This window comes from Podarcis filfolensis (genome assembly GCF_964270895.1).
Source record: "Podarcis filfolensis genome assembly, chromosome: W".
Classification (NCBI taxonomy): Eukaryota; Metazoa; Chordata; class Lepidosauria; order Squamata; family Lacertidae; genus Podarcis; species Podarcis filfolensis.
Window position 1 is genome coordinate 11317329 of NC_139619.1, and position 72089 is coordinate 11389417.

The following is a 72089-nucleotide window of genomic DNA, read 5'->3' on the forward strand; positions in this document are numbered from 1 at the left end:
CAAGTCCAAAATGTCTGTGTTTTCAAGAAGCAGCCAACTTTTCAGCCAGCAAAACGCCGCTGATTCATAATACAGCTTTAAGTCCGGCAGGGCAAACCCCCCTCTTTCTTTTGCATCAGTTAATATCTTAAATTTTATTCTGGGCTTTTTGCCCTGCCAGACAAATCTAGATATATCTTTTTGCCACCTCTTGAAACAATCCATTTTGTCTAAAATCTGCAATGTTTGAAACAAAAACAACATTCTAGGCAGGACATTCATCTTAATAACAGCAATTCGGCCTAACAAGGAAAGTCTCAAATTTGACCATACTTCTAGATCTTTCTTAATTTCTGACCAGCATTTCTCATAGTTATCTTTAAATAGGTTCACATTCTTAGATGTCAAATTAATCCCTAGGTATTTCACCTTCTTTGCTACCGTCAAACCAGTTTCACTCTGAAACTTCTCCCTTTCAGCAGCTGTTAGGTTTTTATCCAATACTTTCGTTTTCTGTTTGTTCAATTTAAAACCTGCTACTTGACCAAATACTTGTATTAGTTCTAACACTCTTTTCGTACTAGTGTCTGGCTCTTGTAAAGTTAAAACCAAGTCATCTGCAAATGCTCTCAGTTTATACTGTTTTGCTCCGACCTGAATCCCTTTAACCAGCTGGTCCTCTCTAATCATGTTTAGTAAAATCTCCAGGACAGATATAAAAAGTAGTGGGGATATTGGGCATCCCTGTCGTGTCCCTTTTTCAATAGCAAATTCTTCTGTAACCACATTATTTACAATCAGTTTTGCTTTTTGTTCGGAATAAATTGCACTTATACCATTTTCAAAACCTTGGCCTACCCCCATCCCTTGGAGATTCTTTTTCATAAAACTCCAAGAAATATTGTCAAAGGCTTTCTCCGCATCCACAAATATTAATACTGCCTTAGTATTAATATTAACTTCCAGTAACTCCATAATGTCTATTATATTTCTCACATTGTCTGACAAATGTCTTCCTGGAAGAAAGCCCGCTTGGTCTTTATGAATCTCCCCCACCAAAACTCTTTTCAATCTTTTTGCCAAAATGTCTGCAAAAATTTTATAATCCACATTAAGTAATGATATAGGGCGGTAGTTCTTGACCTGGTTCTTCTCAGTCTCTGTCTTTGGTATAAGTGTGATATAAGCTTCTTTCCACGATTCAGGTGCCTTCTTCCCCTCCAAAATTTCATTACAGACCTCCTTCAACGGTTGCATAAGCCATTCTTTCAAAGCTTTGTAGTATCTGGAGGTCAGTCCGTCAGGTCCTGGAGATTTCCCCAATTGCATATTTTGAATGGCTCCCTCAATTTCTTGATCAGTTATCTTCTGGTTCAAAATCATTCTGCTTTGTTCAGAAATTTTTTGTAATCCATATTTTTTAAGAAATTCTTCAATTTCTTTTTCGTTCGCCGGCCCTTGTGCATAGAGTCTCCTGAAATAGCTCTGAAAACAGTTTCTAATCTCGTTTGGTTTATAGATGTTCTTTCCCTCCACTTCTAAATTGATAACCGTATTCTGTTTTTGTCTCTTCTTCAGTTGCCATGCCAAAAGTTTCCCACATTTATCTGCCGATTCAAATGTCTTTTGTCTCATTTGTTTTATTTTCCATTCTATCTCTTGATTCATCAGTTCCATATATTGTCTTTGGTGAAACTTAATTTCTCTCAAAATTTCATGAGATTTTGGTTTAGATCTTAATCTTTTTTCTCCTTCTTTTATCTTTTCCATGATCTTATCCTTTCTCTCATTCTGTCTCTTCCTTTTTATGGCATTCTGTTGTATTAAGAATCCTCTCATGACAGCTTTACTTGCGTCCCAAACTATTCTTTTTTCCACTTCTGTTCTCAGATTTATCTCAAAATAGTCCTTAACCGCCTTCTGGGCCTTTTTATATATCTCTTCATCTCTAAATAGGGAGTCATTCATCCTCCATCTGAAGGAACCAGCTGTTGTTGGGTTCATTTCCATCTTTACAGCATTATGGTCGGAGCAAGTCTTTGGGCAGATTTCCACTTTCTTGATCTTTGATGCCATCCCACTAGTTATCCATATTTGGTCAATTCTAGTCCAAGTCATTTTTGCTTCAGAGAAAAATGTTCCCTCTCTCTCGAGAGGGTTCCTTGTTCTCCAAATGTCAATCAGGTTCATATTGTCAGTCATTTCAAAAAAGGTCTTAGGTAGTCTCCCATCCTTGGAGATCACCTGTTTTTGTGCTTTGTCCATATTTGTAGAGACCACTCCATTCATGTCTCCCATTAATATTACATTGTAATCCAAAAAGTCTATTAGTGTCTCATGCAATTTCTTGAAGAATTCTGACTTCCCTTCGTTTGGTGCGTAGACTCCTATTATCAATAGTTTTTCTCCTTGTACTTGAATTTCAATTGCCAAATACCTTCCTTGTTCATCCTTAAATATTAATTTAGGGGCCAATTTCTCCTTTGCATAAATCACCACTCCTCTTTTCTTCACTTTATCCGACGAAATAAATTCTTGTCCTAATCTTTTATTAATAAGTAATTTTCGATGTACTCTAGTCACATGGGTTTCCTGTAAACAAATCAAGTCCAATTGTTCTTTTTTTAGGATGTGAAAGACTTCTCGTCTCTTCCTAGGAAGATTCAAGCCATTACAATTCCAACTTAGAAAATGCAGAGACATCTTGTTATTTATTTGGTTACCCCTCCAACAGCACCAGGGAGATCTTCTTCTGATGATTTTTTAGCTCCAAAAGATAAGTTTGAAATATCTGGTAGATTTTCTGAGTCCGTAGGTTCCGCCGTTTCCTTGAGAAGATCCTCCTCATTCCTTGTCATGAACTGTTCTTTATCTTGCACTGTTTTTATCTTGATTTTCTTTCCTTTGTAGTTAAAAGACAGGCCTTGTGGGAACTCCCATCTGAATAGAATGTTGTTCTTTCTCAATAGAGTGACCAAATCCTTGTAATGTGTCCTCGCTTCCAGGATATTTTTAGGGATATCTTTAAAAATCTGCACACGCGAGTCTTCAATTTCCAGAGCTGTTTGAAAGTGTAAGTTCAATACTTACCTGGCAGGGGAGACACCTTGATCATGAAGGAGGTTTTCCCAGGGTGAGGCTCATCCATTGAACTTCTCCACAGTCTTCAGCCTCTCCGTTTCTGAGGAGGTCTGAGTGAGGAAGAGGGTCAGCCTTCAAAGCATCAGCAAGAGAATTAGGATTTGAATTGAACTGCTTCCACCCTCTCAGCTCACAAGTCCTCAGGCTTCTCCTTGACTGCTTTTCACATAATAAACAACAATGGGAAATAAACTCCATTTAGCTGCATTCAAAGGTGAACTTACCTAATTCGCAATTCTTGGAAAAATATGGAGACCAAAACAACAATCTTTTGAAATTCACACCTCTGAATTTCTCAAGGTTGACCCAGCCAGGTAATGTTCACAAAAAAATGAATTTCTGAGGGTAAAGCACGTATCAACATCTTTATACGAGAAGGTAGCCACCCTAGCATTTGATTCATTTTCAGAATAATAAATAAATAACAAACCGATATGGAAAAAGGAGAAATGGGGAGAAGTTGAAATGGGCAGATTTTCCCCTCCCTCCTCAGCTTCTTGAAGTGCTTGTTCCCTCACTAGTAACAAGAGTGACACTTCCAAGGAGGTCTTTGCTTTCCTTGTCGAGGTCTGCTTGATAGGCCAGAATTTCCCCTCTCTCTTTCCTCCGAATCTCCAGGCGGCGACAGATCTCTCCCTGACAAGAAAAGGGAAAACTCAGCTTTGATTGAGACACAAAGAGAGGCGTTGAATATTATACTGGCTTCTTGGGTCCAGTGGCCTTGCTATAATAGCAAAGTAATTTACTGGAGGAAAGAAAAGTACAGAGGTTTTCAAGCTTTTTGGGTCCACGGCTCCCTGGACCAACTCCCTTCTCTCTGCGGCACCCCTGTGAGGCTCAGGAGACCAGTTAGGTCCCCCCTTGCTTGCCTCCCCTCCCCCTTTCTCGAACAGCCTCCCTTGCGGAGTGCTCTCTCTCTCTTGCCTGTCCATTCCCAACAGCAAGGGCCCCTCGCCAGTTGGCTTGCTTCCTCTGAGGCCGCCTCAGCTCCTGGCAGCCCACACCCCCTGGCCAGCCCCAGAGGCACCATTCTCTGGGGGAGAACAGCTGGGCAAGCCTTGGGCAGGCAGAGATGGCATCCGAGGAGGGAGGGAAGGAAAGAGGGACAGAGGCCAGTGTCTCCCGCGGCACCCCTGGCCATCATTCAAGGCACCCCAGCTGCCACAGCACACTGCTTGAAAACCACTGCAGAACTGGGATGGGAAAGGTTTCTAGTCCAACTAACTGGTCTGGAGAAGAGGAAAGGCAGCCATGCTTGCTCCTTTGTCTTCTCCGAGGAGACTTCCAGCCTGACTTCTCATCTTGAGGCCCCAGCGAGAAGTGGGAAGAGGAGGAGGAGGAGGAGGAGGAGGAGGAGGAGGAGGAAGCATCCCCAGAAGAAGTGTGCTCCCCACCAGTAGGTGCTTCCACTCCTAAATCTGCTTCCAACAGATACTTGGGGGGGGGGCAGCCTGCACCATCTGGTCAATTCCTGGTGCTAGGAGAATTAGAAGGTCTAAGATATAAACACATACATAAATACCGTAAGTAGTTCTCATCACAAAAGAATATGCAGGTAAACCCATGAACAGACAGGTAAACCCATCAACAGGTTTCCTGCCAGACAGGAGTCTGTTGTAGGCCGCCCCTTCTGTCATGTATGTATGATGTATGGAGGGGTGGTCTTGGGCTCCAGGGTGGGCAATTTCAAATGTCTATATAAGGACTTGGTTCGGGGTCTCCTCCTCCCTCCTGCGTGGGGGGGGGGGTGAGCACCCTGTTGCAACAGGTAATAAAGATCTGGCTTACTAGCTGCTTTGCTTCTCAATATTCTCTGGTTGGCCTCTGTTATTTTCTCCTACCGATAGAGAAGCTACAAAAGGACTCTATATGGGCTCTGAGGTACCCCAGAAGGGAAAAGGAACCCCCAGTCCCCACCCCCTTGCAGCTGACCCCTTGCTGCTCTCTGCTTGGCAGGGTATTGAGGAGGCATCCTGCTAGCCAAAGGAGACATATGCAATTCACATTTGTAGTGTTCTAAATATGTACAAAGCAACCTTGCTGGGGGATGTGGTTGAGGTTAACCCTTTCTCTCCCTGCCATGGTCCCAACCCAAATCTTTGAAGCTGCTGTATTTCAAGGGAAGATCCCTTGGCCCCCTGACAGAGAGAAAGACTTCGACTCCCTCCTCCCAGCCATCCCAGCAGCCCTCAGGCTTCCCCTTGGCTGCTTCTAAGGTAATAAACAACCACCAATGAATACCATGCCTACTTTGGATCTGAGGATTAAGAAGATCAGCTGCCAAGAAGAATACACAGCTATTTCTCCCCCTCCAGGTACCTTGTATTCCTCGAAAGCCTCTTCCAGAGGAATCACCTCGTGGTGTTGGTGCTTCTTGGATCTGCCCCAAACCACACAGATGGGGGCTTCATCCTCCTTGCAAAAGAGTTTCAGGGGCTCCTGGTGCTTCTCACAGACTCCTCCTTTTCCTCCTTCCTCCTTTCCCTCTTGAAGACTGAGATTCTTGGCTACTTCGACAAAGGTAGCCAATTGTCGACTGCGGACGAGGCTCCTTCTCTGGACTCCAACTCGGCCTTGAGGACAGGAAGCCAGCCTCCTTTTTGCCCCGCTGCACTGGATCAGGCCGGACCGGCAGAAGTTGTGCCCACACTCTGGGATGGTCCCTGTGTCGTAAGAGAGTCAGGGTCAGAGAGGGGAATGAAGGAGAAGGACCCTACCAATATCAAATAGATCGTATTCTGCCTTCACACCCTACAAGAAGGTCAACGGTGCCTTGGGGAATGGATCCTTTTTCGCTGTATCGAATTGTATCGTTTTTGCTGTATCTTTCTCATTGACTTTAAGAATGGATCTGAATGTATTTTTACATTCCTTTTTATCTTACCAATTTCTCATATTGTAAGAAGCGGAAGAAGAAACCATAGAGAGCATTCATATTTTCCTTCTGATCAATGAAGTCAAACGTTACAATTATCCATTTTAGAATGAGCACCTATAGGGAGAAGACAGATCTCAGTAAGCCAAAGCAAGGCCAAGACAACAAACCCCTTCTGGAATATGGTCAGCGTGTACAACATCTAGCTGAATCATCACCAGGATAACTAAGTCAGACTGGGGGAAATATCATTCTTCAGAACCAAGACATCATTACCATGCTTTCCAAGTTACCTGAAAGTCACTAGAACACTTGCGAGCACAGAGCCAAGACACAGCTGAAATAAGAGAATCCTCTGTTATTACGGAAATGGGAATCAGAGTCTTCAGTAGCCTAGTGCTTATCACTGTGCCTACAAGACATTGAAAGACACTGCTTAACATGCTTAACATCTTCACTCTTGATAATTTCTCTCAAGCTAGAAGCAGCCCCGGTTCTTGTTAAGGGAGAAGGCAGGGCAATGCAGCTCCGTTGACATACTTTGCTGCCAAGGGGAAAGAGAAGAAGCCAAAACATGTTTTCTTTACCAAGCTTGGCACTGAGTGCGATGTTCAGCAAGTTATGAATTTCTTCTGGTGCCAAGCCTCTCTCTTGCGCAATCTTTTCCACAGTCTCCAAAGGACTCTGCAAAGCTTCCTGATTCCGTGAGGCACTATCTTGAATTAGGAAAAAGTCCAAGTGTGATTCAAATCCATTCGAAAAACCGTCCTCATGCATGATGGCCTGTCCAATGGCTTGCTTTACCGTCAATTGGCAAGGGAGCCCCACTGAGATGCCATGGCATTTGGAAAACTCTGGCATGCTGAACTTGCCTTTTGCTTTCTTGCTCCTTCGTTCAGTGGGTAGGTAGGTGTAGGTCGGGGCAAGTCGAAAGCTTCCTTGAAATTCCTCAGCCCCAGCCAGCATTGCCAATGGGCAGGATGATGAGAATTGTAGTTCAGCAACGTCTGGAGGGCCAGAGGTTACCCTCACCTGTTTCATCGGTTAGTGTGCTAAGATCTGGGCACAAGCCCAATTCAGCTGACGGTACTTAACAAGGGCTTGCTTTACACAAAACATGAGAGCTAATACACTGGCCTGCTCCAATATACAAAACAGCCCCTTCTCTAGAGAAAGCTCAAGAAAATACAAACTTCGGGGTTTGTAGATGGTTGTAAAGGTTGCTGAAAGGTTTCCATTTCACTAGTTGGAAACAGCTTCCAGGCTAGGCAGGACCAAGGTTGCTTTGTAACTGTTCCTGTCTGCCTGCTTGCCATTGTGCATATTTCTAAACCATTTCTGCCAAAATATATACATCTGCAATAGTAGTTTCTGGAAGCAGACCCTGCAAGAGTGCACACTCCATGAAGTCCATATGAAGAGTGTTATGGAATGGAGGGGGGCATATGAACGAAGTCTTACTCCTGAGTAAGAGACGTGGAGCCCGAGGCGATGACCTCAAGGGAACCCTGCCACACTAGGACTCCCCTCGCCCCGTCACAACGTTGCACCAAGCACCGCACAAAAGTCCAAAACCCCGAGAAGAAAGCGCCATTTCTGACCCCGTATCCCGATGCTATACACGATCAATGTATTTTATGAATGAACAATGTATTTGCATGAGGATGCGCTCTAGCCAATCAGATGGCGTTGAATGTAGCCCTTCAGCCAATCGCAGCAATGCCATGGCTCTGCAGAGGCAGCTCAGCTCCAGCTGTTTTGCACGCTCCACTGAGCGCTGACAAGGTGATGACAGCTCCCGCTGCGAGAACAACGGACTGAGTCAATCGAAACCTCGTTACCCTGTTAATCCAATCAAAACTAGATGTTGTTTAGTCGTGTCCGACTCTGCGTGACCCCCTGGACCAGAGCACGCCAGGCCCTCCTGTCTTCCACTGCCTCCCGCAGTTTGGTCAAACTCATGCTGGTAGCTTCGAGAACACAATCCAACCATCTCGTCCCCTTCTCCTTGCGCCCTCCATCTTTCCCAGCATCAGGGTCTTTTCCAGGGAGTCTTCTCTTCTCATGAGGTGGCCAAAGTATTGGAGTCTCAGCTTCAGGATCTGTCCTTCCAGTGAGCACTCAGGGCTGATTTCCTTAAGAATGGAGAGGTTTGATCTTTTTGCAGTCCATGGGACTCTCTTTTTTTTTTTTTTTTAGTTCTTTTTATTGAGTTTCAGTTACAGCATAAAAAGAAAGAAAAACAAAAAAACAAAAAAACACAAAAAACAAGACAACAATTTTAAAAAGAAACAAGGAGAACAAGAAGACAAGAAAAAAAATATCCGCATCTAACACCAAAAAGCAACAATCTCTGTTACAATTCTATCTCTTATTCATTAAGATTTTATATAATTAGATATTTATATCTTTCTTCTACTCCCCTATTGACCTCCTTCCCTCCCGATTTCGGACTTCTTGATGAAATTTTCTATTTTCTGCAGCTAGTACTTGTTAACAATTTGCACATCATAAGTTTTATAACAGACCTGCTATAGTTTTTAGATTTCTATGGTTTCCTTCAATGTATGCCATAAATTTGTTCCAATCACTAATAAACTTTGTATTTTTTTGGTTTCTAATTTTTTGCGTCATTTTTGCTAATTCAACATATTCGAATAATCTTGTTTGCCATTCCCTAACCGTTGGTATATTTGTACTTTTCCAATTCTGTGCAATTAGTATTCTGGCCGCTGTTGTCGAATATTGGAATAAAATCCTATCTTCCCTTTTAATTTCATCCCCAATTATACCTAGTAAAAAGGCCTCCAGTCTCTTAGGAAAAGTATATTTAAATATTTTTTTTAACTCATTATAAATCAAGTCCCAGAATTTCTTCATTTCCTCGCAAGTCCACCACATATGGTAGAAATTGCCTTCTTTGATTTTGCACTTCCAGCAGGCCTTATTTCCTGTTTTGTACATTTTTCCTAATTTTGCTGGTGTGATATACCACCTATATATCATCTTCTCCAGATTTTCTCTAAGGGTAACACTTGCCGTAAATTTTATTCCATTATTCCACAATCTCGACCATTTTTCATAATCTATATTGTATCCCAAGTCCATTGACCATTTTGTCATAACCTCCTTTACTTCTTCGTCTTTGGTGTCCCATTCCAATAGTATATCATACATTTTAGATAATAATTTGGTTTTACCTTCAATTATTTCTATCTGAAATTTGGATTTTTTTTCACTTATCCCTACTTTTTTATCTTCCATCCACATTGCGTTTATTTGATGATTTTGTAGCCAGCCTGTTAGTTTTTCTTTCAAATCCTCATATGTTCTCAATTTCCAGCCGCTTTCTGATCTTATTAGTAGGTCTTCGTAAGTTAATCTTTTTCCTTCCATATTTGTTTTCTTAATTATTAAAATGTCCATTGGCGATAACCACCAAGGTGTTTTCCATTCTAGGAGTTTTTTATTTTTCTCCCAAACTTCATATAGTGGTCCTCTAATGATGTGGCTTGAAAACCCCTTATGTACCTTTTCTTTATTTAACCATAAGTAGGCATGCCAGCCGAACCTATTGTTGAGTCCTTCTAGGTCTAATAAGTCAGTATTTTCCAAAGTTATCCACTCTTTGATCCAACAAAGGCAGGCGGCCTCGAAATATAATTTCAAATTTGGGACCGAGAATCCCCCCCTTTCTTTTCGATCTGTAAGCAATTTAAATCTAATTCTCGGTCTTTTCCCTTGCCATATAAACTTCGAAAGGGTTTTCTGCCAATCCTTGAACATTTTGGAGCCTTTGATCACTGGTATACTTTGGAACAAGAACAACATTTTTGGAAGTACGTTCATTTTTATTGCCGCCATCCTTCCCATCCACGAAAGCTTAACTCTATTCCATATATCTAGATCTTTTTTAATTTCCTTCCATGTTGTCAAGTAGTTATCTTGAATTAAATTTATATTTTTTGTGGTTAGCCAGATTCCCAGATATTTTATTTTCTTAGCCACCTTGATTCCATTTTGTTTCTCTAATTTTTCTCTTTCGTCCTTTCCCAGATTCTTAGTCATCATTTTTGTCTTTAGTTTATTCAGTTTGAAACCGGATAGTTTACCATATTCTTCTAATATTTCCAGCGCCTTGCTAACACTTTTTTGCGGCTCTTCTACGGATAGCATCAAATCGTCTGCGTAAGCTTTTAATTTATATTCTTTCGTTCCTACTTTAATCCCTCGAATCTCTGGTATTGCTCTTATTTTACTCGCGATGACCTCTAATACTATAATAAACAAAAGCGGGGAAAGAGGGCAACCCTGTCTTGTTCCTTTTTCTATTCTAAATGGATTTGTTAAGTTGTTATTTATAATCAATTTGGCAAACTGACTCGAATATACTGCCTTTATTCCTTTCATGAATTCGCCCTCTATCCCTGCTTTTTCCATACTTTTTAATAGGAACGACCATGAGACATTATCGAATGCCTTCTCCGCATCAATAAAAATCAGCGCCGCAGGTATCTCGTTCTTACACTCCAAATATTCAATAATGTTTATAGTATGTCTTACATTATCTTTAAGAAACCTGTTTGGGAGGAATCCTGCTTGATCTTTGTGGATTAGATTTACTAAACACTTTTTAAGTCTGTTTGCCATTACTTCTGCAAAAATTTTGTAGTCATTATTTAGTAATGATATAGGCCTATAATTTTTGATGTTTAATTTATCCGTGTCCGGTTTAGGGATCATCGTGATATGGGCCTCTTTCCATGACTCTGGTATCTTTCCTCCCCCTAATATTTTATTCATAGTATCACATAGCACTGGCGTTAGTTGATCTTCTAATACTTTATAGTATTTTGCAGACAGTCCATCCGGTCCCGGGGCCTTCCCTAATTTCATTTTTCTTATCGCATTCTGGATCTCTTCTATTTTTATAGGTTTGTTTAATTGTAGTCTTTCTTCCTCTGTAATGGTTTTTCCGCTGCAGTCTTCTAGATATTTTTCTATTTGGTTTGAATCTTCATCTTCCTTTTTGTACAATTTCTCATAAAATTTGAGGAAATTTTCCTTTATTCCCTTTGGATCTTCTATCAATTGCTCCCCTATTTTTATCTTATTTATCACATTTTGTTTTTGCCTTCTTCGCAATTGCCAAGCTAGTAGTTTACCTGTTTTATTAGCTGATTCGAAATATTTTTGCTTCATTAACTTAATTTTCCATTCGATTTCTTGATTTGTCAGCATTGAGTATTGTGTTTGTAATATTTTTATTATTTGTATGTTTTGTTCATCTTTTGGATTTATTGTTAGTTTTTTCTCACATTCTCTTAGTTGATTGAGAATTTCTTCTTTCTTTTGTTCCCTTATTTTCCTCTTATAACTATTTTGCTGGATAAAGAAACCTCTTAAGACTGCCTTGCTAGCATCCCAGACTATCTCTATACTTGATTCTGTATTAAGGTTCAAATCGAAATAGTCTTTTAAAGTGGCTTTAGCCTTTTCAATAATTTCCTCACTCTCCAATAAATATTCATTCATTCTCCATCTGAACCCCCCCTGTGATACACCTTTTATTTCCAACATTATCGAATTATGATCAGAGAGAGTTCTCGGTTGGATTTCACATTTTGAGGTTCTTAAGGTGAGTTCTCTTGAGATCCAGATTTGATCAATTCTACCCCAGCTTTTGTGCACTTCTGAGAAAAAGGTATATTGCTTCTCTATTGGATGTTTGTGTCTCCAGATGTCTATTAAGTCTAAATTTTCTTCTAAATTATTAAATGATCTTGGCAGCTTCCCTTGATTACGCTTTTTCTTTTCTGTTTGTCTGTCAATTTCTGGTACCGGTACTCCGTTAAAGTCTCCCAGTAATATCGTCTTGTTATCCTCTAACTCTAGTAATACTTGCTCCAATTTCTTAAAGAATTCCAATTTATCCGAATTCGGTGCGTATATGTTTATCACATTAAGTTTTTCACCCTGGAAATTAATTTGCACCCCTAATATCCTTCCTTCATCGTCTTTGTAAATCAGTTTAGGTTCCCATTTTTCGTTAACATATGTTACTACTCCTCTTTTTTTTTCTGCAATGGAGTTTATGAATTCAACTCCCAATTTTTTATTTATCAAGATATGTTTATGCTTTTTGGTCACATGTGTCTCCTGCATACAGATTAAATCAAGGTTCTTTCTTTTCAAAACATTCACTATTTTATTCCTCTTGGTTTTCTCATTCACACCGTTCACATTCCATGACAAAATTTTCAGATTCATTGTTATGTTTACTTGCCGATATCCAAATACTTAATTTATATCCGAGTGGTTTTGTTTTCTGTTTCCTCTTCCTCTTTTTCCACTTCCTCTTCCCCTACTCCTTCTTCCCCTTCCTCCTCCTCTTCTCCTCCTTCCCCTCCCCTTTCCTCCTGTTCTCCACCCTTCTCTCTTCTTCTACTTCTCTCTTCTCTCTTGTAAATCACCATTTCTCCCTCCAGATCTCTCCTCCACTTTCCCAAGGTCTTTTTCATATCTGCGTAGAAATTTACCCACTTCCTGACTTTCAGTAATCTTAAATCTTTTATCTTTATAGAAAAAGGAAATCCCTTCAGGGAATTCCCATCTGTGTTGTATCCCGTTCTTTTTTAGAACGCTTGCTAACTGTTTGTACCCCTCTCTTTTGCGTAGGAGTCTGGTTGGTATTTCTTTAAAGATAATAATTGGTCTGCCTTCAATTATTAGTTTCTTTTGGTAGCTTTCTCTTAGGATTAAATTTCTCATCTCTATCGAATTAAATATAACTAAACAGTCTCCCAGTGCTTTTTTGGATTTTATTTGTTTAGACCTTATTTTTATTCTGAAAGCATTTTCTATCGTATATGCAATCTCTTCTTCCTTCAATTCTAACCATTTCGCTAATTCTTTAGTCAGTTTCTCTTTAATATTCTCATTAGATTCTTCTCCTACTCCTCTAAACTTTAAATTTAGCTGTTTTTGTTTCATTTCCATCATCGCTAAATTGTCCAAAACTTGATCTTGATTCCTGTTCAGTTCTCGAAGTTCCTCTTTTATCCTATCTGTCTCCTTCCTTTGTTCCTTTATCTCTTTCTGTGTTTTTTTGTTCGATTCTTCTAAAATCTTTGATCGAACCGTTAAGTCTTTTACTTTACTTGACAGTTCCCCTACTGCACCCTCTATCTTCTTATCAATCAACTCATGTATCTCTCCTAGCTTTTTCTCCATGTGAGTTTCATTCTGTTTAAATTCCTCCTTTATTTTTAACCATAGAATGTCTAAGTCTTTAATTTCTTCTTGTCGAGATGCTTTCCTGTCTGATGGGGTCCCTCCTATCTTTTTTCCATTTTTCCCAGACATTTTCTCCGTTTCCACTCTCTCTCCTTTCCCCCCCCCTTCAATATATATATATATATAATATATATATACTATAAATTTCTTGTAATATTTATTCTCTCCCCTAGAGGGCGCACAGTCTTAACAAGTTTTAGTTAGTATCAGAAAAAAATAATTACAACAACGTTCCCTTAAGCAGTCTAATTCCAGTTTTTACCAATTGCAATCAGGCAAAGAGAAATGGAGTAATTCTTTAAACTTAGCCAATCAAGTTATTCCCTGACCCTTTAACTTTCTCCTAATGCATCGAAATATTATTTATAATTTATATTTCTGGATTTTCTAAATCAAGATCTGTAATTCCAAATATTCTCAAATCCCGTGCCTACTCAATTCATTTACCGTCCATATATTTCGTACCCTCTAAATGTGGATAAGTCCAAAATAAACTCCTAATCAAACAATTTTGTCTGAGACTTATCAACTATGTAAGGATAAAGGCCCTCTGATAAGGCCCTTAAAGAAATATCAACCTTAAAGGGAACCTTTATGATAGGTATACAAAGACAGAAAAATCGAAAGTTTAACCTGTAGCCAACTTTTGTTTTAAATAGGAGCAGTTTATTCTTTCCTTTGTTCGGTCTTCAGCCACTTGGTTGGCTTAATCCAGATCAAAGGAGGGTAGGCAGTATTTGGGAAACTGTCTCCGTAGAATCCCTTCTATATCAAAAAAAAAGGATGAAAAAAAGAGAAAAAGGAAAAAAAGAAAAAAGGCGGTAGAGGGTTCCAACACTCCAATGCAGTCCTAAAACCTGCCGTGAAGGAAAGTGGGTTCTAAGTTCTAGGCTTTTCATCCACTTGCTGGATTATTCCAACATAGAACTGTGATTGGGAAAAGATCCAGGAGTCCAAAATTAAATCCAGTCCATTAAGTAGAAAGGGGGTATATGCCTCTTAGCTCACCCCTCTTTAACTCAGTTCATAAGTAATTCAAATCCAGGAAAAAAAAAGAAATTCCAAGTCTTTAAATATTCGAAATGTTCCAAAAATTAATCAGGAAAAAAAAAAGGAAAGAAGGTAAGTGTCCTACTGGGGGTATATATAAGACCCTATAAGCTCAGTTCGTATGAAATCCCCAACCATTCAACAAGAGGGGGTAAGGAGGAAATCCAAAAATCCAAGTTCTTTTAAGAGGGGGGGAAGGTAAAGTCCAAAGTTAAAGGTTTGAGAAAAAAAGGAAACATTTACTTGCCCGGAATATAATATAAAAAATCCAAAATTTGAGGCAGACAAAGTAATAAGTGGAGCGCCTTAGTCTCTTTAAAGCCTTTGAATTTATTCCGTCTTTTCCTCCTCTCCCTTCTCCTTTAAAGTTCCGCCTTAGAGTTTAAGTCTTCAACGTGTTCTTTTTCTTTATCACCACTCTGTTTAGTTCTTCCCTTTATTCTTTAGTACTTTCCCCAAAAGAAATACAAAGTCTCTAAGTATCTTTTCTTTCTGCTACTTTTATTTTATTTTGTTTCCTTTGCCTCGCTTAGTTGCTGCTGAGGACTTTCACTTTTCTGGTTCTACATCGGGTGCCTGGTCATTTCCTTTTTTCACTCTTATGACTTTATATCCTGCGCCATTTTGACTCCGAAAAAGCAGGTCGGGCTCCTCATTTAAATTCTTTTACATTCAGAGCTCACTTAGTGCGTAGTCCATCTTTTTAGCCCAAGATTGTTCCCAGAACACTAAGGGTTCCGCTCTTAAAGTTACGGAGGTTTGTCGCCTTTCCAGTGAGAGCTAGAGGCATTGCCAAACGGGGTCCGCAGAGCTTACCATTCGCGTTTCTCAGTCCCGACTTTCCCGAGTCTCTCAAAAAAACCCCCGAAAAAACAACGGAGCTACTCCAACGCTGCTGGTTAGCTTTTCCCTCAGGAGTACCCCTCTTGAGATTTTTGGGGGTCGCAGTGCCTTTGCGTTGCCCCCAAGCCCCCGTATGGCTCGGAAAAGCCCTTCCGCGGCTTTTCCGCGCTCCCTGCTGCTTGCGATCCAAACCGGAAGTCTCGCAGTCCATGGGACTCTCAAGAGTCTCCTCCAGCACCAGAATTCAAAAGCATCCATTCTTCGGCGATCAGCCTTCTTTATGGTCCAGCTAGATACAATGTAGCAATGTCAGGCCAGGCCACTTCCGAAAAGAACCGTCTGTATTTAAAAAGCCTAAAAACACTTGGAAATTCATAGAAAACCACTGGTTTCACCGATTCTCTTCATTCCACCGCCAGTCTGCTTCGTTGGCCAAGGACTTGGGAACCCCTGGGTCCCCGCCAGAATTCCCCAAGGGGGAGGTCACCTACTCACACGAAGGTACTTTACCCGTAGGTGACAATCGCTGGGCAAAAGCTCTCCTCCGGACTTACCCAGGCGGCAGACTATGCAAACCAAAGTTCTATTGTCCTCTTCCAGTAGGTGCTTAGAATGTACTTGGGTGTCGAGACCCCCTCGTTGGAAATGACTCACACAAGGACACGGATATTAGGTTTATGTTACTGGGCAAATTTTGGCCACAACTTTATTGAAATTAAAGAATGTGAGCGGTATTGGCTTAGGCATTGATTGGACCTGACTATATCTGACTCCTGCCCATTGTGCAGGAAGTCCCAGTAAGGGTAAGCCACCGGTAGGGGGAGCCCTGTCGATGCGAACCAACTCAAGCTCCCCCTGGTGCTCCCGTCGGGGTCGTGTCAAGGCCTTAGCCCCCCAGCTGGGCTTCAGACTAGATCAACACCCCCGAATTCCTTTAACGGAATACCCTTAAGCATGGAGGGGCAGGTGGTGGCCACACCTCCCCTCCCCCACACAAGGTCAAACAATGCCTAACCGCAACCCTATCAAAGTTGTGGCAATTGCTACGAGGTAGGCGAAAACCAAGTGGCCAGTGCCAATTTGCCCAGTGGAAAAATTCCTACCAGGCCCCTCGGACAACCAAGGCGACCAACCGTAGTCCATAGCAAGGCCATTGCCTAACGTGCAAAATAGGGAGGGAGGGCGGGTGATTGAGGAAGCGAGCCAAAGAGAAAGTTCTCTGGGGGTTGGCTGGCCGGGCTCTGACGTGGCCGGGATCCCATAGGCAACGGGGGACAGAGTCCCCCGCCCCTGGTGGGGAGTGGGTGGCCACGTGGTCCACCGCAACTCCTCCCCACTGGGAAGTGGAGCAGATTTCCCAAGACATATCCTGTATTTGCATGTTACCCCAACACATTCCTCCTATGTTAACCATGTATAACCCTCCCCTTTTCTGATGGAGTGGTGATGTTTAGCGAACTGTCTGCTGGGATAAGATAGGCACTTTTAAAAGTCCTTGTCACCCCGTTCTCGGGGTTCAATTCCTCTCTGAACCTGTTGCGCAATCAACTTTGGTCTCCGCTATTTGCTCCGCTTGGTGGCTGGCCTCCTTCTTTGTTCCGCAGGGACCCGCGGGCTCTGAGCAGCCTCCCACCTGGATTTTTCCGTAAGAACAGAAACTCGACTAACCCTCTTGAGAGAAGAAAGGTGGCTTTTGCTCCCACTGCAATGTTGTAATCTTAATAAGCACATCTTCCTACAAGTGAATAGTTGCCACCTATCTGGGGGGAAATAAAGTGGTATGCTGAGAGTCATGGTTACGGTGGAGAGCAAATCTGTGTTCAACAATCCGAACATCCAGAGAGAAACCAGATGGCAGCTTTTTTTTACTGTGTCCACAGAACTCAACGAAAGCCAACCAATGGTTTGGGTCAGGTGAAGTAGAAGCATGTTGAAATCTGCAGATGGCACAAAGTTCAGCGGCAGTAAATCAGAAAGAGGGGCAGTCCTTAAACAGCTGAAGAGAAGGGGATAAACCTCAACTGAGCATCCAACTATTAACATCCTGACGGTAAGGACCTTACCCAACCCTAGTCACATGTAAACACCATTTTAAAGTATGGCTTGATGAGCTAAAAGATGAAGAGGAGTACCCATTCAGAAGCACATCATATTGGAAACAATGCAGTTCAGTACTAACACTCAGATATGCACCCTCCTGCACATCCATACCCTGGGGCAAGTCTGGGGATGGGCTCTTGGTTTCTTTGGCCAACTAACTGCTCAGTAAGTGTCACCTTTGGGCACTTCCCTGGGTGTACACGTGTCCTCACACTTAAGGGATTATGGCGGGAGATAGAGGGGGAAAGAGTCATTTCCTTAAGGGCAAGAATGGCGTTGGAATGGAGGAAATTGATGCAGGGGGTGGATTTTCTGAAGTGAGGGGCTTTTCCTAAGCCAGCAGTCCATAAGGGAAATGGCTTGACAGATTTCTTGCAACAAAGGATCACTTTTGGCAATAGAAACCAGTTAATGGGCTTTTGATGGACTGAGTCCATTGTTCTCTCAGCAGGCGGCCACTCAGGAGCTCAGTCAAGCTGGCGAAGCTCTGCTGCTCCGCAGAACGGAAACAGGCAGCGGTAAGATTCTGTCCACTAGAGGCCGCTATCCGCTAAGCGCTATTGGCTAGGTGTCCAAATCCGATGCTTTTGATTGGGCTATACGCAGCAGTATGTAAATACAGAGTTCATTCCCAAGTCCCCGTTCATATTGATACGCTTTCATACCAGAAAGAGGGAAGCAGGGTCTTTTATTAATAAAAAAAGATGTGGTGCTTGGTGCGACAGGGGAAGGAAAGGGCTTTCTCGAGCTCATTGTCTCGCGCCCTAGCTATGTGAAGGGGTTTCTGGGGAAGGCGAGATCCGTAGCGAATTTCCCCTCGGAAATTCCATATAGCATATTCTTAGAAAAGGGGGGGGGGAGAAAAAAGGAGGGGGGGGGAGAAAAGACTGAAAGGGAAGAAAGGTTTCCTCTGTTCCCCTCCACTCTTCCAAATAATTCCGAGCTGAGGTGCAGAGCTCTTTCCTCCCTTGTGACCTCCCCACCCTCCTCCTCCCTTCCACATAACTGGCTGTGTCACCTTGCCTGCCAATCATACCTCCCTTTGAACTGAAGCAGAGTTCCATCCCTGTTTGTGCCAGTTCTGGAGTCTAAAAGCCAAGGACCTAAATCAGCCAAAGGAAAATGACACCCTTCCTACCCACACAAAAATGCAATTTTCATTGGTCTGTTTGCTACTGGACGTGGTCGCCAAGCTTGGCCAAAGGGGTTTGTTTTTTTCTTTTGTTTTAAGAAGCGAAGCAACAGCTCATTTGCTTGCTAGTGTGGGAGTCTGCAATTCTTGGTGTTCCAGGGCTTTTTGCAAGTTGGAGTTGCCTCCAGTCCACCCCGGATGTAAGAACAGTCCTTCTGGATTAGACCAATGGATGATCTAGTCCAGCACCTTGTTCCCCATAGTTGCCCAGCAGAGGCTCACAACAAGCCCATAAGCAGGACCTGAGTGCAATGGCCCTCTCCCACTCATATTCCCAAGCAGGGCCGGACCTCTGATGAGCCAGAGTGAGGCAGCTGCCTCAGGCGGCCGATGCTGAGGTGAGGGGATTGAGCTGGGAGTGGCCTGTGGCCTGGCCTGTACCCCTATGTTAGCTGACTGCTCTCAAGTGCAGGGAAAGCTCCTGTCCTTTCCAAAGTACTTGGAAGAAGATTCAACAGTCAATCCAATTGGCTTCGGAACAGGAAAGATTTTGGGGTGTTTTACTGTTTTGGATGTTTCAATTTGCTGGCAGCGCCCAGAATGGCTGGGGCAACCCAGCCCGATGGACAGCATAGAAATCTCAACGTTGAATTTGTCTGATTTCCTTTCAGAGCCATTCAAGTTGGTACTTTTCAGCACCTATGGGTGTAGTGGCATCTGGACCATGGACCTCTCAGCTGGTGACTTGTGGGAGTCAGTCTGCAGCTCACCACACCTCAGCCAGTGGGATGTATCACCAGAGATTACAGAACCCCAGCCGAGTCTTCAGAGATGTCCTTCTCTCAGCAGAACAGCTTCTTCCAGAGCAGTGGCGGAGCAGGGTGGGGGCAGTCCGCACTGGGTGTCATCCTGCGGGGAGGGGGGACACATTCACTGTAGGCTTGGGAAGCTGGGGGTCGTGGGTGGGCGCTCCCGGCTGGAGGAGGCAGGCAGGGGAGAGGACGGGAAGGAGGCAGGTGAGCAAAGAACGGAGGGGGGCAGGAAGGGGAGAGGAAGGAAGCGGGATCGGTGGGTGCGCCTTTCATTCTGCCTGGAAGACCAGCGCCTACAGCTGGACTACCAAGTGGATTGAAAGGGTCACTTTGGGGGCAGCGCTGCAAATGCAGAAGGGATCTTGGCCGGTTTCTAAAAAGGGAAAGTGAGTTTCCCTCTGACAAACGCTTTCTGCCTCCCCTCTGCAAAGCTCCACATGTTTCCTCCCCACCCTGTCCTCAGCCAACCCCCCACTTAGAAGCCACTCTTGGGTTATTGACTTCTGTGTGCTTGTGTATCTGTGTCTCCCGTGTGGGGTTCCTCTCTGCGTAAAGTCTTCAAGCTGTGCCTGTGTGCGCCTGACAAATCTGCCCCATTGCCTTTCCCTCGTCAAAATTTATCTTTCCCCCCACCTCCAGTCTCCGTTGTTGTGTGTCCTGGCTGAGAGGAAAAACAGAAGACGGGGGGCCATCGGTCAGGGATAGTCTACTTGAGATTCCTGCATTGCCCCAGGGGGTTGGCTTGATGACCCTCAGGGGTCCCTTCCAGCTCCACTCTTCTCTGGTGCAGGCTTGTGCAGAGTTTTAGGTACAAGTTGGGTGCAAGGGGTGCAGCCCATCTTATGCACCGCCGGCTCGGGAAGAAGTCCCACTGATCATGATGAGACTCGCAGGCGAGTAGATTGCTGCTGTGCAGGCCTGCTGTTGAAATCAATGTTTTCCTTTTCAGAGCATGGTGAAATCCCCATGACTAAAACCTCCCCTTCCATAGTTTCTGTCAGGAGTTCAGCCTACACTCGAGTAGCACCTTGGCAGAGACACGTGCCCGACTGGCATGTTCCCTGCCTCCTGGTCGATCGTTTGGGAGCTTCATAAGCTTTCTTCAGCCCGAACATCACAGCGAATGATGCCAAGTGACACCGGCACACTTAGGGATCCGCAGAGTTTGTGCATCATGCGTGACAGACCTTAGCAACTCAGCATTTTGGCTAATCGGCTTTATTTACATATCAACACACACACGGAGCACTGCAACATGGCTCCCTCTCTCTCTAGCATCAGACAGCAAAGAGAAAAAGAACAAAGGACAATAGTCCCACTTCGCGGAACACAGGAACACAAACATCCTGTCGCCGTCACTTCCCACTCTGTGGAGTCAAAACATAGACAACAATCCCATGACTGCAATCATGGAGCTGGAATTCTCACAGTTTCAAGCACTCCTACAGGTTCCGCAGAATATCTGTACTGCATGGTTTAGTGTGGCAGCACCTGCCCTTTGGAACTCCCCGCCTCTTGCAACAAAGCACGTGCCTTTGCTAGACGCTTTTCAGGCACCTGCTAAAAGCGTTTTTGTTGAGGCAAGCATACCTAGAAGCTTAGGAAGTTGAAGTAATTTTCATCTCTTTTAATATTTTAGCTATTGTATGTTTTAAAGTAGGATTGTTAATTTTTCTTGATTTGCCTGCTGTGGTGGTTTTTTGTTTTTTGTTTTGGTAAACCACTTTGCAGGCTTTTTAAAATAAATTTTATTAAATAAAGAAGCAATAGTAAAGGGAAAGGGACCCCTGACCATTTGGTCCAGTCGTGACCGACTCTGGGGTTGCGGCGCTCGTCTCGCTTTACTGGCCGAGGGAGCCGGTGTACAGCTTCCAGGTTATGTTGCTAGCATGACTAAGTCGCTTCTGGAGAACCAGAAGAGCAGCGCACGAAAACGCTGTTTACCTTCCCGCCGGAGCGGTACCTATTTATCTACTTGCACTTTGACGTGCTTTCGAACAAAGAAGCAATACATAGAACTAATAATAGAAATATATACGAAAATATATACTCCCCCCCACACACATTTTCTTTATTTTTCCTTCTCCTCCTGCTGCTGCTCCTCCTCCTCCTCCTCGTGTTCCTCACCTGAAGGAAAAGCCAAAGAACTACCATTAAAATTGGTGCCTGGTATGTGCAACCGTATGCTGTATTTTTATTCTTTTTGACAAGAAAATGGGCACACAAGGAGGCAGCAAACCTTTGTGCCCTTCAGAGGCACATGCGCAGTCTGCTACTGGCCTCTGGTCTCCTGCGCATGGGGTGGGGGTGGGGGGGAAGCCACCCCTTCCACGCAGCGAAGGCGACCCTGGCATGGCTACCAGCTGCCCACAAAGGCGCACTGAACTGGGCTCCAGACTGTGGTGGGACTCCCCTAAGCCCCAGCCAACATGGCCAGCGCTCATCAGGGATGATGGAACTTGAAACCCAACATCATTGGGAGGGAGGGCCATGTGAAGACAGGATTCTCAAAAATACCTCTGGCTTGTGGCTCCTGGAGTGTTTCTGGCAACGCCTGGAGTTTCTCTTCAAGCTCCCGGAGCTTCACACGGAATACTTCAGCTTCCTTAAATACTGTTTCAGCTCCATGCCACACCTCATCCAAAATCGCTGCTTTAACTCAGAAAAAGAAGGGAGCATCTGTGCATGTCATTCCGGTCAAGTTGCACCAAAGTGGGACTTGTTCATCTGAGCTCCACAAGCTGGTTTTTTTAATTGTTTGACTGGGGTTGTTGGTTGGTTTTTCTTTAATTTGGGGCAAGGTCTTTTTATGTGCCCTTTCAATCCCCAAGAGCCAGCACTGTAAATCAGTTTTAAGGGAGTCTTAGAAGCACAGCTGCCACCCCCCCACCCCCACCCCCCAACATCATCAGCAGTTACACATAAAGGCTTTTAAAACTTATTTAATATCTTTTTTAAAAAGTTAACCTTGTAATTCCTAAATCATTTTAAACACTTTGAAATACTTTCTAAAATTCTGCTTTTTAACTTTTATGTAAATGATGTAATAAAGGAACCCAAATGGCCAGATATTTCGCTGTTTCAGTTTTATCCCATAATGTATCCATTTTGCTACATGCCAACAATACGGTGTTGTTAGCACAAACATTCTGAGCGTCTGCACATCATTCTGAGCGTCTGCACATGCGCGAGCAGCGAAACCTGGAAGTAACCCGTTCTGTTACTTCCGGGTCGCCGCGGGACGCAACCTGAAAAGACGTAACCTGAACTGAGCGGAACAAGAGGAATGACTGTATTTGAGGATTTGCTTCTCTGATAGGAGTACTGGGTCTCATCAGATGACAGCCTCGGCCTTGAAGGCATCAAGATCTGCACAAGCAATTCTTAGCTTTACCAGAACTGAAGGCGGCAATGGGATTGCCCCTGCTCCGAAAAGATATACAGTGGTACCTCGGAAGTCAAACGGAATCCATTCCAGAAGTCTGTTTGACTTCCAAAACATTTAGAAACCAAGGGATTTGACGATAAAAAATCAAAATTCCACATAGATATTATAGAAAGCAAAAATAAAACAATGTCCAAAATATATGAGTTATTATTAAATTGGTATGCTAAAGATGAAGAGGTGAAGGAGGTTATAATTAAATGGGCCATAGACTTTGGTTATAATATAGAATTAGAAGTCTGGCAAGAATTATGGAATGTGAACGGCTTGTACGGCATTACAGGAAAATGTATGGAAAATGATATACAGGTGGTACCTCACGCCGGTAAAACTGGCAAAGATGTACAGAATGAAAAATAACAAATGCTGGAAATGTGGAGAGGTAGAAGGAGATCTTTTCCATATGTGGTGGAATTGCAGTAAAGTGAAAGGCTTCTGGGAATTAATTTACAATGAGCTTAAAAAAATGTTTAAGTATACTTTTTTTAAAAAAAAACCGAAGCCTTTCTACTGGGACTAGTTGGAAAAGATGTTAAAAAGAAAGATAAAAACTTATTCCCGTATGCCACAACAGCAGCAAGGACTATGTTAGCCCAGAATTGGAAAACAGAAGTAATACCAACTATTACTGAATGGCAGGTCAAAATGATTAATTATGCGGAACTGGCTAGAATATCGGGGAGAATAAAAGATCAGGATGAACAAAAGTTTTATGAAAATTGGAGTAAATACTTGGATTATACAAGAGATAACTGTAAATCTGTAAAGACACTGGCAGGATTTGACTAACTTCAACAGCTTATGATCAAATAGATAAATGTATAAAATACGTGACATAATGAAAATATATGATACTTACTGAAGGGGAGGAAGGAAGTCCAAAGCTCAATAGAGCTAATGTTATGTATGAGATGTATTAATACAATGAATGTATTGGAATGTATGTTTGATGAAAACTAATAAAAATTTAAGTTGGGGGGGGGGGGAAACATTCAGAAACCAAGGCACGGCTTCCGATTGGCTGCAGGAGCTTCCTGCACTCAATCCGAAGCCGCGGAAGCCCCGTCGGACATTTGGGCTCCAAAGAACATTCACAAACCGGAACACTCACTTCCGGGTTTGTGGCGTTCGGGAGCCAAAACATTCGAGTCGCAAGGCGTTTGGGATCCAAGGTACTACTGTATTGGTAAGGCACCCCCACAGGTAACATGGGGGTGGGGAGGAGAACGATAGGAGGGGATCGGGAGAGACAGGGAAGCCTGGAGGGAACGCCCCACCTAGCCCAGCTCCGACCCCAAGCCAATATCACCAGCGGCTGGAGCAAAAGAGCAGAGGAACAGCGCACCGGGGACCGGCTGGGGGCTAGAAGAATGTGGCATGGACCCTCCCCTGCCAGTGTGGGGGGGCACAGCAAAAACCATGCTTTATTTTATTTAGTTTATTTTCAGTCCATTTCTTATCAGTATTTTAAAGCCCTATGAACCCAGGTAGGCGGCCTGAACCATTGGAGCCCATTTCCTGGAACGGCCGCCTCAACCCTGATCTAGGGACCCGACACCAAGCCCTGGGGGTCCCACAGGAGAATTAAAACTGCCCCTTTTTCTTGTTCCCTTCTCTCTCTCTCTCTCTCTCTCTCTCTCTCTCTCCCTCCCCCCTCCTCCTCCTTCTTCTTTAGTTATACACACAACCCTCCCTTTTTTATTAATACATTATTACTCATTATTCATCCATTTCTATTCACTTCTTACTCATTTACTCATTTTTATTATTATTACTCATTTTTTCTTTTTTTTAAAAAAGTTTTTTTTTTTTTAATTTCTCATTAATGAATTCTACATATACCGTATTTTTCGCTCTATAGGACGCACTGGAACATAGGACGCACCGGACCATAGGAGGGAGAGAACAAGGGGGAAAAAATTTTCCCCCTCTCTGCTAAACGTCCCTTCAGCGAAGCGGCAGGAGAAATGGAGCCCCTTCCATTTCTCCTCCCGCTTCGCTGAAGGGGCGCTGCACAGAGAGGGAAACTGTGCAGCGCCTCTCCAGCGAAGCGTAGCCTGGAGAGCAAGAGGGATCGGTGTGCACTGACCCCTCTCACTCTCCAGGCTTCAGGCGGCTATCCGCAAGCCTTCGGAGCGCAGAATTCCATTAGCCTTTACATTTTTAACTTTGGACTCTTATCTGCAAACTCCCAACCCCACCTCCCCACCTTAACACTGGGAGGGCCATGTCCCTGGAATTTGAGAAGACAGGATTCTCAAAAATAACTCTTCCTTGCGGCTCCTGGAGTATTGCAGGCAATGGCTGGAGGTTTTCTACAGGCTCCTGGACCTTCATAGGCAATGCTTGATCATCATTAAGTACTGTTTCCGCCCCCGTCTTAGGGCTATTGGGCGCCTTCTTCAGTATTTCAACATCCTGGAGAGGACAGACACTTCCTGCTAGACATTTAGTCCAGACATTTACAGAAGGCACAGAGGCACTGGTTGAAGAAGTTGGGAATGAGCAGACAGTGCTTTTGCTGAGAAGGAGCTCCACCCCAGGGTGCTAAAGAGCTCTTTCCCTGAATTGTTGGAACCCAATACTAAGAATTTGTCAAGAATGTATAACTTGCTGTTGAAATGGAATACACAAGATGAGATGGTTAAATCAGCTATGATTAAATGGGCACAAGACATTGGTCATGACATTATGTTTGCTGACTGGGAACAGTTATGGACTACCGGTATAAAATTCACGGCATGTAATGCCTTAAGAGAGAACATTATGAAAATGATGTACAGGTGGTACATGACCCCAGTCAAGCTTGCAAAAATCTATCATATGCCCAATAATAAATGCTGGAAATGTAAGGAAACTGAAGGTACTTTCTATCACCTTTGGTGGACGTGCCCAAGGATCAAGGCCTTCTGGGAAATGATCTATAACGAAATCAAGAAAGTACTTAAGTATACTTTTCATAAGAAACCAGAGGCCTTCCTCCTGGGCATGGTAGGCCAATTGGTGTCAAGGAAAGATAGGACGTTCTTTATGTATGCTACAACAGCAGCAAGAGTTCTTTTAGCAAAGTATTGGAAGACACAAGAACTACCCACGCTGGAAGAGTGGCAGACGAAGGTGATAGACTATATGGGACTGGCTGAGATGACTGGCAGAATCCGTGACCAAGGGAAAGAGACGGTGGAAGAAGATTGGAAGAAATTTAAAATTTATCTTAAGAACTGTTGTAAAATTAATGAGTGTTAAAATGTTATGGGTAATGTAAAACAGAATTGCAGTGACAAATAATTGGGTAAGAGAAAAAGGATTAAAGAAAGTGAATTATAAGTAATTGAAATTAGGAGTTGCTGGGAAAATTTAAAACAGGGATGCAGAAAAGGGAGGCATGGGGAAGTCGTTGAAACAAGGTTTAAGAAAAAGAGGATATGAAATTATACGTGTTTGTATGTATGTTTGTTTGTGTACTGTCAGCTGTGTTGTGTTTTGATATATGTTGGAAAATCAATAAAAATTTATATTAAAAAAATAAAATAAAGAGCTCTTTCCCTAGCCTGCAGGTGCCAGAAGGCCAAGCGCTGGTGTTGCAGTGGTGGTACTTCAGAGGAGTATGAGAAAAGGCTGCTCTGGATTCTGGGTATATAAATGGCCTTGCCTGAAGCTGTGGATTGTGCTCTGCATTAGCAGAGAGGCTCTACTTAGTTGCAAATGAAGCACATTTCAGTTCTTACAGAAACCGGTGTTTCCATGCATGCTTGTTCAGGAACTCTGTGAACTAGACAGCCGCTGTTTTAAACTGGCCCTTTTTCTGGCAGGTTAAACGATTAAAGTTGACTTGATTAACTTCATCCGCCAACTACCCTTCTAAGCAACCAGAGCAATTACAAATCAAAGGCTCTCCAACCGTGCGCTATCCCTATCTGCAAGCAAGCTCTCCCACAAAGTGTTCTATGAGACACATGAGCCAAATAGCCGAGGAGACAGTTTTTTAGCTGCCTGTCATTCATACACTTTATACGGAAAGGATTTCAGGGGCAGATGCTCTTTTTCTGCATGGAGGGTGGGGGTTTCCAAAGGAGCACTATTCAGACCTGCATTCATGGCTTATGAGTCGTAGCCGTGTGACAACTGCACCTCATGCTGACGTGTTGAAGGGCTGATGTTGCACTTCCAGGTAGAAGAGCTCGTTGGCATTATTTTAGGCTCTGTGTCAATTGACTTTGTGACATGATGGTGGGGGGGAGTTCTTATTTTTAGAGTATTTACCTGCAACCTATTATGTGGGAATCTCAAGGTACTTTACAACTTGGTCAGAAAATAGGCAAACATTGAAATGCAGCAGAATAAACAGGCCTACAGTAAAAAAATATCCTTCAAAGCCCATATTGGCTGGCAGCAGCATCCCCCCAAGTCCATGATGGATAAACACTTTCCCCACATGGAGCAGAATTGCACCCATGTTGGCAAAGGCCTCCTTTCTAGAAGGGGGAGCAGAGGCTGCCCCCACCCACTGCTCTCTTCTCCCAGGCATCTGAAGAGACAAACGGCTCCCCTTCTCTACCTGTGTACCACAAGCCTGAATTGCAAGACAGTTCCCACTTTGGGGCAACAGGGAACAAACATGCATAGGACGAGTTCTGAGGCTCCCCCAACAAAGCCATTTCCCTGGGCCCACCTGCCAGCCTGCTGCTGGCTGGCTGCCCACCCACAGGAAAACGGCACGATTCTCCCCACCAAGAGGACATAACAAGAAGATGGGGACTATAACATAGGACTTCCTAACTTGTGAGTTCTGATGAGCCGCTGCTGCTTCCCCAGTTTAAATGATGGTGGCTCAGGTGAGCCATTAAGCTAGAAGGAGGAAAAGGACCGACCCCGGGATGGGCTGTCTGCCTTCCTTTTGCCTTCCACCTCACGACATCCTTCCCCAGCCTGGTGCACTCCAGGTGTTCTGGGGCTCCATCTCTCACCAGGCCCAGGCGGTATGGCCAGGGGTCAGGGATGGGGGCAGTTGTCCAAAGCAGCTAGAGAGACTCAAGGAGGGCATTACAGCCTCAAAGCCCTTTCCCTACCTCTCAATCTGGACTTACCTGGCCTTGCCCCTGGCCGCCTTTAGCCAGATCAGCTGTGCTCGGAGCTGGGACAGACCCCTCTGGAGACTTAGAGGTAGAGGAAACAGCCTGGGTCCCCTGGAGAGCACTCCCAAAGGAGATGCCCTCAAAGCTGATCATACTTTTCCTACTCGCAGACTGCAAGCTAGAGAACGTCGCTGCACACTGGTGACCCGTTCCCTGGGAAGAAGAAACCTCATCCAGAGATGGGAGGGAAGCACTTTGGCCAGTGCCATGGGGCCTTTCTTCGGAAAGCTGCTCGGGGACCTGCAATGGAGCACTGCCCAAGGAGGAAGAAATGTGGGAGGCCTGCTGGGAAGGCTGCTGGGACCCCGACTCTTCCTGGCTAAGGGAAGCAGCTCTTCCAGTGGTATCTCTGGGAACAGAGGGCATTGAAGTGAGCTGGCAATGAGAAGGCTCAGCCAGGTGGGAGCCGGAGGTCTCTGGGGTCGCACCCAGGGATTTGTTGGGCGAACTTTTCTTCTCCATTCTGTGGACACGAAGGCAAGTCTTCTGACCACTGTACCAGCTGGTTTCAAAGGCTATTTTTTATGAAAGCTTGAAAAACAAAGAAAACACAATATACAGAAACCAGTGTCAGATATCAAGCATTTTGAAAACATAAAAATGAAAAGAAACAGAAGACGAAAAGACTTCTGATTCCTTGTCTATCAGCTTAAAAAACTTATGCAAAACTCTTACTTCCCACCTGGGATGAGCCACTTGGCACACTAATCTGAGCCGCTGGAGAAAGACTGGGGTGGACGGCAAGTGGGAGGGGGAAGTCGTGCGCTTCTGTCCCTTGAAAAAAAAATGCCGATCCTCCCAGGAGGCAGCCTGCTTGCAGACAAGGGGGCTGGGCTGCCTCAAAGCCCATCAAGGCCACAGGCTGCTAGCATGACTCATCCCAGCTTTCTCATCTAAGGGGAAAGGATGCGCGGTCTTAAATGCTTAAATGCCTTGGCAACCTGGCTGAGCTACCTTGGGCCAGTCCTTGGGCAAGTCCTTGGGCCAGCTTAGCTTCCCTCACAGAGGGTTGTTCTGAAGATACACTCTGGCGGAGGAGGACGTCGGGTTGGGTGGGGGTTGCCAGGAGCAGCACGATGTCCCTCCAACCCCCGGCTTCCACTCTCCAGGCAGGCGCCCAGCGTGGCCAGCTGGCAAGGGCTCTTTCTTACTCCAGCCTTGGCATGCAGATCCCGGGTTCAGCCCCAGATCTCTGGAGCGGAAAGGCTCTTGGGCGTGAATATGAAAGGCAGCATCTGTCAGAATAGGTCATACTGAGCCAGTACAGATGAACGTGACTATTGGTTTGCTTTCTCTGCCTCAGAGGTGGCAGAGAGAGGCAGGGGAGAGACTCCGACCTCTACAGAAGGCTGCACCCCTTTCCTCCATGTCCCCACCCCAACTCTTAGGACCAGAAGCAAGAGACAGCTTTGCTGAGCACGTGCCCCTTCCCAGGGAGATGCAACTCTGCACTACTGTTCCCTGAATTGCTCGGGAAGCAGCCATACTCCAGGCTCTTATTGTCACAGCCCTGCAGGATCAGACCAAGGCCCATCTAGTCCAGCTCTCAGCAGCCCAGCAGATGTCCAAGGGAAGCCCCAAGCAGACTCCAAATGCAGCCCCACTCTCCCCACTGGGGACGCCCGCAACGGGTATGCAGAGGTAGACTGCCTCTGCGGCTGGAGGTGCAACATGGTCTAACCCTCCATGAATTTGACGAATCCTCTCTTAAAGCCATCCCCCTCAGTGCCTCTGGAAGGAGGAAATTTCAGTGTCACTAGGCACTCTGTGTCTGGCCTGAATCTGCCAACATTCCTCTTTCTTAAAGAGATTCAGGTTCTGATATTATGAGGGAGAAAACATCGCTCTGCACCTTTCCCACATCATGCATACTTCTATGATGTCCCCACTTTCCCCCCTCTCCCAAAGCCCCAAAGCCTCCTACATTGTAAGCCTTCCTTACAGGGGAATCATCAGAACCACCTGTGCTGCAGAGCTTCTGGCTGAAAGGCGACTCAGGAGATTTGCAATGACTGCTGCAATGCACCCCTAATGATTCAGATTGTATCATTATAGCCTTATTGTGTTTATTTGTTGTTGATATATTAAATTTGTATAATCTTAAAAGCGGTGTGGCTGTGAGTACCATGAAGGGAGCCTGCACTTTGTGATTTGCCAGGGCACTACTGCAGGTTAGGAAGGAGGAAGAGGCAAAGATCATTTCCCCACTAAAACATGTTTGCACCCAGGGTGTTTCCAGACTGTCAGTATTTTGTGGGAGGGATTCAGGTCCAGCCCAGAACTTCAGCTTTTCCAATGAGAATGGATTAAAGCACTCTGACCATTCCCTTAGTAGAGTCTAACCACTGTGTTAAGTTTTGGGCAAGCAAGACATGAACGTAAAACAAACAAGTGGTCGTCTCCTCTGGAGGAACCCCTGCACTGTAAATATATTGACAGCACACTTACAGGTCTTTGGCATTGGCACCCCAGAACTGTGAAGGTTGCCTCAACTGTTGAGCAACACAGCTAAGGAAGAAGGAGTGGAGTGTCTCCGGGGGGAGCATAGCTGCCATGACCTTCCAAACACACAGACAGGACAGTGTGGTGGCACCCAGGGAATAGTTGCAGCAGCCGGATGGCTGGCTGAAACACACACCATTGCACTCTTTTTGCATGGGATTCACTCTGAATCAGCCAGTTAGTGAACTTGGTGCTCCTGTGCAACAAAGCCACTACAAAATTGCTCTTCCCCACACACTTCCAGGTCCCTCCAGCTGGGCTTTTTGAGTGTGATGGGGTTTTCTCACTCCAGAGCAGTTTGTGTTTAAGCTGAAGGTCACCAGGAAAGCAAGGGAGACTAAAAAAATTGCATTTGTTAATATAGTAAGGTTTTAATAACTCTAATAATGACTAACTGTGTGGAAATGACTGGAAAAAGAAAAAAAGGAAAATAAAGGCTTTCGACTCTTGGTTTCCTGGAAGAAGATCAAAAGACTCCCCTGGACTAGAAGAGACATCTCATTAACAACTGGAGAAATGCCAAAGAACTTTGGATATCTGCTTGGGGGGTTTCTGATGCAGTATTAATTTAACAAGGAGCCAGAAGTGAAACCGAAAGTAGACTGACCAGCTAGCTGAATCCAATTATATTGCTATGGGGGGGGGGGACCTCTAACATTTTACTTTTCGATATTTGTACTTCCAGGGTGAATTGAATGGGTGGGTGAGGGGGTGGAGGAGAGGCAGAAAGAAGAGCTAACTTGTCCGTGGCTGGGGGGCGCAATCTGGACGGTTCTGCTGGGGCGCAAGATCACCTAAGTTGCCCCTGATAATAATGATAAGTTTCCCCTGCCAAAGGGTTGCATGACATCTGGCTGAAGACTTTTTGTGCTAAACGTTGAAGCTATGCTGGTGTGTGTGTGTGTGTGTGTGTGTGTTTGTTTGTTGCAGAATGGTTTAATTAGCTCATTCTCCTCCTAGCACATCGTCTTCATTCAACTCTGGCTGTTGAATGAATGCTTTCTTATAATCATTCTTATGTTTAAGTGGGCTTTGGCCTCCTTCCAGACAGCAGCTTGAAAGGGAAGCAGAGGAAAGCTCAAATGATGACAAAAGGCAGGGGCATCCAACAACCCAGAGTTTTGGTTTGGATGTGACACTTTGAGAATTCCCCAAGCCATCCCGAAGCCCCCATTTCACTCTGGTCCATCTGAGTATCTCCTTTCCACCTATGCCTCCCCTCCCCCCAAATATTCACAATTAAGAAATCAGAAAACAACCCCCACCTCTCTTTCGACAGAACTAGATGGAATGATCAGGCATAGCAACTCCTGCAGAGAGGATAAAACCAAAATGTTTCCAAGGGACACATTTATCAAACAAGATATCTGCCCATAGCTCAGTCAGTAGAGTGTGAGACTCTGCATCTCAGGGTCGTGGGTTTGAGCCCCACGTTGGGCAAAATATTCCTGCATTGCAGGGGGTGGACTAGATGACTCTTGTGGTCCCTTCCAACTCTACAATTCCATGATATCCTGTGAGGAGGAGTCAACTGAGTTTTACTCAGAAGAGATGCGTCAAAATCAACACAGCCACGTAATTTGTGCCCATCAATTTAAATAGGTCTGCTGTGGAAAGGACTGATGTTGACTACAACCCTGATGTTTTCTGATTATTTTATAGAGCGTTTCCCTCAATACCAAAAAATGGAGGCAGAGACAATTTACGGAATTTCAAAACCACCGAAGCTTTATTGAATGAATGAATGAATCAATTTATTACAGTCACAAACCAGAATATGGACTTCTACAGAGATAGAGAACATGTAGAAGAAGAAGAAGAAGAGTTTGGATTTGATATCCCGCTTCATCACTGCCCTAATGTCAGGGAACTGCCATCGGAGCCAGAGGCGGAGGGAAGGCTCCAGAGGGATGCCGGAGAGGGTCCCAGTAGGGAGAGAGGCAGCCCATCTGCTGGGGAAGGAAATCAGCGTAGCACCAGTGGAGAAGGGGGGCAGATGGGGGAATCGGCGAGGGGGCTCCAGGACTCCTCGCCGGAGACCAGCGGGGAGAGCACGGGTCCTCCGTTGCCCACACCCTCCCTGCGCAGAAGACTTCCGCGCAGGGAGAGTAGGAGGAGACTAGGCGTCAAAGAACTTCTTTGCTGGAAGAAGTTCAAGAAACGCCCACTGACGGATTCTGCCAGCGATTGAGACAGCCACGGATGGGTGGCTGTCTGGACAGAAAGGGTTCACCTAGGTAACCCAGCCAGCAGTGGCGACAATTTACGCACGAGCAACCCCTAGAACCATTACACCTAAGGAGTCTCAAAGCGGCTAACATTCTCCTTTCCCTACACCCCCCCCAACAAACACTCTGTGAGGTGAGTGGGGCTGAGAGACTTCAGAGAAGTGTGACTGGCCCAAGGTCACCCAGCAGCTGCATGTGGATGAGCGGAGACGCAAACCCGGTTCCCCAGATTACGAGACTACCGCTCTTAACCACTACACCACACTGGCTCTCATATATATGTAGGTTAAAATCAAAATCTAGAACACAGTAAAGAATACAGATGTGAACTAATTAAAATGTGTAGTTTAAGACCTTAACCGCTAATTTAAAATATGCATGTCAATGCTTTATTATAATTAAGGCAGGTAAAATAATTATTACTCTTAATAGTATTCATTGCTATGAGGCTTCTTGAAGCAATTCAGAATACAATCAACATTAGCAGAACACTTTCCTTTACAAGGACAATTTAAAAAGCAACAATTTAAAAGCAATAAAAAAGTTATATTGCATAGGAAAGAATTCTAAAACAACAGCAATGATCACAATTAGCAACAAGACACAATGAAACAGCAAGCAAAAATTGCCACTCCATCATCGCTGAGCCTTGAAACTTGTGTCTTCTCCCCATAATCGAAACTGACATCAAGTCTTATGTCATCTGGAAGAGAATGAAGGAGAAGAGAGATGAATTTCTGCCACATTTACTGATTCACCAAATTGACCTGGCCCCCATTCCACCCTATTTACAAGGAGGCTTTATGGATCCTGTCTTTGGTGGCAACGACTCCTTCCAAGCCTGCAGTTTGGCCATCTTTGTGCTGTGGCAGGATTTCACAGCCACATGACCCAGGAGGTCTGCATCAAGCAAGGATGCTGCAGCTACTGAGTGGGCTCTCCTTAGTCTGGAAAGTGCGTCCCATGTCCCCAGGCTGTGGGTGTTACCTTCTTTGGGGCAGAAGTGAGCCAGCTCCAGAGGGACGAGAGCATGCTGTAGAGAACAGAAAAGACCGTACTGGATCAGATGACTGATCTGATCCTCAACCCTCCCCAAATAATGGGTGCAAGAGAACATGGAAGCAGACCCAAGCCAGGGAAGACTTGCCTCCATCATGGGATGAGTGAGTTCTATTGCCTGGCCCCAATCCCTTGCCCCAGGCGACCTCAATGGGTCCTGCAGCCTACTAGGCAGAGGTGGAAGTGTAAGATCAAGGAAGAGGGCAGGAAATGTCTCCAGCCTTGTCTGGCATCCCAGGGACACACATTGTGTTGTGTGCCTGATACCAGACTGTGATTCCTCCCGTGGGAATCCTTTCACAAGCCACTCTGGGAGCCTCTTGGGGCTGTGAAGGTGCCAAAGGTGAGAGACAACTTCAGGCAACTGAGCCTTCTTGCACAGGACATCAGCTAGCTAATGCCACTGGCTGCCAGTTGCCTCTCCGCTGCAATCGCACTTGTTGTGCAACCTCTCAGTTCCTGTGGGAGGAAAGGGGACCTCAGGATCAGGAGGCTGGTCTGGGGGAAAGAGGCAGACCACTGTGAAGCCCTTTACACTCTCAGAGAGAGATCCGTTTCTGTTCTAAAGTGGCAATGTCCTCCAGCCCCAAATTGTAGCTCTGCATCCAAGGCCCTCCTTTGGCTGTCTGGGCAAGTGGGCCTTTGCTGGCTCGTCCATGTGGCCAGCTTGCCTTACAAGAGGGGGAGGGCCCAAGAGGTGCACTGCTAGGTGGTGGCTTCTCCATGAAAGCTTTCTAGGTCAAACAGCCACTGAGGCCATCAAGATACTTACATTCATCAGCAAGTTCAGGATCTTAGTGCTTGGGGCCTCCCAGAGAAGGCCTCCCAGCATCAGAGTATAAAGTTCCTCTAACTCCTGCAGGCAATGGCAATGAGGGAGAGGATGTGCCAAGCAGGGGAAAGAGAGATCAGATGTTGAGCAATGGGAGCAGTGCTTAAAGCGTGTGAAGAAGAAACAACAACTAGAGAAGTCAAATTTCAAGGCTAACAACTTACCTGCTTGTCAGGCTCAGTTTTGACCTCAATGACTGCCGCAAAGGCTGCATACACAATCAGGCTGTGGAGCTTCAGTGGTAATTTGGGCTTCATGAGGCTGGAGAGAAGGAGGGAAAAGTTTTTAGACTCTGTCTCATATTGGGGGAAGCATCAAATACATGTCATTCTCTTGAACTTCTAGTGAATGCATGTGTTAGCTTAAACCACTTTTGACAATCAAGCAGCGTATAGATTTTACAGGGTAAAAATGAATAAAGGTAAAATTAAAATAAACACACGAGGGCACTGTTTATGTGGCAGTCTACCTGGCACTTGGTTGCAAGCCTCTAGGTCTTAGTTAATCCCACCCCTAAAAGCTGAGCCATTTCGCAGTCATCTCTAGACAATATAGCTTCTATTTTCTCTCTCACATCTCCACTCACCCTGTAAATAGTTGCTGCATAAAGAAAGCTTTTTGAACGCAAGAAACCCAAGAAATTGTAAGCAATTCTTCCAATTGAATTCACTGCAGTGGCAAGGTCTGGTAACACCTTTCCACATTCTGCTCCCCCGCCCCCGCCAGCTCCTCGTCAAGCTCAAAAAACCTGGTATACCTCAGTTGGTAAAGGGCTTCCAGTGCCGTAGCAAGGACCAATTCAGGCTGCGTAAAGCACGAAATCCGTCCCATGAGATCCTGATAGAGAACAGAGGGCGGAGGGGGAAAACGTCAGTTCCCTACAGACATCACGTGGATTCCTCCAACCCCAAACTCAGTGCAGGAATTGGCAATGTAATGCCAAATGCCTGCACAACCCTTCTCTTGGCCAGACCCCGCCAGGCCTTCCTTCTGCCCAGCATCCCCCAAATCCCATCCCCAGCTCACCTGCCCACCTCACCCCTGGATACCTCATGCAACCTCTCACTCACCGCAATTGCCTTGACGGCCATCTTTTTGGAGTACCTCAAGCTGTCCTTTTCTCTCTGGCGGGCCTCCGAGCAAGTGGCCAGCACGCAGCAGAGCAACATCTCATCCTTCTCCAGTTGCTGAAATGGCAAGAGTCAGGCTGTCAGTTCATGGCAGGAGGGCTTCTCTGCACCTGAGACCGCCAAAATGGGGTTATAAACAGCACTGGTGGATGGGGGGGTGAGGGATTTTGTATGTACTGTGCTGTTTTCTCAAATACTAACCACAGGCGATGCCCAGACCCTGCCAGTCTCTGAACCATCTGCAACAAGAGAAGAAGGAAAGGACATGGGGGCAGGTTAGTTCATTTCTACTTATTTTCCACAGTTGAGGATTAGAGCATTAAGGCCACCCCTCCTTACGCTCCAAAATGAAAAGGAAGCATTTGCTCACGTGGGCCCACAGCAACCCTGGACTTCTTGGGGACTTTGCGGGTCCCCTTCTTCTTGCGGGCTGCCATGTCCCTCAGTCGCCTGAACCTAGAAGAGAAGGAGAGGGGCAGACCTTGTTGTTGTTGTTATACCACCCTATACCCACAGGTCTCAGTTACAACCAGTGCTTTTTTCTGGGGGGATGCAGGGGTACGCACACCCCAAAACATTTTGTGAATCTTTGCACTTTTGTCCATTTACTGTACTGCATTTATTTTACCCGATTTGAACTATAAAATGGTGGTTTTCTTGAGTCAAAATGAGAGTACCCCAAACATTTTTTTTAATAGAAAAAAAGCACTGGTTCCAACATAAAAATCACAATATAGAAACACAATATGCATAATAAAGGTGAAAAACAACCCAGTAAAGCTCCCTCCCCAACACATTTCAAAACCTGAGACAGAAGCCTACAACCAAAATGGGGTGGGTGGGTGTGTAAGAGAAGACAGGGAGTCTTTGCAGCATAGCCATAACACAAATACGGGTAGCCTAAGAGTTGCAGGCAGAGCCGTGTCATTTCACACACTACTTCGGCTGTGGGACATCGTATCAACAAGGAAAGGAGCATTTGGTGTTGTTGCATCTCCTCGGGTATTTGTTGATTTGTCGCCACGAGGGGTTGTAGTTGTGGAGGTATAGTTTGATGAGGTTTCTGGTTATTTGTACCCTAGGTGCCCACTCACACACAAAAACAAATCTCCCTGCAGCCAACCAAAGACCACCAACCACACCCTAGGTCACCCCCCAACCTCTCTCACCACCAAGGAAATGCAACAAGGGAATAGTAAGTGAACCCACACAAGTGATGCTGACACAAAACCCCACACATACAGGGGAAACTCGGAAAATTAGAATATTGTGGAAAAGTTCATTTATTTCAGTAATTCAACGTAAAAGGTGAAACGTCTACTTCTCAGAGGTCAATCTCTATTCTCTATTTGCAATCCTTGTTTTGCTGATTTCATTTCATATTCTAATTTTCTGAGATTGTTAATTTGGGGTTTTCATCAGCTGTACGCCATAATATCACAATCATAACAAATAAAGGCTTGACATATCTCGCTTTGCATGTCATGAGTCTATCTCATATATTAGTTTCACCTTTTAAGTTGAATTACTTGAATAAATGAACTTTTCCATGATATTCTAATTTTCCGAGTTTCCCCTGTACACTAAGTAGAAGAGAAGCATTGCCACCCGACCCCACCCTCCCCCTCTGTTCTTCCTAACCCAACACTGCATGCAACACTAATGTCTCACAACAATTGAAACTGATCTGTAGAGAACACAACTTGAAAAAAGAGACAAGGAACGGTTTTTTTGTAAACTAAGAAATCTTCTATCATTTGTTTATTTATTTATTTAAAAAAAAAAACAAGGAAAGGAGCAGGAAGGAGTTATCCAAGATGATCGTGGCCTTGGAGAGAAAGCAGATGGAGGGAGAGCTTTGAATCAACTCATTTGAGAATGCTGGTGGGAACTTCTTCACATCAATTTCAATTTCAATTTATTTATTTACGGCTATTAGCCCATAAAATATGTACAAACATAAAAACACAGGGACATAAAAACAGATATATCCGACATTGAAGGGTGGGTCATTGAGCAGAGCCAAGTGACAGCTTGGGGCCAGGAGAGCTCCAAGGGACGGATCACAGAAAAGGAAAACTGAAGACGAACTCCGACATGCACTCTCATCATAACAGTCCGATTAGTTTTGATGTTGTTTTTGTTTTTTGGTGGTTTTTGAGTGTGAGATAACCGCATTCAGAAATCTCGCCACCTGCAGAGTTACAGAAGGATCTGTATCCTGCAAAAGCAGTGCGGCGTGTGACTCAACAGACCTGCCAACCAAGCGCAGTAAAGCAGGACCCAGGAATTTAGCCCTGGCTGTGCTATGTAGGACAGTTGAACATTATATGTGAAAGAGATTCAACAGTTTCCCCGTCACACACGCATAGCGGAGACACCAAACCCTTGGAAAATCTGTGGTTCAGCAGGTTTGATGGAAAGACATTGAACCTTGCACGAATAAATGCACGTCGGTGTGGTACTGATGAAAGAGATGACATGTATGATGGAAGGCCAAGTGGTGGGGTTATTCCGTGATACCTGGGGGAGCAGACACCACCACCCCTGGCGAGGTTGTGTTGATTTTCAATGTCCGCTAATCTTTGCTCAATAAGGCTTTTGGCTGAGCGTAAGTTCATCTTTAAGGAGTCCGCTGGGGAAATTCCGATGCTCAGAAGTTTGGCATGGATTTTTCCTACCCACGGATTGACAAAGACGTCCCGCCAGAGGCACTGAAAAAGGTAATGGTCGGGAAGCCTGTGCCAGCTGGACAGCCAATAGCCAAAGACTCGCTTCCAGATGACAGTCTCCAATGATGCAATCCTTAACTCCAGACGTATGGCTGCGTTGCTCACACACATGGGGAGTTTCAGAAGGTGACGGAGAAACTGATTCTGCAATGTCCCCAGTGATGTTAAATTGGACCCTGGGGCCCAGAGCGGGGCAGCATAACAGAGGGTGGAAACCACTTTTGCGTGGTATACCTTCAATGCAGAAGGGATGTGAGAGGCTGTGAAAGGAGTCATCAACTTCCATATTTTGATTGGGCATAAGGTCTGAGACGGGAGTATTGAGTTTATCAACTTCCTCCACGGTAGAATGGTGCTGTTGATCAACAGGTGACTGCTGATTCAGATCAGTAGGGGGTAACAAGGTAACAGGTTGAGCAATTATCAGGGCATTTGATGGAGACGCCATGTGGGACGTGGAGCGCCTGCTCTCCTCTCTCATCGGTATAGAGGGGTCCCCCTGCGATAGAAGTCTTTGTTTGAGTAGATCCAATCTATCGAGAATAGCCTGCTGTTCTTCTGAAGGGAGTTTTCCATAAGAGGAGATAAGATTTCTCTCTTCAGGGATATTCCAATCTCCGCTTGCAATTGGATCATTCCTCAACGTAACTAGATGGGCACTTGGGGTCGCAGGTGGAACAGGGGATACCCGGCTAGGTGTTTTTCCCGTTATTATAGGAACAGAAGGAGGAGACGAGCGTTCACTGCCAGTTAAGATGTTGGCAAAAAGAGGTTTAACACTCGTGTCCTTAAAGACTCTTGTTGTTACAATCTCCCAGGGTGCCAGCCGATCTTTTTGTCTTGCAAGAAGATGTGGGATCCTTGCAGACTGGAAGGAGAGCATAAATTTCCTTGGCCAGGGCGTGGCATTTAGGGGTGCTACAGATATAAGATCTATCTGGAAAAAAGGAATATTTAACAAATCACGAAGGTACCCTTTAGCCATCCTCAGGTTATTCCACCTAAGACTGGGGGCGTCACGGGAAAAAATGGATAAACATATTTTGTTAGGTTGAAGAATCAAAGATTGCTTATTCCTTTGGAGCAGTGGCTGCCTGCATCTTAGGCCCTTAAGGAGAGATTTCTGATCAAGTTGTCTCTTTAAGGCACTTACAAGCTGCACAGGAGATTGATGCAAATTAGATAGCTCAGTTGAGGAAGGTAGATGAGCCAGAAGGGCCCGTGAAAGTTTGTTCAATGACAAAGAAATCCCCTCCAATTCCTTGAAAATGAAGCTTAAAGTCCTGATTACCAGTTGTATTTGATCAGGTACTAAATCATGGGCAGTTTGCCCTAATGCTTCCCGTTTCAGTGACGGAGGGGTAATTAAGGTGTCAGGGAGGAGGGCTTCCCTATGGCTTCCATCCCCCGCTGAATCAGCTAGCTTTTCCAACTCTCCTTGATCATACAGAGGCCAGAAGCGGTTGTATGTTTCGACCGCAGAAACAATTACTTGCTCCGTTTTGCTGTTATTGTTAGTAGATGGTGGGGGAGATTCAAGCTTTGACTGCTTTGCTCTTGGAGGTGAACAACCTTTCTCAGCAGATCTTGGTCGCTTGCCATGACCCATTTGTCGCTGTCTCACTGACTACGGAGGTTCAAAGTAGAGGTAAACGGAGACAAAAGAGAACTTATCTTTTATGGCCGCAACTCCTCTGCTACTCCTCCTCCACTGCTCAGCATAACCCAATCTTCAAGGCGGCGTTACTAATCAGCAGAAGGTTTGAATATCCTTGTTGATACGTATATTGGCCAACCATAGAAGTAAAACGATTAAAACTTCTAACAGAGGTAAAATGATTTAAAAGTCTAATAAAAACAGCTAAAAAGACGGCTATAAAAGGCTATAAAAGGTTTGTAATCCGGAGGGTTCATGAAGGAGAAGTTGTTACAGCCGCCATCTTCGGGCGTCTCCTCTTCACATCATGTTTACTCCGTCGCTGAAATTTGCAGGCAGCCGATGCTACAAGGACAAGTAGCCTGCAGGGCTGGGAAGCAGATTACACCAATTGTTGGAGGAGAACAACAGCATCTCTCACTATTACGGTACTCAGCATAGCAATATAGAGCTTCCAGGAACAGAGGCACTCTACCTCTGAAGCCCACAGCTAGAGGAGAAGCAGCAGGAGTGGGCTACTGCTTGTGAGTTTGGACTAGATGGGCTTTTCCTCTGATCCAGCAAAGCCACTTCCGCCTACAAAGGAGGTGGAGTTGCGGGCGACTGAGGGAATCCCCGGCCGCGTCAGCCCCTGGACAGCCAATCGCTGGCTCAGGGAGCGTGACCAGCCCTATTTATCGCCGCCTACCTCGTAGCAAATTGTCACAACTTTCTGGGTATTGGCGGTTAGGCATTGGTATTGGTATTGTTCTGTAGATGGAAGAGGGGAGGAAGAGCCATCACCTGCCCCGCATATTGAAGGGTAGTCCGATAAAGGATTCCGGGGCGCGTGGCCCTGTCCGAAGCCTATGGAGGTGAGGGCCTAAGGCACGCCCCTGAGCGGTGACCCCGGGGGGGGGGGGTCCGAGTTGATGTGCATCAGCAGGACTCTCCCTACTGGTGGTTAACCCTTCCCGGACCTCAAGCGGACGGGCTGAATCCGGATAGTCGGTCAGGACCAATGCCTAAGCCAATACCGCTCATCACCTGTAACCAAGAAAGTTGTGGCCATATTTAGCCCATTAACCTTAAATAATTGTGTCATGTGTCTTTATTTCCACTTGGGGGGGGGGCGGGAACTCGCCACGCAATAGGGCTCTTTTTGTTTTTTTATGCACCCACAGACCCCAAACGGCTCTCCACAGGAACACAGTGGTGCATCTCATGTATGGGGGGGGGGGATTCCAACACTCCCCCCACCCCCACCCCCACCCCCAGCAAAGGAAAGATAAGGGAAGCATTTCCAGCATTTAAAAGAGCCCTCAGCATAATGCTGTTAGGACAGCAGCCCTGCCTGGAGAGCGAAGGGGGCTGCTAGGAAGGTCGTCAAAGCATCAAGGCATAGATGAGCCAAAGAATGCAATGAAAACTCTCTTAGAGCCAGAGTGACTGACAGGAAGACTGACAGAACCCCTGTCTGTTGCAGTTGATGGCTGAAGAGTTGAGAAACGGAGAAGGGGTAGAGAGAGGGGGGGGTGTATAGTGGCTAGAATTCTGGACTAGGAGGACCTGGGAGATCCGAGTGCAAATCCCCACTCAGTCATGAAGTGCACTGTTTGATGTTGGGTCCAGTCACTCTCATCCTAGCCTGCCTAACAGGTTTGTTGTGAGGGGGGAAATGGGGGGAAAGGCAAGCCATCAATGCCACCTTGAACTGCTTGGATGAAAAGTGGGCTATGAATGTAATAAAAAGCATCCCAAAATAATGATCATGGAAGGTACCCTGGGGATCATCTAGTCCAACCCCCTGCAATGCAGGAATATGCAGCTGTACCTTATGGGAATCGAACCTGCAACCTTGGTGCTATCTGCAGCTCTCTCTAACCAGCTGAGCTGCAATGTGATTTGAGGGAGAATGGGAAGGCGGGGAAAGGGAGGGGGTGGGAAGAGAAGTTAAGCTGTTCAGGAAGTGGTTGAATTCCATGGGGATGACGGTGACTTCCGGGTTGGCGCCATTGTCTAATGGCGGATTCCCTCCGAGCTCCGGAGGGAATCGGCTCCGTAGCGTCTGGGTCTGGCCGCTGCGGCGAAGCGGAGACCCTTAAAATCACAGGCGCGGATGCCTGTGAACACAGAGACTCGGCGGGCACCATTTGCGCCCCCCCCAATCCGCGACGGAGCCTTTTTAAAGGCTTCGGAACGGAGGCAGGGTGGTGCTGCTGAGAGTACTCCCTCGCCTACGGAGTGAAGCCGCAAGCCATAGACAGAGAGCGCCAACTTCTTCCAAGACCGATTGGACTCTAAAACATAAACCCGTGAGTAATACGGAGATTGGAACCTTAAAAATTTTTTTAATTTTGGATTTGGAACGAGCGGGAAGGGGCTAAAAAGGAAGTCCACCCCCCCTCTTTGTAAACAATTTAAAGCAAAGGACTGGGCAGCTAAGGTCGAGAGAATTTGTCTTTTGTTTTTTAATGAAAGATCCTGACTTCACGGTTTTGACACTATAAGAAGATTTACTGGAGGATAAAAAGAATTTTGGGAGCTGAAATTTCACCCCCCCCCCCGAGACCCGGGAACGTCCTATGAGAAAGCCTGTTGCATTGAAGATTTTGACAGCTGTCAAGTGAGCTGCTAGTCAGCTAGTTGTCAGCTGGAAAAAGAGAACATTGTTTCTGCTGTTTTTGCTGGTTTTTGGTATAATTTGTTGAAAACAAGGAGGACTGTTACAAAATAACTGGACTTTTGGTTTTGAGCTGACAGGAATACTAAGGAACTAAAATCCCCCTAGAGGGGTAATAGGGACACTACATCATAAAAATGGCTGCAGTACGTAAATTTCAAGCAGAATTGGACAGAGCACTGGTTCTCTTGGGAAACTTGCAAGATGAATACAATGCTTTGTCTACAGAGGCATCACTACTACACTGGACAGTAAACAACATCTTTGAGCCTGATAAGGACTTGAAACAGGAAGCTTATTCAACTGAACAAATAAATGAAACTGAAAGTGCAGATACGATGGAACAATATGTGGTCTTTGAAGAAAATGAAGGAGGAGCAGGAGACTTGCAGGAGTTAAAGGAGAGTTACAATATGAGGCCTGACATGATGACAAAAAAGGACAATAAAAATTGGATGTGGAAAGCCTGGTCTGAATGGGAGTCTGGAAAATGGAGAGACTCCCTTTGGAGGAGATCTGAAGACCTGAGGATTACAAATTTGTTGAAGGTGAAAGCTGGAGCTTTGGGGACATTTGGATCTGAAAGAAATTTGAAACAAGAGTTGGAGTACCCCATAGGCTTTGTTTTTAAGTATGGAGGACTGGCTGGAAGCAACATGGAGTCTGTTGGGCCGGAGCCCCTCCGAGACTCGGGGCTTAACATCAAGGACTATCAAAGAGACCGGCAGAAAGGAACTGAGAGAGATATAAGGGCCTCGGACGTGAGATCTCCAGGCTAAATAAATAACATAAAGACTGATGGATATTGGTTGGGGACTGGAACCGGGAGAAGGGTGGGTGGAGGTTGGGAACCCAAAGGGTACACAAGGATAACTTGCTTTTTATATTTTGTTAGTGGTAAGGAAATTGGGTAAATCGTGGAAGGGAAATTTTGGTCGACTTTAGGAAAAAGGCTTAAGAATAAGAATAATTAATGAGGTATAAGTATTGATGTGGGATTTTAATAAGGTAAAATTGGTTTTTTCTTTTTAAATTAATTGAAAATAAGGCTGTTAGAAATAAATTGAGGAAATGGAAAAAAGAAGTAAAGTAAAACAATAGTATGTTAGAATAAATGTTTACGTTAAGCTAAAGAAATAAGTTAAGGACTTGCTGGACTGACAATTTAAATTGGAATACAAGAAGGGGAGGCGTGAGGAGGTCTGAGAAATAAGGTTAAGAATAATAAGTATTAGAAACTTTATGTGTTTTTTCTATCTTTTTTTTTGTTTAGTTTTGAATTTTATGTATTTTTGTGTTTTTTGCTTTGTTTATTTTTGGTTTTTCTTTGTTGTGTGTTTCTTGAAAATGCTAATAAATATTTAATATAAAAAAAAAATGAATTCCATGGGGATGCTGGCCGTGTGGGGGACCCCAAGCCCTCGCCCCAGAAGATTAAAAAAAAGAAGCAGAAGAAATCCTACTTACAGATTCACGATGATGGCCATCTCTTCAGGTGAAATCCACTCCTGTTTAAACTCAACTGCTTTAAAATGCTCACACAACACTAACTCTGAACCTTGGCTCTAACCCTATTGCTACTCCTCTCTGTCTAAAATATACAGGAAAATATGTGCACAAAATATACAAATGAAAATGAAATGATAAAGTGAAAGCAAAGCAAAGTCTACACCTATCTCCCCTGTTGGTCCCTCGCTTGCTCGCTTGCTTCTCCGTCCCAGTTCTGTCTCAGCCAACTCCTCCCAACTATCCCACGACGGGGATGTGTAGCTTCTGTCTTTTCTACAAGCAGCACGAGATGTCACAAAGATGGGCAGGACACTGTTTCCTTGACAACCCATCCAGCTTGACCCTGAACTAATCTCCCCCATCTTTCGTTGCCATGTTTTCTCCCTAACCTTGGGACACCTGCTGTTTGCAGCTTTACGAATCACTTTTATCACAAACAGGTTCATACATTTTCTGGCAACGTTTCTCAAGAGAGGTCATCCAAGCAATTCACCACCCACAATTTGCGGACACCGCTATGCCATCATATTGGCATCAGGTGTTTTCCAGGCCAGTGAATGTCAGCAACCCCTTCTTCTAAAGCTGCTTCCCCAGTTTCATCCAAAATAGAAAGAAATGCCATTTGGTAGCCCATTGAGAAGCTTCGGGAAGTAATGAAATACATTTCTGAAAGTTATTTATGGATGCACAAGGTCACCACATCTTTGCTTAAGGTGAATGGAAAGGAACAGGCGTGCCCCAGGCGGCACACCACTGTCCCCAAATCTCATCCGCTGCTTGGTCATTTCAACAGATTGTGTGTCTTAGTAAGATTTTGTACATTTCAGAAAGCTTTCCCTTGCCTACAAATGAAGTGCATGATTTTTCAAAAACTTATTAATGCCCCGTGCTTTTACTTCTGGTGTGGTAAAAAATTGCAGAATCTGGCTATCATTTAAAGCAGTGTAAGATGCTGGCTTACGTTTCCCCTCACATTTGGTGACTAGGTAGGGATATGCAGTTTTGTTTTTTGTTTTTTGAAGAGTTCCTAAGGAGTCCTGTTGCTTCCGAGTTTTATTTTGGGGGTTGTTGTTGCTTTTGTTTACAAAAAGGTAATCCAGTTGTAACCTTTTTCTAGGTACAATTCTGTACATTCTGGTACTACCTGTTCACTCATGGTCCCTCCAAATCCCTTTGTTTCTTTTAGCAATGTGTCCTTGTGTATCTGCATAAGCTTTTCAAAGCCTGCTACCTTTGCTTACAGAATTTCTCCTTGGTCTGACTCTATGGAAGGCACCATGCTATTCCCCTTTAAATTAGCCATTTCGACAGAAAACATGGGAACTGGAATTTTGCTCTTGAATGGATTTCTGGATCGCCTGCATGCCAAGCACATACTTCTCCCACTGGGCCAGCACCCTTCCTCAGTGACTGAGCTCTCATTGCACACAGCCATCCAGCAAGCAAAAAAATGTTCTTGTTAGAAGGGCAGAGTGGGGAGCAAGAGATTCAGGGGCCGGTTTTAGACCCACAGTGCTCGGGTTTATTCTGTTGCCTGCTTGACATTGTGCCTCCTTCCCCCCTACCTTTTATTCCTATGAAAGTTTCACAATGTCGCTGCTTGGGATTCTGGATAATCTATGGTGGTTTTCTTTTAAGTTTTTTAAATTAATTTTTCAAAAAATTTTTAAGACAAACAAACAAACAAACAAACATCCTAATTGCAATTAAACCAATCTTGATAACATTGTTAAGTGACTTCCTCAAATCCTCCTGGTTGAATTTCATTGTATTTCATTTTAACAGTTTTCCAAAATCAATCTTCTCAAAAAAAAATTTAACTTGATCACTTCACATCTTTCATTCTTTCTAATCTAGCTTGAAACATCTTAATTCCTATCCTTACATATTTAAATCCGAAGCCTATCTCGTATTTGCAAGCTTTTCCAATTAGGTTATCTTGACATATTTAGCTAAATAATCTTTGCATTTTGTCCATTCTTCCTGGTACTCCTCCTCCTTCTGGTCACGGACTCTTCCCGTCAGGTCGGCTAGCCCTGGGATGTGACTAGATGCTTGTAATGTATGCCAGGCAATCTGGCACAAGTGGGTAGGGTTGCCATCCGCCCGGAATTGCCGGGATTTGGCCGTTGGAAACAAGTGTCCATGCGGGAAACGCTTGAATGTCCAGGAAAATCCAAACGTATAGCAATTCTACACGTGGGGAGTAGGGACGCAAGCGCAAATCAGAATAAATCAAAGGCTGGGAAAGTTCAAACAGAACCCCCCCCCACACACACACACGCTATTCCTCAAGATTTGTGTTTAAGACACAGGATCATAGAATTGTGGAGTTGGAAGGGACACCGAGGACCATCTAGTTCCGTTATTCCCCCCCTTTTTTATATATAAGATATTTATTAAAGTTTTAAAAGTTTATATAAAATAGAAAAAACAAAAAACAGAAACAGCAAAAGTACATACAAAACACATACAACAACAAGTATAATTTCAATCCCTTATATTCATAAAACTTACTTTCCCGACCTCCTCATACCTCCCCTTTCTGTATTCCAATCTCTAATTAATTCAATTCAGCAAATCCTTCCCCTAATTTCTATATAATTTTTGACCTTTCTTTTCTTGATTACATAATCATTACAGCTTAAAACCACTTAATTTCTGAATCAACATCGTTCTAACATTCAATAATTTTACAATGTTTCTTAAGATAGTCCTTAAATTTCTTCCAATCTTCTTCCGCCGTCTCTTTTCCCTGGTCTCGGATTCTGCCGGTCATTTCTGCCAGTCCCATATAATCTATAACCTTCATCTGCCATTCTTCCACGGTGGGTAGATCTTCTGTCTTCCAATACTTTGCGATGAGTATTCTTGCTGCTGTTGTAGCATACATAAAAAATGTTCTGTCCTTCTTTGACACCAATTGGCCGACCATGCCCAGGAGAAAGGCCTCTGGTTTCTTCAGAAAGGTATATTTAAATACCTTTTTCATTTCATTATAAATCACTTCCCAGAAAGCCTTAATCCTTGGGCATGTCCACCAAAAGTGAAAGAATGTACCTTCAGTCTCTTTACATTTCCAACACTTATTATCAGACAAGTGGTAAATTTTTGCAAGCTTGACTGGAGTCATGTACCACCTATAAATCATTTTCATAATATTTTCTTTTAAGGCATTACATGCCGTAAATTTTATACCGGTGGTCCACAACCGTTCCCAGTCCTCAAACATAATGTTATGACCAATATCTTGTGCCCACTTGATCATAGCTGATTTAACTGTTTCATCCTGTGCATTCCATTCCAACAGCAAGTTATACATTTTTGACAAGTTCTTTGTTTTGGATTCTAACAATTCTGTCTCCAATTTTGATTTTTCCACCTGGAAACCAATTTTCCTGTCTAACTTAAAAACCTCCATTATTTGATAATAATGAAGCCAGTCTCGCACTTTATCTTTCAATTTCTCATAACTCTGCAATTTCAGTAAATCCCCTTCTTGTTCCAAAATTTCCCAATATTTCGGCCATTTAGACTCCATATTAAGTTTTTTCACAGCCTTTGCCTCCATTGAGGACAACCACCTGGGAGTTTTGTTCTCCAGCAAATCTTTATACTTACTTATTCAAACCTTTATTAGGCATTATACAAACAAAACGATAAAAGAAAAAGTAACATATAAAAGCCTTGAGATATATACAGAAAGGCAGCAGTTGGCTACATACATATATATTTATATACATATAAAATCAGTGGTTTTCCTTGTTAACCTGCTCCTTGGAGGACTGCTACCAAAAACTCGGCTACCCCCGCCGTTACCCTTTGGTCAACGTCGGATAGGCAGAATCCCACACATTCACCTTGTTGGGGCTCCAGACCACCCAAAAGAGGGGACAGCACGCGTTGACGGAGCGTACTGTACAATGGGCACTGAAAGAGAATGTGCTCTACCGTGTCCGGGACATTCATAAAGCATCTGCAGAATCTCTTGTTTCTAGGGATGTTTTGATATCTTCCCCTGACAAATGCTGAGGGAAAAACATTCAAACGGGCCAGCATAAAAGCCCTACGTTGGGCTGGAATTATTAATTTGGTGACGTAATTGGCTCTGCTATCTAGGATATTTAAATCATAGAATATGGGCGAACAAATTTTGTTTACAGCTGCCATAATATTTTGCCTCTCGACATCCTTTAGTCTAGTTAGGATATTATGGAAAATGTATTGCTCATTAGAATTGTACAGGGGCTCCAGCTCGATGCCTAAAGATTCAATCTTTTTTTCGAGGTACTGATACCATCTTGATTTGTAGGAGTCTTTGAGCAAATCAGCGAGCAGACTTGATGGAGGGCAGCGAAAATGGCAGCGTAACCAGTACTTTATTGAGGTGGACCAGGCCCAATATTCCATTGTGTGTATGCCTATTTCTGCACACATTGTTTCATATTTGATCACAGCTGGGAGTCCAAGAATACGTCTCAGAAAGCTGGAGTGAATCTTTTTTAAATCACTATTATATGCTTGGACCCATAGCGGTATTCCATAGAATATCTGGGATTGCACTTTTGTTTGGAATATCTGATTGGCCGCAGGAATAAATTGATTGCCTTTCTGATAATAAAAACGGGTAACTGCTGATGAGGTGCACTTTGCCTGTTTTATGGCATTTGTGCGATGATTTGCCCACCCTAAATTGCTCTGGAATAAGATTCCCAGATACCTATAGATTTTCACTTGTTGGATTTCCTGCCCTCTTATTTTCCATTTCTCTAATTTCCAACCATTCGAGAAGACCAAAATTTTTGTCTTCTCGTAATTTATAGAGAGCTTGTTACATTCGCAGTAAAGGATCAGAGAAGATATAAGACGTTTCAGACCCAAGCTCGTTAATGATAGTAGAACAGCATCGTCTGCGTATAATAACAGAGAAACTGGTTTCTGATTAAGTTTAGGAGCATGTGATTCTATTTTTTGAAGGTGATCTGGCAAGTCTGATAAAAATAAATTAAATAGGAAGGGGGCAAGAATACACCCTTGTTTTACCCCTTTCGAGTTTGGGATGTCTGATGAAAGGTGACCTTTGGTGTTAAGTTTGACTTGACAGATATTGGAAGAGTATAAATTTTTTATTAGGATCAATAAGCGCTGATCAATTTTTAATTCTGCGAGTTTCCTCCACAGCTTTGGGCGGTCAATTGAGTCAAATGCACCACGAAAATCTACAAAAGCAGCAAATATCTTAGATTGCCTTTGAGATCTGTATTTTTCAACCAAATGCATAAGTATAAGGCAGTGGTCTAATGTAGAGCAACCTTTGGAGAAACCTATTTGTTCTTTCCCTGGTAAATTTAGATTTTTCATCCAGGTAAGGAGTTTAGATAAAAGGTGCTTAGCGTAGATTTTCCCTATCACTGATAATAGGCTTATCGGTCTATAATTCCTTGGTTCTTTTGGGTCGCCATTTTTAAAGATTGGGATAATTATTGATCTTAACCATATCTCAGGTATGATCCCATATTTATCTATGAGAGTAAACAATTGAGCTAAGGGTTCTGCCCACCAATCTATATAGGTCTTAAATAATTCTATTGGTAGACCGTCTGGCCCAGGAGATTTCCCCGATTTGAAATTTTTAACTATCTCTCTAATTTCCTCTTCTTCTACCCTTGGCCACTCCTGGAGTTTATTGATTTTATTTTTAGTGGTTTCATTTCCTTTAAGTTCACTGTGTAGATTGTTAAATACAGATGTAAAATATTGGGACCATTTGGATTCTGCAATTGGTGGTAGAGTTAGTTGATTTTCGGCTTTCAATCCTCCGTACACTAGGTTCCAGAACGCTTTGTTATTTTTGCTCTGAATTGAGTCAAGTAATTGTAGCCATTTTTGGGTTGCATATTTCTGTTTCTTTTCGGCCAGAATGTAATGATATTTTCTTTTTTCATCAAGATAAGAGGGCTCTAGTTTAGTGCGATTATTTTTAAATGTTTGGCGCAGTTTTCTTTTTAGCTGGAAACATTCATCATCAAACCAAGGGCTAGCGCTGTGTTTAAGTACCCAAACTTTAGGTGGAGTACTAAGTTCTACGAACATTTGGAAGATTTCATTATAAATTTTCGGAATATCGCTGTAGGAATTAGTGGTCTTTAAGTTGGATAATACTTGTTTTCTCAGGTTGGCTGTAAGTTTTTGCCCCACTACTGCACTCATTTCCTGGGACCATTTTAATTGGGTCATTTGTTTGTATTGAGAGGGTTCTATAATATTGTGCTTGGTTATTTTGGTTTCATCCTTTAAGTTAATAGACAACAATAATGGCTGATGGTCGCTTTCAGTACGCGTTCCGATTTTGAGGTCCATGATCGAATTTATAATATTATAAGGGACAAGAATATAGTCGATGACACTGCATCCTCGGGGGGAGAAGTATGTAAACTCCCCGCTTCTATCGCCTTTTGTTGAACCGTTCACAATCTGTAAATTAAAGTTGTTACATAATTCAAGTAGGCGTAAGCCTTCGTTGTTTACAACCCTATCTCTGGAGAATCGTCCTATTTTCAGGGCATGTGCGATATCATTGTCAGTATTCCAATTTAGTTTGCTACATAGTTGTTCATTGTTGGTTCCCACTCTGGCATTAAAATCACCTGCTATTATCAATGAGGCATTTGGGTATTTAACGGTCAAATTTTCTATATAAAAGGTTAGTTGTGACCAATTTTCACTGTTGCTGTTGTTTTTGGATGGGGGGATATAGACATTTACAAGTAGCAAAGTATCTTCTTTTTGGGTTAAAAGTAGGGCTTGTGCAGGTGGGAAGCATTTTTCTAGCTGCTTGATTTCAAACCCTAAGTTGTCTTTGATCATACAACAGAACCCTGCTTTCGGCCGGCCCTTCGTGTTTGTTTTCAATGCGGGTTTCGTATAGGAGGAGAATCCATTGATTTTAATATCTCTAGTTGACCATGTTTCTTGTAGAAGTATTAATTCAAAATCTTTAAAGAAGTTCATTAGGTCTGGGTCTCCGTCTTTGTTTCCCCACCCTGCAATATTCCAGGACAGCAAGCGTAGAATCCGTTTTTGAGTTGGTGGCTGGTTGACAGCATTTAGTCATTCTAATTCTGTTATTGAGTCCAGCGAGGAATTTTGTCTTGTGCCGATACAGCCATTTGTCACTACTTTCGGTGGGGAACATAATGGTGGATCTTTTAGATTCTTTTTTAAAGTGCGGGAAATTAGAATTTCCTCCCTTTCTTGATTTTCTTCCTTAGCTGTTCCTTGTTCCTGAGAGATTTCTGTGGTTGGTGGACTATTATGGACCGTAGGATTGTTTTCGGTCTCTACTTCCATTTCTTTGGTCTCGTTTGATGTTGAGTTCAATGTGTCAGGTCTGTTGGAGGTCATCTTTTGTTCGGGAATGTTAGAATCCTTTGTAGTACTTAAATAAGGGGTACCTATTTCGTTTGGGGCTAGTATTTGATATCTCAGCCAGGAATTTGTGGTCTCATTACTGGAGTTTTTCCTTGTCATTTCATATTTTAAAGGAGGCTGGATTTGAAGCTCTGCATCTATACATTTAAAAGTTCCATTAGTAGCTCTCTTTTTGACTATGCATTTTGGGGAGAGGGTTGATAGGTGTGAGGTTTGATTGTGTATTGTTTCTACTGCATTTTGTTGACCTTGTTGGTGAATTTCGATCAATTTGGCCTGTAGTTTCGTCAGTTTGCTGAGTATGCTTATTTGTTCTTTATCTGGTAGGTTGGTAAAGTTACTCAGCAGATCTTCTTCTTCTGGGACTGTCCAGTCTGTTGTGTCAAGGGCGAGGCTGTTAATTGATGCTACAATCGCATGGTTTGGGAGCTTGGATTTTTCTTGCGTGATTTCCCGGGTATCTGGCAGCGGTTTCTCCCATCTACTGGGTTCTTCCACGGGAGTAAGGCAGATGTCGGCTTCTGTTGGAATGGCCTTGTTCATCTTGTTCTGTCTTTTAGATGCAATCAATGGTCTGAGTGATATATCTTCAAAGTGTCGACGTGGAATAATTCCTTTCTGGGCTAAATGAGCCTTTTCCCTTAAGATTTCGGTTGGGATTCTATGACTACCAAATCTTAGTAGTACTTTTTTGGAATATCCATCGTTAGTGAGCCTCTTGACTGCTTTTAAGTCAATCCTTCCCCCCTCAAGGCCTAGGAGCAGATTTAGATGATGTCTGGCCCAGAAGGATGACTCCCAGTAAGGTAGGGGCCCTCTGTATGGAAAAATGTGGAGAACAATCTCACATGGCCTCAGTATCAAGTTGACTGAGTGAGGGGGGCTTCCTCTGATTTTTGGCTGGTTTAGAGGTATGAATTTGTATTTGTTCTGTTTATCTCCAGGGCTTGTTAAGGATGGCAAAAAGGGAGTGAGTTGCCTCCTTTCATCTGGGTTATCCAGCTTCTTGAAGATGTTTTGTAATTGTTCAAAGATTTTTTGAACTGTTTGAGCAGTCAGTAGGCAGCATTCCTCCAGCAGCTCCACCTTTCTATCAATTAGTACTTGTGCCTCGGTTGTGGGAGTAGTAGCCTTGTCCTCGTTTATTCCTAGGGATATCTCTTCAACTGTCTTTCCATGTAAAGAGTTGAGGGAGTTTTTGGGAGGAGATATGTGCTGTTTTTGAGGTAGCAGATACTTATCTAGATTACTCTGTTTGAAACCAGAGGGCTCTGCGTCAGTTTCTGTGTCAAGACACCTGAGTCTTTTGGTTCTTCTCATTGCAGATTCTTCTTAAATCAATGAGATCAGACTTCTAAATAGAGTGATAAAGTATTAAAGTTCTCAGGTCGCAATCTCGTTCAATTTTCATTCCGTCCTATGTGGGCTGCTGCGAGGAGTTTAAAAACTGGGTCCAATTAGAGCACTCCTTTGCAGTATCCCCCCCCCTTCTTCTCAGTTTGTTAAAACCACTGAGATATTTGGGGGTCCACGAAATTGAAGGTGTTTTAGGGTTAAAAGCCCATTAGAAGTCCTTCAAAATCCTTGGAGTAAGTTTGTCACGCGGAGTCAAAGAGAAACTGGGAGGGAGTGCCTTGAAGCCCGGAAGGGAATGTCTGAGAGCCTTTGTTAAAACTTCACTAACTTCATTAAGTCCCGGCACCGAGGAAGATGAGATACGAAGTGGTGAGAGGAAATAAAATCCAAAAGAAGGAGAAGAGCCAGCAACAAAGGCATTTAGCTAAAAGATTTCTTTGAGCTCCGATAAGAGCGTCTTACCTCGGCGCCATCTTGAATCTGAACCTTACCTCGGCGCCATCTTGAATCTTTATACTTAATCCAGACATTATACAATGCTTTCCTGACAATATGGTTTTTAAAAGCTTTATGAGCTTTAACCTTGTCGTACCACAAATATGCATGCCACCCAAAAGTATTATTGAACCCTTCTAGGTCCAAAATATCTGTATTCTCCAGAAGTAGCCAGTCTTTCAACCAGCAGAAAGCTGCTGATTCATAATAAAGTTTAAAATCTGGCAGGGCAAATCCCCCCCTTTCTTTTACATCAGTTAATATCTTGAATTTTATCCTGGGCTTCTTGCCCTGCCAGACAAATTTAGAAATATCTTTCTGCCACTTCTTGAAACAGTCCATCTTATCAACAATTTGCAATGTTTGGAACAAAAATAACATTCTAGGCAATACATTCATCTTTATAGCTGCAATTCGACCCAACAAGGAAAGCTTCAATTTTGACCAAATTTCTAAATCTTTTTTTACTTCTGTCCAGCATTTTTCATAATTATCTTTAAACAAATTCACATTTTTAGCTGTCATATTAATCCCCAAGTATTTCACTTTCTTAACCACAGTTAAACCTGTCTCATTCTGAAACCTCTCCCTTTCCATAGGTGTTAAATTTTTCTCCAATACCTTAGTTTTAGATTTGTTCAATTTAAATCCTGCTACTTGGCCAAAATCTTGAATTAGTTCTAAAACCCTTTTAGTACTAGATTCTGGCTCTTGTAACGTAAGTACCAAATCATCTGCAAATGCTCTCAATTTGTATTGTTTAGCTCCGACCTGTACCCCTTTAACCAGCTGATCCCTTCTGATCATATTCAGCAAAACCTCCAGGACTGATATAAAAAGTAATGGGGAGATTGGGCACCCCTGACGTGTCCCTTTTTCTATCTTAAACTCTTCCGTAACCACATTATTTACAATTAACTTTGCTTTCTGCTCTGAGTATATTGCACCTATACCGTTTTCAAATCCTTGGCCTACCCCCATCCCCTGGAGATTCTTCTTCATAAAACTCCAAGAAATATTGTCAAAGGCTTTCTCCGCGTCCACAAATATCAAAACTGCTTTAGTATTTATGTTCATTTCTAACTTTTCCAAAATGTCAATTATATTCCTTACATTGTCTGACATATGTCTTCTCGGGAGAAAGCCCGCTTGGTCCCTATGAATCTCCTCCATCAAAACTTTTTTCAATCTCTTAGCCAAAATGTCAGCAAAGATTTTATAATCCACATTCATCGCCACAGCTAATGGCTAAGATGGCATCTCCGAACCATAGTTTAGAACTAAATGGGAGGATGGAAGCAACGCCCCAGAGCTCTGGTAACAGTTCACTCAGTGAGCTAGAATCTGGGAGAGAAGTGGTGCCTAACAATGAAGGCAGCAAACCGAGAAATGGGGACGATGCAATGCCCAATCGCGGTGACAACATTATACAAGATGGGCAAGCCTTTACTCAGGCAAGATGTTGGAACTTGATTTTAAATCCCCAAAAATTGGTATTTACAAACTTTCCAAAATCAAAGGGCTTCCTTTCAGGGAAAGATCGAAGAATGAGCTCCTTGAACATTCTGAATGATATATTGCCAAGAGCAGTAAAGCCATATGACATTATTTCTGTAGACTATTTGCATCATGATGGTTGTTCAATGAGAGCAATGATTACATTTAGAGATCAGAACCTGGCCAAGTTTATCTACAGATCAAGATATATATTCTTAAAGACCCAGATAAAAATTCTCAGATTTTTTGAAAACAAGGCTCCACCGAATCCCCTTCTGGAAACTAAGCATGCAAACCCTAGTAAGGAGAAACAGCCTCCCAGAACCTGGCCTGGTCTCCAGAAACAAGAGCCTCAAAAACTAAAAAGGAAAGATGCTCACCTGCAAGACCTGCAATTTCAAGAGAATGAAGATGAGGACCTTTTCTCCGTGGAAGAAAATACCTTAATTAGGCAATTTTGCCATTTTCCATCTCCAATACAAACTGAAATATTAGAAAGACTAGATTTGCTAAGAGTTAAGCTGGCTGGGAGAGATATAAATAAGGAAATTAATGTGGACGCCCACAATAAGGACCAGATTTCCTATAATTTGAACCCTATACAAGAACAAAACCCAGCAGCCTGTCGGCCACGTTACCTTCAGACAATGGCTGAGATTAACCTACCTCCAATCAAGGAAGCCCAGCACACTGAAGAGAACACTACACCACCTCCAACAAGGAGAACCATCCCCAAGGTGAACTCACCTGGCTCTTGGGACAAGCTGAGGTACCTAGACGAGGCAGAATTAGGCCATAATCAGGTACCGGAAGAATACTTACGGAAAGAGATAACACACTTCAAAGGCCCGGTGATCACTAATGTCAGTATTCAACACTTAGCAGCCGAAACTATAGAACACTTGGCTAGTTTGCCATGTATGGAGAGTAATGGGCCAGCTCATAAAAGAGTAATCCCTAAAAGCACCTTGGGAAATAATTGACAAAGATCAGACCAGAGGCAAACACCAGCCGGCTCCCTATCTCCGCGGAAATTCGACATCATTAGGTATAAACAGACCCAATCCTCATTCACAAATCAAGAAAAAGCAGTTCCTGTTGGGATACTGCCAGGGAGACAAAGGCCATCACTGCCTCCACGTCGACTCCGGACGTCCACCGATCTCCCGTAGATACGCAGTTTCAGCAATTAGCGACACGAGCTCGCAGAACTAGCTTGCCACATTCCGGAGCTCATGCACACTCTATCAGCAGGATTCACACAGCAAAAGTCGCACTCAGGAGAGCATTATTTTACAAGTTTAATTCAGCGTTGATCAGAACAAAAAAACATGACTGCCTGCTTCAGTGTCTTTGACACCAAGAGTGAAAACGAAAGCAACAGAAAACATAAACATCCTGTGAACAGGAAATGCGCAGGCTGTGACACAAACATCCTGCTCCCTTTTAAGGTGGAACGGAAATATCCTAACAGTTCCTTCCTTTAAAGACGCATCCAATCCATCTCAGAGCCTTACAATTGTTTCCTGGAATGTTAACGGCTGGGCGACAAAGCAAATGGATCCTGAGGCAATAAACTTCATCTCTTCTTTTGACATTGTGTGCCTTCAAGAGACTTGGTCCCAACAAAGTATCGCTCTCCCTAATTATTGCTCCTTTAGCTCCTGTGCTCGTAAACTAACCAACAGGGGTCGCCCCCAAGTTGGCCTCGCCTGTCTTATTTCAACCAACCTATCCCTCACTATTTGCGAGGAAATTAAATCTTCCCCTTACTTTCTCACTATAAAGATCCATCTTCCAAAGACCAAAAGCCCATGGTTGATAACTACAGTATATCTGCCCCCAGTAATCAATGATTTCGACCGCAATGAAAGGTGGTCTGAACTTTCGTCTTGGCTCCATGACCTTCAAATAACTAACCCTGGACTTCCCCAAATCCTCTTAGGTGACTTTAATGCAAGAATAGGTCCCAATGACGATGATATATTATCTCCCGCAGCACTCTTGGACAATCCCCTGCAGCCCCCCTGGGGAAACAGATGCTCTCTTGATCCTGTAACAAATGCGTCGGGGAGGCTGATGGCCCAATTGGCCATGGAAAACGATCTTTGCATCGCAAATGGTAACATCACTCCCTTGTCCTCGCAGCAGTTAACGTGCATCACCTCCCGGGGAACCAGTGTTGTCGACTACATTTTATTGACGCCGGAGCTATTCTCAATTTCTACAAAAATGGAAGTGGCTGAATATTTTGGTGGTGACCATCTTCCATTGACTCTATTGTTAAACCTAGTAGAGCCATTTTCAGCCCCCTCAAACTATAGTTCCACGGCACCAAGTCACCCAGTATACAAAACAAAGAAATGGACAAGCCTCAGTTCCTCTCTTGCCCTGGACATACAAAAATCATTTGATATGTCTGCTGTCCCTTCTGACCCAATTCTGCCCGCTGACCAATATCGGAAATTAATTGATGCTTTCTCAACAACTTACACAACCACCACCTCGCCTATCCACCAATGCCTCTTCTCTGAATCACCTTGGTTTGACAAGGAATGTAAAGCCCTAAGAAGGCGAATTAGGAAAATGGTCAGAATCATCAAATTTTCCAATGACCCCCAAACTCGTGCAAAGCTCATAGATATTAAAAGGACATACAGAAACATGATTCATTGCAAGAAACAGCAGCACATCCTAGAGGCTTGGTCCACTCTTCGTTCGGCTGTAGAGAGGCATGATTCCCGCTCCTTTTGGCGATTAGTTAGACCTTCGGCACCACTCAATTCAGCTACCCAGATTTCCGCTGATGAATGGATTGCCTATTATTCAACCAGTTTCGCTTCTCCAAATCATCTTACAGATCTCCTTCACCCCCCGTCGGACTTCTGTTCCTGTTCTCTTAGTCCCACTTCTTCAATAAACTTTACCTCAACTCGCATCTTCAACATCATAATGTCCATGCGAAGGAATAAGGCCCCCGGCCCAGACATGGTCCCGTTGGACCTTTTCCTGACTGATCCTCTTTGGTGGAGCGAACAGCTGACTCCTGTATTCACCGCTATCTCCTCCGCCCTAGACATCCCCGACTCCTGGAGAGAAGCTATAATAGTTCCGATCTTCAAAGGCGGCCAGCCAAACATCCCTGGGAACTATCGCCCCATTAGTTTATTATCTATTCCGGGGAAAATATTTGCCGCTGTTTTACTGGAAGAACTTCTTTCATGGGTCCAGGAGAGGAACATTCTACCGTTAGAACAGATTGGCTTCCGAAAGTCAGCATCAACCATGGACCACTGTCTAACTCTTTATCACCTTGCCAGTAAATACACTGCACCAAGGCAAGGCCACCTATTTGCCGCTTTCATGGACCTGGAGGCCGCCTTTGATTCCATCCCTAGGCAGAGATTATGGTCCAAACTTGCCCATCTGGGAATTGATCCGCACCTCCTCTCCTTAATTATTTCCCTTTATTCAAACACCACAGCTTGCGTCCGAAGTGGTCCCAACGGCTCCCTTACCACCCCATTCCCAACGGCCAAGGGCGTCCGACAAGGTTGTCTCTTGGCCCCTTTACTGTTTAATCTCTATCTTCATGATACAATTTCCCCTTTGAAGCTAGCAACTAAGTATCCTCCTCACTTAGCAGGTCACCCCGTTGCTTCCCTTTTCTATGCAGATGATGCCGTCATCTTATCCAGAACAGCTGCGGACCTAGCAAATGCAGTTAATGCATTTATCGCCTATTGTAAGGCGGAAGCTCTTAATATTAATTATAAAAAATCGAAAGTCCTTCACTTCACTCGTTCCCGCAAACTCAAGCTGGAACCGCTTAAGATTACAGGTGGCTACTTAGAAAAGGTAAAAGCCTTTAAATATCTAGGCTTAATATTCACTTATAATCTCTCCTGGACCACCCATCTACAATCTGCCTTTTTCGCCGCAACCACGACCTCCAATGCCATTGTCCGATTTTACCACCAGAAGGGCGGCAAACACCTTCCAGCAGCAATTCAAATATTTAATGCCAAAGTTGTTCCTAAACTATTATATGGCTGTGAAGTATGGACTACAGCAATATCAGGTAACTTGGATCACCCACTTCATATGTTTCTGAGATCTCTTTCCGGTGTTCCGAGATGCGTCTCAGGTGCAGCCCTACGACTTGAGTTCGCCCAGCCCTCAATTGTAAAACGAGCATGGTGTCGAGCCATCTCCTATAGCTCCCACCTACTAGCATCGGATGCTCGAATTAGAGGTGGTTTTTCCAATCTGATTCTAAGAGATATTCATAATTCCCCTTGGAAAACTACAATTAACCTCAAACTCCGCTCTCTTTTTAATCTGAATTGCAAAACTGTTCTTAAATTAGAGTGTATCAGTCCGGCGGCCCTACCTTCAATTAAAAAGAAGCTACAGCAACTTGACTTCTCTAACACAGCTGCCGATGCAAGAGGGCCGTGTTCAGGCCTAGCCCTAGCTATTCCTCCCCCTGAAGGAATCCCTCTATACTGCTTCACAATTTCTTCGGAGGCTAAGCGAAGGGCCTTTACTTGTGCCCGTCTCAACTGTTTTCCTACAGCAGTTCTGTCGGGTCGTTATTCCAGAGTCCCCATCGCAAACAGAACATGCACCTGTAATGACACGGCTCTGGAGACTATGGAACACATAATGCTCTTCTGTCCTAACTGGTCAGATGAAAGATCTCGGTTTTTAACTCCTCTCATGAACAAGCTTCATCTCCCAATCCAGCCCTGGATAGTGTCCCTTTTTTTGCAGGATTCTGATTGTTGGATTACCGAGATGACAGCTAACTTCCTGCTCAGTGTGATGAAGAGGAAAGCGGCACTAACTTCTTTTTTAACACCTCAGCTGCAGTCGATACGCTGCACAATCAAACGAAGTTCCAAGTACCTTTATTGTACAAGGACAATGGAGCTAGGACAAATCTGAGGAGCTGAAGGACCCCTTTAACGATCCTCCTCCAGCCTCAGCAGTTTTTTGTCTTTTTGTTTCTGTACTATTCGGTCACTCGATGTTTTAAATCCTCTGTTGCTTCTGTTATTTCTTTTTTTTTAAGTATTTGCCCAGGACGATATCTACCTTTACCTCCCCACCCCCATTTTATGTTGTTATTTCTATGTATATCATGCTATGGCCATACGGCTAATGCAATAAAATCTAAAATCAATAATCCACATTTAGTAACGAAATAGGGCGGTAGTTCTTAAGTTGATTCTTTTCAGTCTCAGTCTTCGGTATAAGTGTAATATAAGCTTCTTTCCACGTTTCTGGTGCCCTTTTCCCCTCCAAAATTTCATTGCAGACTTCCTTCATAGGTTGTAATAGCCACTCCTTCAACATTTTATAGTATCTGGAAGTGAGCCCGTCCGGTCCCGGGGACTTGCCCAGTTGCATGTTTTGAATGGCACCTTCTATTTCCTGCTCAGTTATTTTCTGATTCAAAACTATTTTACTTTCATGATAAATTTTTTGTAATCCATAAGTCTTAAGAAATTTGTCTATGTCCATTTCTTTCTGCGGCCCTTGTGTGTATAATTGTTTAAAATATCTCTGGAAGCAATTTCTAATCTCATTTGGCTTATATATATTCTTTCCTTCCACTTCTAGATTTGTAACCGTATTTAATTTTTGTCTTCTCCTCATTTGCCAAGCCAATAGTTTACCACATTTGTCTGCAGATTCAAATGTCTTTTGTCTCATTTGTTTAATTTTCCATTCTATTTCTTGATTCATCAGTTCCATATATTGTATTTGGTATAATTTGATTTCTCTCAAAATCTCTTTGGACTTTGGTTTTGATCTTAGTTTCCTTTCCCCTTCTTTTATCTTCTCCAAAATCTTATCTTTTTTCTCATTTTGGCTTCTCTTTTTTATTGTGTTTTGTTGTATCAAGAATCCTCGCATAACGGCTTTACTTGCATCCCAGATTACTCTTTTTTCAACATTGGTATTCATGTTTATTTCAAAATAGTCTCTCAATGTTTTTTGGGCCTTTTTATACACTTCTTCATCTCTAAATAAAGTGTCATTCATCCTCCATCTGAAGGAGCCAGTTGTTATTTGCTTCATCTCCATTCTTACTGCGTTGTGGTCAGAGCAAGTTTTTGGGCAGATTTCCACTTTCTTTATCTTTGATGCCATTCCTCTAGTAACCCAAATTTGGTCGATTCTGGTCCATGTCATTTTGGCTTCAGAAAAGAAAGTTCCCTCTCTTTCAAGAGGATTCTTTGTTCTCCAAATGTCAATCAGGTCCATATTGTCAGTCATTTCAAAAAAAGTTTTTGGTAGTCTTCCATCCTTAGTAAGTACCTGTCTTTGTGCTTTGTCCATATTTGTAGATACTACTCAATTCATGTCTCCCATCAAAATTAAATTATAGTCCAGATAGTCCAACAAAGTCTCATGCAACTTCTTGAAGAATTCAGATTTCCCCTCATTCGGTGCATAAATTCCTACAGTCAAAAATTTCTCTCCTTGGACTTGAATTTCAATTGCCAGGAATCTTCCTTGTTCATCTTTAAAAATTAATTTCGGTAGCAATTTTTCCTTTGCATATATCACGACTCCTCTTTTTTTGACTTTGTCAGATGAAATAAATTCTTGTCCCAATCTTTTATTCGCCAATATTTTCCTGTGTAACCTCATCACATGTGTTTCTTGTAAACAAATCAAGTCCAATTGTTCTTTCTTCAATATATGAAAAACAGCTTTCCTCTTTTGAGGCATATTCAAACCATTACAATTCCAGCTTAGAAGTTGCAGAGCCATGATGAGACTATTTACTTACTCCTGCTGCTCCAAGTAGTTGTTCTTCCTCTGTCGGTGGTTTCAACCCGAATGACAAGTTTGATATGTCTGATATGTCCAGTGTTCCTTTTCCCAATGGCATCAGTTCCTCCCCAGATTCCACCTCCTTCTGAAGATCCTCTTCGTGGTCTCTCAAGAATTTGTCTTTATCACTCAGTGTCCTTATTCTTATCTTCCTTCCTTTGTATTTAAAAGATAGGCCTTGTGGAAATTCCCACCTGAAGAATATCTTTTTTCTTTTCAGTAAAACAACCAGATCTCTGTAGTAGGTTCTTACATCCAAAATATGCTTCTGGATATCTTTGAAGATCTCCACATAAGAATTTTCAATCTCCAAGGTTTTTTGGTAGTGCAAATTCAAAATTTTATCCCTTTCTTCTTTTGATCTTAATGTTATCAAGCAGTCTCTTGCCTTATTCTTCCTTTGTCTTGTACCGAGCCTAAATGCACTCACTATCTTGAATTCATCCTTCTCCAGGCCCTGTTGCCAAAAGTCCAGAAATTCTTTTGTCAGGAAGTCCGCCAGGTTATCTCTCTCACTTTCCGGAACTGATCTGATCCTTAAGTTTCTCTCTTTTCTTTGCAATTCGATCATAGACAAAGTCAGATCATGATCCTCCAATTTCTTAATGACCGGTGGTATCCTCTCCTGGGTAGTAGCGGCAATTTCCTTTGCTTCCTCAGCAATCTTTCGAGTTGTAGCCGAGTCCTCCAAAAGTCTTACAATAGTCTCTGTATTAGAATTTACCTTCCTTCCCAATTCATCGATACTTTTCGTGTTCAGGTCAATTTTTGCTGAGACCTCAGCCACTTGTTTATTAGTTTCCGCAACTTGTTTACTTGTCTCTGTTCCCTTCTTCGTTAAGTATTCCAAAGATACATTAATTTTGCCAAGTGCCTGTGCCAGAGCATCTTCTGTTGACATAGCTCTTACTTTTGTTTGAGAGGCAGCAGCTGTACCCGTGCCTCCGGATGTTGAAGCTCTCCGCTGGTGGGAAATATCAGTCTTGTATTGTCTACCAGATCTTAAGCTTCTTTCTTCAAATTTCCCCTTTTCTTTATCCATAACACTCTCATTCAGAGCCAAGGTCACGTCCTAAACTTGTACTTTTGTTTTAGAAAGGAAATTTCCACTGGCTCTCACTTCTAGTGGCTTAGTTGTTATTGTTGCAACAAAGTCTCCACTAGGGGGAAAAGTTCCAAATTCACTTTGGAATTTGTCTCTTTAAAAAACCCCTTTTCTCCAATTAGCCACAGTTTCCAATTTATCTTCAATGCTATTTTATGTAAAAGTCCATCCAAAGACACTGTATCTTTACACAGAGTTACTGCTACAAACAATCCCAATGTGCTGACAGTCCACCTTCAGTTTCCCTGTCAAGGCAGTCCGACTCCAGAGATCAAGGCAGCGGATGTTCTTTTTAAATTCGTTCCTTTCTTACAGGCATAAAAAGTTCAATTTCCACCCCCCTCCGCTCCTGCCAAACGGTGGGGAGAAATCCTCTTCCAAACGATAGATTACTAATTTCAAGAAAATGTTCACTCTTAAGTTACAGCTTACAGTCACTTTGCTTTAGATTGTCTACACAACGGGAAGGCAGACTTCCTTTTTGTACCTTTCCCGTGCTAGTGCCAAAATTCTTGTTAATTTAATTTCAATTTAAGTCCGTTAATCCTACTCACGAGTAGTTGCTTTTAAGTCCAAATTCTTGGGAAGAAATCAGCGCTCTCCGATCATGGCGATGCGGCTTCACTCAACAGGCTGGGTAGACGAGCCTCAGCACCGCGCCGCTCACCCGCTGCCGCTCCGAAGCCTTTAAAAAGGCTCCTTTGCGGTTTTGGGGGGGCGCAAAAGGTGCCCGCCGGGTCTCCTCGTTCACAGGCTTCCGCGCCTGTGATTTTTAGGGGTTCCCGCTTCGCCGTAGCGGCAGGACCCGAACCCGCTGAGCAGACTTCCCCCGGAGCTCGGGGGAAAATCCGCCAATTAATCGCTGGCGCTGACCGGAAGTCCCCGTTATTCCCAATCAGGGGTCCGTGGCCCCATCCCTTGCCTCCCTCCAACTAATTTGCTCTCATTTTGGCATGGCAATAGCATACATTTTATGGGCGGTCTTGTTGTTTTTAGTATACCTAAAATCCTTTGCTTATTACCCCACATTTTGTTCAAAAAATTGCTTTGCAGAGGTAACTACCATAGAGTTATCAAATTTTTCAAAAGTAGGGGGTGGCTTTTGAAAAATAAGGGGTCCTCAGTAATCAGCCAATTAGGAACCACTGATCTAGTTCCATCCCCTACAATGCAGGAATAATGCAGTTGGCCTATACAGGGATCAAACTTATGACCTTGGCATTATCAGCACCCCGCTCTGAACATCTGCGTCATCTTCAGAGTTGTTGTTGTGGGAGCTGTAGTTCACCAAAGTAAATATTGAAAGGATCCTCTTTTCACATCAAGGACAGACCATGCCAAACATCTACTTTATGCACAAAATTGACTCCCCAAGCTCTTCTTGTGTTTTAAGACGCTGGGATGTGGGGAGCCGGAAATTCCACTGGGCTGGCAGAAGCCCCTTTTGTGACTCAATAGAGCTCTGTCTTCAACCCCAATGTTAGTTTGGAAAACTCATCCCTTTTCCTTTAACACACTCCCCTCCCCCCACTTTCCTGCATTCCACTCTTTTCCATATCGAAAGCAATTTCTAATGTCCACTGCCAGGACCAGCTGAGGATGTTTTTGCTTGAGGCAGAAACATCCTGAGCCTTTTTTTTTTTAAATAATATTTATTACTTTTAAAGATTACAGAAAAGGAAAAGAAAAAGAAAAAAGACAAGAGAGAAAAAACAAAAAATAGAAAAGAAACAATACAATACAATATATAAGCAATACAAAACACAACCTAAACACATTAAACTAAACTAAACAAAACCCTAACCCACCTTAACCCTAAACAAAACAAAACAATAACCATTTAAAAACATACATCACACCTTTTCCATACTCTACCTTTCATTCCCTTGTTTCCTCGACTTCCTCTCACCTCCCTTTTTGTATTCCACTTCTATTAATTGTTTCAGCAAATCCTTTCCATCTTTCTCTATTTTCTGTCATATTATAAATATCTTAACATATTTTTTATCATTAAAACTAAAATACTTATATATGCTTAACTCCTTATAACATTTCTGCTAAGGCCATAAAATTTCTTTCCACCATTTTTCTATCATTCATTAATTGTACAATATTTCTATATATAAACTTTAAATTCTCTAATCTTCTTCCACCATCTCCTCTCCCTGGTTTCGGATTCTGCCAGTCCTTTCCGTCAATTCCATATAGTCCATCAACCTGGAGATCTTATGTCCGAGGCTCTTAACTCTTTTCCAGGTCCCTTCTGCAGGTCTTCTTCATATTCTTTAATGCCAAAGAGCAGATCTCGGGAAGACTCCAACCTAACAATGCTTTTATTCCTTCCGGACAGGTCAGCCAAATTTCCATAGTTGAAGCTGAGGTCTATAAGATGTTTCATGACATGTTTCAAAATTCCTCCAAATCCAAAGGCCCCCAGAACTCCAATCTCCTCCAGACCCAAGTCCATGTCCCAAAAGTCAGTTAATCCCTGCATAGAGGGATCTTTCCAACTTTCCTTCTTCCGTCCAAGCCGGGATCCAATCCTCAAAATCTGGCTTTTTCTAGATTCAATCATAGAAGGCCTCAACTTGTAATCCTCAATTTGCTTCTGTAAGGCTGAGGATCCCGCTTGTATTACTTTAGGCTCAACAACCACAGCTTTCTCTTTCTCCTCCACAATCTGTCCTGCCAAAGTAGATTCTTGTACCAAGTCCTGAATTATTTCTGTGTTGGTGCTCACTTTTTAACTCCAATTAGTCACTTTTTGATCCAAGTTGTCAATTTTAAAAGACATGTCATCCGTCTTCTTATGAAGCTGTTCCAGTGAGTAGCTTATCTTACATAACACCGTCACAATGGCTTCTCCTGTCAACATTTTGAATGGTCCAAGGTCAATCTCTGGTTCTCACAATTACTTATCTTGCAGCTGGTGATTCCCCAGTTGCACTCCTGTGACAGTTTCAAAGACTCCCTCTAGAGGGAAACAGTCTCCACTTGTATCAATCCTTTCGAACACAATTCAAGCCATAAAAATAGTTTCAATTTCCAGTTACTTTTCCTCCTTTTTAAACGCAGTATCTTTCTCTTATATAACTAGCTGTCAAAAATGTTCTGTTCGCAGTCAATGGACTCTCCCAAAACTTCACTCTTTCTGGCAGCCCTTTTCCAGGTTTGGACCAGTGGTAATTTGGTTTTTCACTCTCTCCTGCAGGCTCGCTAAGTCCAAAATTTCCCCCCTCTTCTCCTGCTTCCAAGGGGGGTTTTGTAGTTTTAACCGATGAAAATTTAATCCTTTGCCAAAAGCTTTCAAAGACTTTAGCTTATAACGTCTTTGCTTCAATCTATTTACAAAAGGGGAAGGCGGACTTCCTGTTTAAGACCTTCCCCGTTTCGATGCCAAATTAAGATATTTAAAGATCCAAGTTCTACTCACGGGTAGTTGTTTAAAATCCAATTGTCCACAGGAAAAAGTCAGCGCTCTCCGGCAACAGCAATGCGGCTTCACTCCATGAAAGAAGCAGTCAATTCGAAGCACCGCGCCACTCACCCCACATCGCTCCGGATCCCCAAAACAGGGTTTCCCCGCGAGTAGGGGAGGCGCTGAAGGTGCCAGCCGAATCCCAAGTTCACAAGCTTCTCCCGCATGTGATTTCAGAGGGTCTCCGCCTTCGCCGTGGCGATCAGACCCTGCCTTCCACGGAGCAAGTTCCTCCCGATCGGAGGAGCTCCGCCATTGCCGGAGGCGCCAACCCGGAAGACTAGAAACACCCTGAGCCTTGTCTCTGCTTCTCCTTTAGGAAAGGAGGCTGGAGAGGAGCAGGTTGTGTTGGCAAAACCCTCACAAGGGCCTGACCGTGGTCACAATAGTGGCATGGCTGCAAGCATGGTGCTCTATGGACCTTGATCTGCCCCCCCTTGAGCCAATGGCCTCGCAACGCCTCATGCGCAGGTTGGCCCTGCCAATTCCTAGGGTGCCCAGTTGGATTATTTCAGTGGGGAAGGGGGAAGTTCCCAATCCTGTTCCACTGCTCTCCGCCTGCTTCCCCCCCCTCAAAGTGATCCATCTAGCCTCCACTCCATCCCACTTCAAATGAAAATAAATAATAAAATTGCTCCCATCCAGACTCTGCAGTCTCCATAGCTGCTCTCAGAGCTCCAGACTCCTTTGGTCATTTTGGGGACTCCCTTGAGAAGAACAAGTGGACATCTAGGAGTTGCTGTTGGTGGTGGTGGCGGGAGCAGGGCTCAGCTCCTCCTGCTCTTAAGTGTGCTCTGCTCAGTTCTGCAGCCTTATCCCTTGGCACCAGGTGCACATATGCTCTCATAACCCCCTCAAGCCAAGCCCAGTTCTTTTTCTGCCTCTGTTCTCCCTCCTACCACTGAGCCCTGGAGACAAAGCTTAATGGGGAGAGGGGAGGGCAGACCTCCCCTCAAGAGTCTATGCAATAATTCGCAGCCAGCTGCTGCTGGGCTGAAACTTGCAAGCTGCAAGCAGTATGAGGAAGGAGAGCAATTGAGAAACACCTTGGGGAAGCAATGTAGCCCTCTTTCTGCACCTGCAAGCCTTGTTGTGAAGAGCGAAGTCAGATTCCATGGTATCTGCACGACCTGATGCCCCATGCAGCACCCCCTCTCCACAGCCTCTCCCTCATGTGTGCTGCGAGGGCCCAAGGCGGCTACATTTGGAAAGTCTGGCTGAGTTTCAGAGCAGTGGAGAAACCAGCAAAGGCAATTGTAGCTCCCCTCCAAACACCAGAACAATCTCTGCACAACGGATCTTTCATTTTGAAACAACCGCTTCCCAATAAATTAAGAGTGTGTGTGCACCAAGTACAGGAACCCAGGACAGAAAAGCAGAAAGACAAAGTTGCAGAACTTGGGGTCGGGTGGGGAGCCCAACCCAACCCAGCTGTACCCACTGCCTCAGCTCCCCTCCTGCTGCCCAGCCTGCGCCCCCTCCTCCTCCCTGGTCCCTTTAGGCAGTGCTTAGTGTTTCATGAAGAATGAACACCCTAGAACTCTACTTGGCAGAATGGGGACAGATAGCTGAACTATAGAGAGCAGGCTAAGGCATACGTGGGCCACAGTGGCTGCCCTGCCCCTTCTTGATGAGCATCAAGGCTGGGGGGACAGAGAAAGAGGTCCTGCAATCCCAGGACAGGCCAGGAATCCTTATGCCTGGTACCCACCAAGAGTAGCACATGCTCAGCTGCAGCAGAAGGGGAGAGCGTGGACTACTGCGCAGGGACTGAGAGCAGCAGTGGTGGTAGTAGGATGGGCAGGGGAATGACTGTCCTCCAACAGGGTCCCTCCCCAAGCACCCTGAACCTGCTGCCAATGCCCTGGAACCATGTGGAAAGCCAAGTGTGCAACCGTGTCAGGAGTCAAGAGGAAAAGGTGGAAAGGGCGAAGCACAGGGAAGGGAGCTGGCACATGGCAAGATGGCACAAGGGGAAGGGCAGGCACCAGAGAACAGAGGCTGGGCCTTGCCTCTTCCCTCCCAACTTCGTCTCCAGTCACGCTTGGCACCTTTCGTAGTCATCCGCCCCCAGCAGGAAGCCCAGGAGGAAGCCGATGGCACTCGGCAGAACGTTGGGCAGAGGCCGTAGCAGGAGGCTGGCGAAGAGGGTGGCTGCAGGGAAGCGAAACATTTGCATGAGAGGAGGCGGGAGCAGGAGGAAGGCCAGCTCCCAGCCAGGACAGGCAGGCCTTACCTAGCATGTTGCCACTGACGTTGTTGCTCTCAGAGTATTTCAGCAGCTCCCGCAGGAAAGCCACCACGAAGCGGAACACGTTCTGGTGCGACCGCGGCAACTGGCAGATCACCTGCAAGACAGGGAGGGGCGGTTTGGAGTTTCAGTGCAGAGCTTTGCTAGAGGAGGGGCATGGATCACTAGCACGGTGTACTTGTTATGTTTGCAGGTTTAGACCTGGCATAAAAAAAAAGAATGTTTAAAATGGTAACCGGACTAGAACTCTGCTGGGAACTTTGGGGAATAATACAACTGTAGAGTCGGAAGGGACCACAAGGGTTAACTAATCGAACCCCCTGCAATGCCTAAGGTGGGACTCGAACTCAGGACACTGAGATGAAGAGTCTTATGCTCTACCAACTGAGATATCTTGGGGGAAGGGCCATAGCTCTGCAGTAAACCACCTGCTTTTCATGCAGAAAGTCTCAGGCTCCACCCCCAGCATCTCCCAGGAGGGTAGGGAACATCCCTTGTCTGAAATCCTGGAGAGCCACTGCTTGTCAATTTCGACAATACTGAGCTAGATGGCCCAGTATATGGCCGCTTCCTGGGTTGGAAATTCAAGCAAGGTTCACTGAAACAGGTGGGCTATTGTTACAAGTCCTGGTCAGAAAGCAAAAAGGCAACATGTGCGCACCCCACCCCCCTCCACAACCGAGAGGGATGGTTATCAAAGGAGACATCAGCAACCTCTGCAGTTAACAAGGCTTCCCAGACCAGACTAGCCCTCCTGCCAGTGTGCCGGTTTACTGGCTTTCAGGGATGTTTTAGTGGATTTCCTGTTACTCGCGGCAACATTTGGACTAGATGACTTTGGAAATCCCTTCTGATTCTATGCTTCTGTACACACCACAGACCAGCCAGGAAGAGATGGGGCTCTGGGGCCGACCTGGCGACAGAGGTGGCTGTCATGTGAGCACTCAAGGCAGCGCTGATACAGTTCATAGCAAAGGACTGGTTCTGGCACTGCCTCCAGGAAGATGAGCAGAGCTTCGGCCACCGAGTGGTCACTGCCAGCTATTGACAGCCTGGCAAGGGAAGTGTTCTGTCCTGTTACCTGCAGCCTGCCTCCTTCCCAGGCTGGTCCAAAGCAAGAAGCTTGGTCCTTATACATCTGGGCCCACCTTGCAAGTTCCCCCTTTTGGCGCAAGGTGGACCTTGAACCCGCAGCCCTGAGATTAAGAGTGTCACGCTCTACCAGCTGAGCCATCCCACTGTAATTATCCCACACCTCCCCTCTTGACGAAGCTGCCTGCAAAGCTGATCTGCCGAGGAAATGTCCTTCTGCAGGCATGGTTTCAATCCAAACAACAAATACTAGTGGTCAACTCCAAAAGTGCGGTCAAGAAACCCTGCTTGCCAAAGAACAATTGAACGCACCCTTGAAGCTCCTTTGCAGCCATGTCTTTACCTGTCTCCACATCTGACACCACGTATGATGCTAGATGTGGGGCCTGCGGGCCTGTCAAGGTTCCCCACCTCTGCTCTATCTAGCCAGGCTGATGTTTTCAAATGGGGGTTAAAGCTGTGAAGCTGTTTGGATGCATGACTGGACTTGACTGTGGGCATTTCAGTTTGCTGTGTCTCAGAGCCTTAAGGATGGGCTGGCCTAGCAACCTAAGCCACCAGGTATATAAAAGTGAGGTCCACTCCAGCCAAGAGCGAAAGAAAACCACCAAGCAGCCCTGCTCCCCAACAATGTCCCCCAAAGAGGATACGGATCGTCTCGGGAATGCTGGTGTCCAGGCACTCAATTCTCTCCTGCAACTCGTCCTGCATGCCCGGGGTCTGGAAGAGGTCCTCCTGAAGCAGAGTATCACCCATGCGTTCGGAAGGGATGAGGTACATCCTGGATAGCATGAAGAACAATCCAGCCCTGGGGTGCATAATGTGAGGTCGAGGAATGCCACAATGGAGAGAAGCCCATCACCAAGAGAGCTGGCACAAGGGCTGAGAATTGTATCCCACCTGCTTTCCACAGTAGCATTCCTACTACCCTTCTCCTGATTTGGGGCAATGGGAGAGTGAAATCATTCCCCGCTTCTTCTAGTGGCCAGTCTCAGAGAGCCGCTTTGCTAGGGATAGACAGACAATGGTTGGGAACACTTGGGTTCTTCTGAGCCGCTCTAAGGAATAGTATATGCTGGATGTCCCACCCGCTGCCGCTCCACCAAGGTGCCACTATACTCACAGCAGGAGCTTGTAAGAGCGAGTCGGTAGCTAAGATATAAATCAGTTGTGGGGTTTGGAACCTGCACACCTCAAAACTGGTACTGGATTCCAGCCCACACCCATCCTTTCAATGGTACCGTCCCCCTCAGCTCACCTGGTGGCAGGCATTCTTGAAGAGGTGGTCCACCAAAAGCCAGATCTCCTTGGCCGCTCAGTGGAGTCATCACCATCCTGGGGTACGATATCCAGAAACTGCTTCTCCTGGAGGTCCAATGACAAGCGGGACTGGCGACTTCCGGTCGGCGCCAGCGATTAATGGCGGTCTCCCGCTGAGCTCCGCTCAGGGAGACTGCTCCGCGAGTTCGGGTCTGACCGCTACGGCGAAGCGGGGACCCTTAAAATCACAGGAGCAGAAGCCTGTGAACACAGAGACTCGGTGGGCACCTTAAGCGCCCCCCCTTTATCGCAAAGGAGCCTTTTTAAAGGCTCCGGAGCGGCATCGGGTGAGCGCGGTGCTGAGAGTCGCTACCCAGCCCGTGGAGCGAAGCCGCGTCGCCATTAACGGAGAGCGCCGATTTCTTCCTGTTATTCGGACTGAATTGGATTACCCGTGAGTAAGACGGAAAGATAATATTAAAAGAAAATTTTAAGAATTTGGCTGAAAACGGAGAAGGCAAAAAAATAAGGAAGTCTGCCTTCCTCGGACTGCATGTAAACAAAGCAACGAAATAGGAAGCCGCAATTTGACAGGAAGTAGCTTTAAATTTAACGGACTCAGACATTGGACTTAATTCCCCCCCATAGCAGGCAGGGGCAGGGGGGGAAGATTTGTGAATTGCTGTACCTGCATGGAAGAAGCATAGAAGGGGAAATTTCTACCGTTTTGAACCCTTGGGGAGGACTGCCTGGAAAGTGAGCCACCGGGACGGAGAGCTGTCACTTAGAGACTTGCAACAAAGTTGGTCTTTTATATCTTTGCAACAAGTAAAGACTTTATCGGATACAAATAGGGTACTCTGGAAAGATACATTTGACACCATTTGGAAAATATTGGACTTTTGTTACTTTTGAAGGGAACTTTTTGTTTTTGGCACTTGGAACTTTGAGCGGCTCCCTCTAGAGGCCGCAGGAAAATTGTTACAACTGTTACAATTCTTATTGTGAGAAACAGGCTTGTGGAATTTCCCATTTGAAAGCTATTTCCGTGGGAATGACCTTGGGACATGAGTGGCCCAATAGAAGCAAGAGTAACGAGAGCTAAAGGCAAAGTTGAACAAAAGTGAAGGGCCTCAGTAACAAATCCAACTGC